This window comes from Limanda limanda, chromosome 11, assembly GCF_963576545.1.
Source record: "Limanda limanda chromosome 11, fLimLim1.1, whole genome shotgun sequence".
In the NCBI taxonomy this organism is placed as follows: Eukaryota; Metazoa; Chordata; class Actinopteri; order Pleuronectiformes; family Pleuronectidae; genus Limanda; species Limanda limanda.
Window position 1 is genome coordinate 20,046,463 of NC_083646.1, and position 71,320 is coordinate 20,117,782.

The window sequence follows — 71,320 nt, forward strand, 5'->3', positions numbered from 1 at the left end:
GGCACGTGCTGCTTCAACGTGCTGCTTCCATCTGACGCACAACAAAACAAACGAACGTGAATATCATACGTTAAGTGCATAAAAGTCGCGCTATCACCTAGTTCGCATGCTACATGTTTATATTAGCTCGGTCAATTCCAGGCCTGATGTTTTGAAGGATTCTGTGGAGCAACGTGAGTTATCTTCAAATCAAGAGGATCCGTCCCCCCCACCGCCGCCTCACTCGTGATAGTCACCATCCTCTTGCGTTAATAATGATAAATGCCCGGAGGCATGGGGCATCAGGCTGAGGAGAAGGAACAAGGAAGCTAAGCTAACAAGGACTGTCTCCTCTTAGAGGTAAGGTAAGACTCATGTATTGGCATGGGCTGACATTTACTGGCCGTCACAGCCAGTCGTTATAATAAGCAGTAATAATAATTCTAACTTTACTCATGTGGCACTTTTCAAAACACCCGAAAAAAGGACAATTCGACAACAAGCATACAAAAGATCGACGTTAGCGAATAAAGTGCTAGTGTGAGTAAATTGATTTGTTGCCATCGCCACAGCGCAAGTTGGTGTTCTGCCTCGTAACTGGAGCAAACTGCTGTTGATTGATGGGTGTTGTTGCTCCGCTGGTGACGTGAAAGTTGAGCAACATGCTGCAGCAGCGACTGACATTTATTTGTCATTAACAAAGTTGTAATAAGTGGTTTATTACGTCTGAAATGAGAGAATGTTTGCGCACATCACTGCAGCGTTGTGAGTAAAATGATTCGTTGCCATGGCTACAGCGTAAGGTGGTATCCTGGGTCAGGTGTTGGTTGATGGATGTTGTTGCTCCGCTGCCTACGTAGGCAAACCTGTCTCTTCTTGTGGGCAGGGGTGGACTGGCCATCTGGCATACCGGGCATAATCCCGGTGGGCCGTTGACCCAATGTGGGCCGGTCTGGTCCGCTATGTTGTTGTTTTGTTTTTTTTCTCTTCTTCCTCTCTAAATTCCCTCCAATTGGGCCGGCCAATTGGCTACAGAGGGCTAGCAGTGTGTTGCCAACATCGACACATATTATTGGTCTATTGTTTGTCATTGTCAATCAATCATGGGCTGACAGGCTCAGAGAGCCCTAACAGTGCTGTCAATCACAACACAAACCAGGGTGGGGCGGGACCTCATGGCATTGGCGGTGGGAGTCGCGGGACGGGCTGCTGCTGAAACAGAAACTTAAAATGGATAATAAGAGTAAAAAACGCATCGGGAAAAAAAGCTGAAGTCTCTGGAGGTGGAGGCTGCTAAATGTGCCAAACTGACGGACCTATGTGGTGCCGGGTTCACCAGCCCAGCAGCAGCAGGTGCGCCGGGAGACGAGCGAGGAGGACTCGACAATGATGAGCGAGTGGAGGCAGACATGTGAGCGCGCATTTTCAATTTTCAATACATTCTCCAAACTGGCTCGTTACTTGAGCAGCGGAGGTTGGCGTCGCACGCCTCTACCCACGGCGCACCTCTCTCTCTCTCTCTCTCTCTCTCACTCGCTGCCCCCTCCCTCCTGAGATGTGCAGGTCCCGGTGGCGTGTTTGCCGTCGGGGGGGGGGGGGGGGGGGGGGGGGGCAGCGCGAGAGGTTGGTCTATCCCTCCGCAGGTTCACCTTCAGAAATCTTGTTACGACTTTTACTTCCTCTAGAATAGGATAAGAGATAGTGTCTTATTTTGTGTGCCTATAGTATAGTGGTTATACTGTGGTTTATTAATGTTCTTGGGCAGACACAAGAGGCACTTGTTTATAGTTAAATAGAAGTTCAGATGCACTGGTCCATTACTATTTGAACCTCAGCATCTAGGGTTCAAAATTGGTAAAATTATACATTATATGCATATTGTTGTTGTAGTTTTTCAGTCAGTTGAGATAAATCTTGAGGAGAAACATTTTGGGTTGTTTTGTGTCTGTATAGACCTACTATAAAAAGCACTTTGCATTTTTAATTTTAGTTCTTGTACTTTTGATACTTAAGTACATTTCAACACCAGATACTTTTGATACTTAAGTACTTTTAATATGAGCTACTTTAAGACATTTAGAAGACATAAGTTACGTCAATTTAATGGCAGATGTGCTCGGCTAATTATGTGGGCCGGTCTGAGCCAAAAAATGCCCGGGCCGTTTTGTTCTCCCAGTCCAGCCCTGCTTGTGGGTGCAGGTGAGACACCTTTAAAATGAGTGAGGGCTGGCACAGAGTTTGTTTTGATCATACCACGTGCTCTGAGCGAATTGTGTTGCTATGGTTACAGCTCAAAGTGATATTATAGCAGTGAGAGTTGAGTGGTGGGTGTTGTTGGTCTTCTGGTAACTGATAAGCTAAGTGTTTCTTGTATAAGGATAAGTGGTTTATTGCGCCTAAAATGCACATGGCGATGAGTGTTTTAATCACCCCCAGTGCTATTGGCCGATTAATTTGTTGCCATGGATACAAGAGCGAGATCCTCCCGTCGTAATGAGAGAACTCCCGTGTTGACAGGGCGTGTAAAAATACTCCGCTGCTCTGACTCCAGTGCGCTGCGTGATATTTTTGGGCGCTTGTCCCCTTCGTGTCCTCCAGCAGCTCGGGACTGTCTCCTGGCCGCAGGGGGGGGGGGGGGGGGGGGGAGCGGAGGCACAGCGCGTCCCGAGTCCTCTGAGGGAACATGTGAGAGGAAAAACAACAGCAGCAGAAGCCAGGAGGAGAAGGACACCGTCCCAGGAGTCACTTATTGGGCACTGGAAGGGACGGCTCGACCCAGTCTCCGTGAGGACATGGAGGGGACCGAAGCGACCGGACCCGCCGCCTGTGGGAGCCCTGCGGGGACTGGGCTCTGCGGGGCGGGGACAGGGGACACAGCCGGGACTGGAGAACGCGCGCTCGGACGATCCTGTGCCACCGGTCACCAACTTCCGATCAGTTTGACTTTCATATGAACCGATGCAGAAATGGATACCTGCAAAAATAGACTGCTCACCAGCTTGTGATTGTTTATGCGATTAAGTGTTTTTTGAATGATTTATTTTGATGCGCTCTGGAGATGTGGAGTGCGTTCATGAACGGCTCGGGGCTGCACGGCGGGGGCGGTGCTGGTGGAGCTGGGGGTGCCGGCGGCGGCGGGGGGGGATACGTCCCCTCTCAGGGATGGGAGTTTGTGCCGTGCACCAGGATGGATAGGGTCGACCGAGGCCGGAGCAAGGCCCGCACTTCGCTGAGGAGGGTCTCCTCTCCGCCCACCGTCTTCAGTCAGCTCTACGACTCCCAGTTCGGAGCTTCACCAGGAGGAGGAGGAGGTGGAGGAGGAGGAGAGGGCGAAGCGGGCAAACAGCTGGAGATCCTCAGGGGACAAATGTGGCCCGGTCCCGAACCAGCAGTCCCGCAGCAGCAGCCGCAGCCAGCTCAACACACGCGGCTGAAAAAGAAGTTGGACGATTTGAAGAAGAGACATGTGCAGGACAAGGAGGAGTGGATGCGTGAGAAGGAGTCATTGTTGAGAGAAGTGGCTGACATACAAGTAATTTGAACTATTCACTACCACGTGGAAAACGAGGTCTATATATACATTTGTGAGGGACTTTAAATGTCTTTGGTACTCAAAGCATGTACTCCCTTTTCCTGTTCTGCTCATGCTGGTATGTCAGAGGTTCAAGGGAGCCAATGGCTTGATATATTGTGCTTTGGGGTCATATCCATATCCAATATCACATCAATAATATACCTGCGATAATTTGATAAAACCGTGTAACAGTGTAAAGATGATTTTGAGTTGGTCGAGGGATTCCTTGTTCCTCAGCAACAGTTTTTATTCACATGGTTGGAAGTGTAACATTTGAACTTCTGGTGAAACCAGGTTGACAAGACCGCTGCCCACTGTGTTTCCATGCAGGGAGGGGAGAACAGGAGGATTCTGCTGGACCTGAAGACGGTTTTGGAGGAAGTGCAAACGGAGGTGAAGAGAGAGGAGGAGAAGAGGAGCGAGCTCCATCTGCAGTACACCAGGGACAGATGTGCCTGGGAGCTGGAGAAGGCTGAGCTCAAACGCAGGATTGTACAGGTAGGTGAGCGATGATGATGATGATGATGATGATGATGATGATGAAGGTGATGATGATGATGCGTGTGGTTGGGGATTTTGTGGTCTGGGGCTGCGAGGACCTTGCAACGAGAAAGTTGACATTTTCAGTTTTAGTGTGTGTCTGTGTGTGTGTGTGTATGAGAAAGAGAGAGAGAGAGACAGAGAGATAGAGAGAGAGACAGAGACTTTTGTCGACTTTTAAGTACATTTATTTAAATCATTTCATGAAATAAACGTAATAAATAACACTTCGATCGTATCATCTTTTACACAAGAAAACTACATGTCACACACCCACACAGAATTTAAAAATTAAGGATCAGAGAACCGTCCTTCTCTATTGAACATACATAGAGAGAGAGAGAGAGAGAGAGAGAGAGACAGAGAGAGAGAGAGAGAGAGAGAGAGAGAGAGAGAGAGAGAGAGAGAGAGGAAGAGAGTGAAAGAGAAAACAGGGTCAGTAGAGCAAATGTATTCTTTACTTTATATATAGCTCTATGTGTGTTTAGGACGGTTGCTTAGTATGAACTCAGTTATCCATAAACAAAGTAAGGGGGAAATCAAAGTCCTGTGCACTAAAATGGGTTTTTATCCTGAATCATTTCTCTATAGCTTCTTGTGTACCACCTTTGTTTATTGTCTCGTGTCTGTGCATGTCTCGGGCATCAACTGGCCTCGCCACGTTTGCCACCCACACGGCCGGGCGATAAGTCACCCTGGCATCCGTCCAGCTCAAGCCTCGGCTTAGACAAAAGATTTGCACTGGGGGAGACGATCCCGGTTATCCCCGCTCAGCCAGACACAGACACCCAGCTCTGCTTTTAACAGCTTTCTCCCGACAGATGAAATGTTAACCTATTGTTGTTGCCATGGACAGCTACTGATAAGTGGTTCTCGAAATAGGGGGGGGGGACAAGCACGGTAACGTTTGAATACCAGTGCCATTCTGTGCCAGGCGCTGAACACGTCACTTGAAAGACTATGCATAGTTGTTCTTCAAAGCAATGTGGCTTTTAGGGATTTAGCATATTTTTCTGGTTATATCAGACGATGGATTTATTTGCTCAGCCTAAGTCTAATCAGACGGGTTCCCTCTTGGATTAAAAAAGAGAAAATGTTTGATTCCTTTTTTTTTCTGATTGGATATGTCTGTGTGCTGAGTTTTTTGGTGATGTTGTGATGACTGAAAAAGTTGAAGGCCATATAATTCCTGTCATAGACGTAAAACTGATTGGTCATGTTCTCACCCATCTCTCCATTTGTTCTTCCTTTAAAGCTGCTTGGAAAATGTTATTTTTTCTCTGAATCAAGTGATTAAGTTTGGAAATTCTCTAATGTGGTGCTGGAAATGAACAGTGCATTTATGCTGAAGAGCAGGTGGACCTGACCACTGACGACATAGGATACAACACAGTAACATGGATTTCCCATATAGCTTGTCACACACACACACACACACACACACACACACACACACACACATATACTATACTTTAGATGTAGTTAAGTCATATAATGCCTTTCCCTCTTTGTGAGACACTGGTGTTCAGCTCCTCTTTGTCTCACTGGCTCTTTGCCTCCTGGATAACATAGAGCCTCACAACAACATGGACATTTTTACTGTTCTGATTTGTGTTTGAAAAGCCTATAGTGAGGTAGTAAAGGAGAAGGTGCTTAAACTACTGCAGGAGGGTATGCAATGATGCCAGTATGCAGCATTCACACACACACGCACACACACACAGGCACACACACACACGCACTGATGTATAGACCAAGACACTGATGCACATGTGAGGCATCTGTGCTAGAGGCAGATGTTATACATCCCTTCTGACAAGTGTTCCACTCTGAAGTATCAATGAGATCTGGGTGATTTGTTTGAGATGTCTCGATGCCTCTCATTTTATATGAATTTGTTCTCATGGTTGTTGATGTGTCTTTACATGAGTGAATATTTAAAGTAAACATTGAATGCTAATTGAACCTGCACACACACACACACACGCGGTCACAGTTTTCTATTGATTGTACAAACAGACCAAAGGAAATGACTTGGAGTGAAGCCACACTGGGCGGGGTTAGCTCCATTGTAAAAGTTGTTTTGTCCCGATGCCACATCCTGCTGAAGTTTATACCCCTGGGTGCATGTCTCCAAAATACTAATCCAAGGCTACTCATAAGATTCCAAATACATGAAATCAAAGTTTATGAAATAACTTCCTGCTCTGTAATCAAACATCTAATTTAAACACTTCAGACTTGGAACTTCCCACATCCCTCGTGGGGAAGCTTCAAGTCAGTTTGTCCCTTTGTTCCAGAAAGTGGCCTTTGGCTGTCGTTCTTAGACTATAATCCTACAGTCATACATTTTAGCATCCATGTAGTTCCCATTTTAATGCTAGACTCTGAAGAAGGCAGAAATAGTAGCCTGATAAGTAGACATTTGTTTCTTTACATATATATATTAATGTGTGCGCCGGCAATTGAGAGGTCTGAAACCAGGGTAATAAACAGACAAGAATGCATGTAAATCAATGCAGACTGGGTGTAACCCCATGTGTCACTTTGATGTGTAATGTGTGAATACTTTCAACATGGGTGAGAAACTCCTCTGTCATTTTCCACATGTTGGTTTCACCGTAGTGAAGAGGAGCATCCAGTTTTAGCTCAGGCGGAGTGAAAACAGCGGTGAGGGTGTTGAAGAGGTAGAAGATAATGCTAAGTGCAGTTTGAACCCTGACCTCACAGATCACAGTCCAGAGAAGCAGCGAGTTGATAACTAACTGCAGAAGTGGCACATGTGTGAGAAGAGCCTTTTGATGTAATCGACAGAATGCGTCACACTGTCAGAGGGCTACTCTCACGTCAATCAGTTTTCTATAATAAACATGTTAGTACTATTCGGCTGCTGCTCTGTTTGTTCATTATTGCACTTTGAAGAGAGACTTTGAACAAGGGATTGAAAACTGAAGAGGATTAACCAAGCTGCCGAGCATATACAGTATAAACCTGAAGTGAGTGAACTGGTGGAGAGGGTTTAAAAGAAGTGGTGGATATTTAAGGACTAAATTCGAATTATGGGTTAATTTTAAGTGAAAATTTCTTCCTGAGGATCATCAGAGTGTCTGCTTATAACACTAATCTGCTGCATAGGAATAAAGCGTAATCCACAACATGTCCATGCCTTACATAGTTTACATTCTTGTTTTTGTAAACAAATTATAATTCTATATATTTAATTATGGTTAGCAGTTGACGTCCCTTAGCAGGAAACTGTATATCAAAAAAGTATAAATCATTTAATCATTTTGATTTTGCCATAGTTATTATGTCATAAATTGTGTACCAGAGATTATAGTTTATATTCCCATTCAAGCACTTGTTGACAACTGCATGCTTCTTTTTTCATCTAGAGAGTTTAATTACACACCTTTCTCCACAGTAAGCTGTTACTGTGGAGGTAGCTACTGTAAGTTGTTTCCACATTCCTTTTGTTTTTGGGAACATCTCCCCCCCAAATACCAAGCAAGCATCCAAGGTCCCAAGCAGAAGTCTTAGTCTGGATATTTCCAGGCATATTTCTCAACATGCCACTGATTTATGAAAGCTGCTGGCAGCTAGGAGATATCTCACTCTGCCTTAGCAGCCAACTCCCCCCCCTTCTCTCTTTACCTCCTCTCTCCACCTCCCCCAGGAATGTGACATTGTACAAGGCTGTGTGTCCACTATTTATAGTGGGTCACCGTGGTGACACAGTTACCTTTATGTACCCTGTGGCAAACGATGACAGACTGGGTGGTCAGGAGCAGCTGGATATGACTCGAGAGAGACTTGAATTGAAGTTGTGTCTGTGTGCTTGAGTTTGTATTTCCTACTGGATGTGAAGCTGTTAACTTGTTTCCCTGTTTGCACTTCCACTTCCTCCAGAACTTCCTGTAGGAAGACGTTTTGCTTCCTCAATCACTGACAATCTGTCTTCAGTTCTTTTATTTTGACTCCCACTGTCTTGTTTTTGCACTTTCAGTATATTAGTTTACATTTGGGCGTTTAAATAGCCTGTGGACAGCAACCTTCATCGCCCATCTGTAATTGTGGAGAACTTTGAGAAGAGCCACAGGCGGACAGAGAGGGTTGACTTGTTTTTCTATACACCATAATTTCTTGACCCAGGCCACAGGCAGAAATAGCACCATGACCGAGACTTGTAAGACGGCTCTGGTCGATGTCTGTGACTTAAAACTGAAATAACAAACCCTGGCATGCGTGTATGCATTCTCTCCAACTTTCTCACACACACACACATACAAACTCACTAAGGCACAAGCAGATATATGCACATGCACAGGCGTTGTCTTGGGCTCTTTCCATTTTCAAAGCCAGAAATGTTCCCCTGTTTTTACGAGCAACAGAAATGAACATATTCACCACACAGCGTACAGATCTATGTCCCTCAAATCAGGATAAAGTAGATTATCTACATCAAAGAATGTTCTTGCCAGAAGATATTTACTATTTATCCTTACTTTATGTTGAGTTTTAGCAAATTCAGTCACTTCTAACCTCTCTCTTGACAGTAAGCTTGGGAGTCAGACTTAGTTTTGCAACCTTAATGTGAGCACAGTTTTACAACAACAAAATTTCATTAAAGATTAAGTCATAACATGTTTTTGGCATCAACACAGTGACATTTTCAGGGGAAATGCCCAGGGAACTCAACTTGAAACGAGCATTGAATAGGGGCACTCAGTAATATTTCAGGAAATACAACTGACGTTTTTATAATACCACTGTTTAGAGGAGTGAGACGTTTGGGCATCTTTATTTGGAAAGAACCTCTTGACTTTGTTTCTCTCTGAACTAGTGCACCAGAGTATCGTTTGCCTGAGACCATATGCATCCTCTGCAGACATATTTTACTGTGCTTGAATCTGCCATATCCTGCACTGCATCCTGTTTCAGTGAGGTACCAGAGCAAAGAGACTCAACCTCTGAACCAATGAACTCTGCATGTGAGTTCCTACCAATTCAATCCTTCAGCCTCTTTGCTCCTCTCCCACTTACACTCGTCCCCACGGTGCATTATACTCCTACTTCCTCCACCTTCTCTTCCTGCCACTCCTTCATTCTCTTAATTCCACTTAGTCCATTCCACTGTGTCTCTCACTCCTGCCTTGCTTGTCTCGTCTTCTGGCTCTCATCTTCTTTTTCCCCCAACTACAATCTATCCTTTATCAACACTGACCGTCTCGCTCACTGTTTCCCTTTCCTCTGTGTTTCTTCTTTCTCTTCAGTTGGAAGCTAGAGAAGGTACCGGGTCGGTGAGGGGAGTGGTCCAGTCAGCAGCAGGTCCTGGACCTGCGGCCTCACGGACCAATCAAGGACAGCACGGAGAGACCCCATCTCTCCGCCAAGACAGGGAAGAGCAGCGGAGGCTCCTGGCAGACACACACTCGACGGCCATGGACCTACGCTGTCGTCTGGAGCACAATGAGAGGGACTGGTCGAGGGAGAAAAGCGAGCTGCTGGAGAGGTTCGACGTGGAGAGGAGGGAGTGGGACAGCCAGTTGAAAGATATGCAGAGGAAAATAGAAGAGGTAGGATGCTCCGACTGTGTGGTTGAATGACACTACAGTAGAATAATGTTTATGTTAAATGGCGTTCTATGCACTCTGCTGCCTAAAGTGTGTTACATTTCCCTCCTACACATCCTGTTCACCACCAACACTGTCGAAAACAATGTCCCTTTTCAGTGCAGCTGCAGAGGATGAGGAGAGGAAGGAGTGGAAGGAGGAGGGTGTGGGCTCTGCTCTATCTCTGACCTCTGCGTGCAGATGCAGTATGATTAAGACAGTCTGGGACCTGCAGTGGTGCAGAAAGTGAAGCTGGCATGCAACAGCATCAGAGTTAAAATACCCAAATAAAAGATTGTATTCACTGACAGTGTATTACAACACATTTTTTCACTAGTTAGATCTATTCTACTTTTTAGACTTTCACTTTTGCAAAGGTAGAATCATAGTATCATATTAATATGAAGAATACAAAACCACGTGGTAACTGCACAAATGCTGAAAATGTACTTTTAAGTTTCTAAAATAGGATAATTTGTTAGAACACAATAGTAAATCCACTTCTCTTATGTGAGTTGCAAAAAACGAGCAGAGTCGAACTTGTTGTGGGGATTTTACACTAATTATTGTCATTTTATAGACCAAACATTAAACTCATTTATCAACCAAGCTTTTAGCAGCTTTATATTTGAGACGAAAACAAATGTTAGTTTAGAGGAGGATAAACTATAACAGGATAACAAAGGACAGACAGGGAAAGTCATTCTGGGCAAATCAATGAGCCTGAGAGAGGGTGACAAAGGAAAAGAAAGAGACACTTCAGTATGAGTTGTGGCAAAGCCCAAGACCAGAGGATTAAAACTGGACACACTCAGAACAGCAGATTAGTGTTTTTAATGAAGCCAGCCATACATAAGGAGTTGGACAGAGTATGAAGGCACTGAAACAACTGGCTATGAAAAGAACATGTGGCTCTCATTTGCCCCTTAGAGACCAGAACATGAGAGAGGAAAACAGCAGAGGAATAAAAGCAGACTGAAAGAAATCCCATCTAGACATTGCTTGATGGGAAGAGAGCCCAGTCCACATGAAATAGTTACTATTTTGAGATTTCATGGTAGGAGGCAGAGGTTATCCGATTTTATGTGAAAAGAATTCTTTGAATGTTTTAAAAAAAATCATCTGTGTCCTCACCGTGTTGTTGCTACGTTCTTTCCCCTTACATCTCATCATCCTATATTAGCTTGAGACTATGCAGGAGTAGTAGAGGCAGTATAGTATCATTAGTATAATCATGTCCTGTCATACACGGTCTTTAAACTGTCTGACCTTTTCATACATGGCTCATATATCCTCTCATTCTAAGCATTGACTGGAAGTAATCACTGAATAAGTAGAGTCATAATGTAGACCCTCATAAGTAATGCATCTTTTTTATACTGTTGGATAAATGTGTATCTGAGGGAAGTCTTGTACACATTGGTGTATCTGACTGATGAAATCAGTTCAAATTGAATCTTATTCACCTTTAAAGGACACACTTAAACAACAAAGTGCAGTGTTTGCTTTATTTATCAAAAGACTGCTGCAGTGATGACCTCTATCTCCTCTTCCTCTCTCCAGCTGTACTGTGAAGTGAGAACCAAGCGAGAGGGCACCAGGCTGGACGGCGGGAGGCAGGACGAGGATGATGTCATGCATGGGCTCAGCCTGCGTTCCACCAGCACAGGTTCCAGTCTGCTCAGTGATAACTCCCACTCAGAGCCACTCAGCAGTAGCAGTCAATCAGAGTCTCACAGACAGGCATCATTACCCGGCTTTGGTCACAACAGGAACACCGGAGTTGGCGGTTCTGGAGGCAGAGAGAGTCACCAACCCACCTGCTTCCAGGCAGACGGCCTCTGTCAGTTTAATGTTGGTCGCTTGACTCAGAACGAACCTTCACAACCAGAGCTGGTGGATGAGTTTAGAACAAGAAGCACTAGGCAGCAAGACTCAGTTGATGACAGCACGGAAGATGCCCTTACAATGGAGCTGGCTGCTATATTCCGTGGAACTCCTGGGTGTGGAACGCCTCAGAGAAATCCTACTAATGGGAATGAAGACGATCTCCGTGTTGCTTCTCAAGAAAGTTTGCTCTGGGCGGAGCTGAGTAATGGCAGTGAAAAGAAGAGGAACACAACTGCTCTCAATGCTGTAAGTTATTTTGAACAGTTTTTCCTTTTGGTAAAAGCGATATATTTATATACATCAGATTCACGTGAATGTGGTCCTCTGGCTTTGTTCGGCTGTCAGATGCTTTGTTTGATCATCAGCATTCTTGTATTTCCTCCAGTGCACCTGCCTGTGTTTCTTTGAATAGACAATACTCTTGATGTATTTTATTTCTGCGTTACACAGCCTCCATTATGTCTCCTTGAATCTCTGCCTCTCCTCCTGTGTGTCTCAGGCTCTGAAGGAGATCGCCCGTGTGAGTGAGGAGCTTTGTAGCTACCAGGACGAGATCAGAAAGAAGAGCGGAGATAAGAGGTGAATAAATCCCCAGCGCTATGTTAACTCCCCAGAACTATGATACTACATGTTGAGTCTTGATGTGGACACAGGGATTCATATCTGTTTTTAATTGAATAATAAATCATATTTTATTAAGATGGAATTTATTTTGGAAATGATGTGGACTAAATGTATGTTACTGTTTAATACTCAGGAATCGATCTGAATCCCTGTTTGTAACTGAGGAGAGTGACATGCTGTTTGGTCACGATAAGAACCGGCTGGAGGTGGATGAACCTCTCTGCGACCTCAGCCAGATTTACGATGACTTCCGGGCCTTGGAAAGAGAAAAGTGGATCACCTTCTCGCCAGAGAACACCTGGCGGGCCGACAGTGCTCTGAGTGACCGCTGGAGAACAAACTCTGCTGATCAAGACAGCTACAGAGACACGCGGACGAGCCCTGAAGCAACCTCTGAGATGGAGGCAGCAGCTCCACCCATCCCTCCTCGCTCCTCCTCCTGGAATCTGGGCAGCCCAGCCCATCCAGACACAGAACTCCACATCCCAGAATCCCCCTCCACCACAGTGAAGAAGTGCCACAGCCCCTGTGTTCTTGTGGACAAAAAGTGCAGCAGCCCGTCCATCGTCAGGAAGTTTGAGGCTATGCTCCAAGAAAATGAGGGGAAAGTATTGATAGATGGTGCGGTAACCTCGTGTGCTGCGCCTGAAAACCCTAGCTGTAATATGGGCTGCTGCCACAGCCGCTGGTCCTGCGATGCAAGCAAGTTCAGTAACAGCAAGTTGTCTGCATATGGGACAGTGCAGAACAGCTTCTCTGAGGTGAACATACTGAGTGCTGCGAAACACTCAGATTACACCCCTGCTGTTGGTTACTTGACAAACCCCGATGTGCAAATGCCTCCGCTCGTCAAAGAATTACCTGTGGACTTGTTGATGTATTCCCTGGAAACAACACCTGCCAGCAGCAACCTCCAGGGCTCCAGAAGAAACATCATGCTCGAACAAAAAACTGCTGAGTTCAACAGAACTTTGTTTCAAGCTGAGATGGGCCGTGGTGTAAAGGAACAAGACGGTTTTATTACAGCAGATGCCTCCTCCCGGGGTTGCCAAGCAGCATCGACACCATCAGATGAGGTTTTACCTTCCGTGCAGACTGGATTTCAGCCACATTACACGGATTTCACACCTGGCATTACAGCTGCCCATCCTGAAGTCACATTATCTGTGTCCTCCACAAGTTCCTCAATTCAGAACCTTGACTTCCAGTCATGGCAGATGATATATGGTCTAGAAGGTCAAGAGGTCAGAATGAAACAAGAAACACCCTCTGATCTTTCACATGATCAGCCTCAGGTTGGACTCAGACATGCCACCACAATAACCTCTCACAGTCCTGTACACCATCCTGAGGTCAAGCACAAAGTCCAAAAGGCAAGCAGTCCTTCCAGAAAAACACAACAAAGAGCAGCCACAGAGGCTCCCTTCCCTGAGACAGGCCAGAATCTGTCCAGCTCTAAGAATGGAGCAAAGCCTCAGCCAGCCAGGGTGGGCGTGTCCCTCCAGCAGACGCCTGTGGAGAACAAACAAAGACAGATGACACAGCCCGGGCAGCAGGAACAGCCAAGGCATGCGTCTGCACCTCCTTCCCAGTCCGACTCATCCAGACAAGGGCCTCGGATGATGAACGACCATCCCTGGAAGCCCCTCACTCTGGCAGCGTATCCACGGCCAGAGGGATCCAGGTCCAACTACGGGGCAGTGGAAAGGATTCTGAAGAATTACGAGAGTGCAGCTCGGGCTAAACAAAGCCAGAGCAAGCAGAACGAGACGACTTATTTTCCTAACCTCAGCGATGGGCAGGAGGAGAATGTCACTGAACTAGACATGCTGGACATGGACCCTCTGGCCTTCCCCCCTACTCTGAGACACACACTGACTTCACACAGCTCACAGACACACACTACACATTCTCAGCTCAGCTGCCACACTGCCATGGGTGTGAAAGAGATACAGCTTATAGTGCAGGTGGGTAGAGTCTGAGATGTACATCATCACATTTCACTTAGAGGTATCCACCTTCCTACAGAGAGGATGCTGAATGTCAAAACCTAGATACTTTCTCCTGAAATAAGATTACAGTTTACATTTTGTTTTGTCTTAAATATTATGAAGTCAAACTTCATATTTCCAACGCCATTTAGACCAGTGGACCTGGCTGAACTTGCACATTTCTCTCTGTTCCAGTCCTCTCTGAAAAATACCAAGCAATTGCTGTGAACAGAGGACAGCTCCACAGGGATTATTGTTTATTTCTGGTGTGTTCTGAGAGACAGAAGCAGGCCAAGACTCCATTATAATCTGGGCATCTGGGCCATGCCTTTTAGGCGTCTAACAAAAGGAACCGGCGATGTGGCATAGAAAGTTGAAACTTGGCAGGAGGTCTCCCACCCTCACCAACTTGTTTTTTATCTTGCAGTCTTTTGTAGTGGAAATGGTTTCTGGCTTATGTGTTGTAATTGCAGGAATATCTGAAAGAAGCCAGCTGACTAAATGCCCTCGGCGGAGAATGTCAATAAGAGAGCTGGAGTGATTAAACTGCTTTAAAGTCATGCAAATGTTAAAGAAATTGTGGGAGCAATTATCAGGCCAATTTTATTTGACCTCTTGGAAGGAATGTAATCCGAGTCACTTTGCTGCAGCCTCAATCGCTCTAAAAATAAGATTCTGCAGTGCTGATAAAGTGACAGCAGGAACGTAGAAAGAATTCCGGTGGAGATGCTTTCCTCTTGACGCGATGGGATCTACCTGTGTGACCTTTCACATGAGCGTGCTGGATTTATTAGAGTTCCTGTTTGAAATATGCCTGTTGTCTTCCCTGTAGGGTCAAGAAGACTACAGATGGAACACGTGACACAATGTAAAGTATCTGTATGTGTGAGTGTGCTTGTTGACAGGATGGTGTGATAATCCTAAATGTTAATTCATTTCTTTCTCCGCAGAAGGATGAAGGGTCGTCCGTGTCCTCTTCCTCCGTGCAGAAGAATTTCTCGCGGCCCGCCCGCCCTGCCAACCGACGCCTCCCCTCCCGATGGGCCAGCCGCTCCCCCACTCCTTCCTCCTCCACCTCTCCGTCGCCGCCGTCCTGGCCCCGTCAGAAACACACTTCCTCCTTCTCGTACTCACACGACTTTCACATAGAGACTGTCATCATATGATCTCCGCCTCACTGTGTGAACGCGCCAGACGCCTTCAGTGATAACCGCTGAGCTTCCTCTCTTCATCCTCACCGCTGTACATAGCAAACACAGACTGCTTCTCCGCGCCTCAAGACTCAGAAGTGCTTTAGTTTTGAGTTCACTCACCTTTAGAATGTATGTGGCATCCAGCGGACGCCATAGTAACAGACCAAGGACGCCAAGTCAAGGATCTGAAGCAGCTTGAGGTAATCAACAGTATTAACCTGCCAGACATTAAGCAAATCCTCAGAGGATGATCAAAACATCACTTACAAAAGGAACAGTCTCGTCCAATGCATCATTCAGTCACTCATGTTAACCATGTGAAAGGACGTCCTATGCTCAGGTCTGGATTATAGCCTCGATCAGTGTAGCCTAGCAACAGCCTTGCTTTACCAACAACAGACCCGTCATTACTCCTCCTGCTCTGTGTGTAGTATTTACGCCTTTAAAAGTGATGCTAGCTCACATTCAAATGATCTTTCAGCCAAATGAAATCCAGAATAAATATGGACTGTGTTTTGTATTTCGTGTCTAACATGTGTTGTGTGCTTTCTGCACAGCATATGTTACACACACAATATGCAGCGTCATATTGGATTCAGAGATGAAGACAGTGGAGAAGACGTCCCCTGGCTTCACTGAAGAAAGCTGTGTCGGTTTTCTGCCTTCTTGAATATTACCCACATGACCGGACTGTACCTTACCTGTGACTCAAACTTATTTTCTTTACGCTCATGACTCGCTTTACATTTTTCACGATTAGGCAAAACATTTACTTGATATCAACAGATAGATTCAAAGTTGAGTTCCTTTTTTATAACTTTGTACCAAAGGCTGGTTTCTTTATATATATACATTTTCCTGATTTGAAAATGTTAGTGCATTTTTATTTGTGATGGCATTATGATGGTTTTCAAGCCAATGCTGATGATTTCCAATCTAGATGTATGTTACACTCCATTCATGAGAGCCTGCTTTTGTGTATAAGTGATGATGCATATAAAAAAGTACTGAAGAGCCTTTTTTTCTACTTTTACTAATTCTGAATGGTCACATATCAGGACACTCGGCTGGGTAGTTTAGTTTTATGGGGTCAAAGTGGTGAATCATATCATGATGATGGTGATGCCTTTGCTGTTCTTTTTGTGTAATAAACATAAGAACGTAACCATTTCTCTTGTCTTTTTACACCACATACTAATCATCTACATTCGTATTTAACTCAGCGTACAGTATCGGAGGTTTGTGACTGCACCTTCTTCTTTGTCAAGTAATTATTCTTCTAAATTTTGTATAATCAAGCGACCCTTTAATGAAACATAGACTTAATTCTTCACTGCAGATAAACCAGGTAGGATGACCACAAAGTTTTGTAACGTCACTCAGCACCATAGACTTTTTATAAAAAAGCTAAAAAAAAATAAAAAGTGACAGTACTTTGTAGAACTGTTTGAGGAGGACTAACTCATGACAAAATAAGTAGCTCCAGAGCATTAACGAGTTATTAAAGCAAAGTAGTGTTTCACAAGTTATGTAGCCCTTTAATCTTATTTTTTAGTCTTCTATTTCCAATAGGCTCTAAAAATATATTTCACAAGCTACAAGCCTAAGCTGAAGTTGCTACTGTGCAGTATCCAGACCTCTTCAACAGTAATTTAATCTGATTTGAGCATCAATCAGACAGTGCACATAAATATTTCCGGTTGAAGAGGAGTCCTCGGCAAACGCTCAACTCTCAGAGATGAAGCACCAGAGACGAACGACTGTCTGGCTCCTTCAATCTCGCCGGCTGACACCTTGATCTCCTTCCTCTTGAGTGATGAGTGCAGAGCTACGTGACAGCGACACGGGAACCATCCATCTCATCCATCATGTGCTGCTGTGAGTGTGTGTCTGGGCTTTTATATGTTTGTGTAGAGTATCCATGTTTCCCTCTGCAAATGTTTTATGCATTCTTTCATCGAAAAACGTTATGTCATAATAATTTTACTTCATGCCTCTGTCTACAATGTATGTTTTACAGCATTGCCTGGTAAATAAATCAGTTTTCGTATGTCTACATACACACTTTCGTTCCTATTCACTTATATAAACATACACACAGTCCTCTGCACACTATCAGCCATACACACCCTTGGCCCTGAGGGGGCACAGACACCTAACCTCTCACCCTGAAACCTGGCACCCGGGCTGACTGAAATAACAGGTGCGACAATGTTATGGTGCCAGAAATCCTAACCCAGCGCCGATATAAATATAAATATTGTCATCCTGTCCTGATAGTGTTCCTAGATCCCTGCTGGCTGTCTCACTCTGTTTTCCTGTGCCCAGGTTGGACAGGAGTGTCTCTGTCCTGGACTGAGTTCAGGTCTGGAGGTTTCCAGATGCTGGAATCCTTATTTAACCGGTAGCGACTGATTTAATTCCAGAGGAGCTTTAAAACACAATGATACTGGAAAGAACTGATGGAACGATCTGTGTTTCATCCTTCAAGCACGTAGTTGCTGCAGTGACTTAACAAATAAAATGTCAACAAGTGGAGACACAGCAGCTTTTCAATGTTCTTTGCCAATGATCGTCATGCAATGCCAAAAGACAAACATTTAAATTGGATTTTTCAAATTTATCAAAAATGACCTCAATTGATAACACTCAACAATGTATTCAGTTATTTTAATTTAAAGTTAGAGTAAAAAAACAGTTTTTTTCTCAGAATGTAAACAGCCTACCTTATTTGTGATGTTAATATTAATGATTATCGAATTGATTATTGTTAAAATGGTATAAAGAAAGATTTCACATTTTTTCTACCATGATGTGCAATAACAGTTTTCCTATGAATGTAAACTTGTATTATGTCATGTGAGTAATGTGCCACATAAACAGCTTTTTTCCACTCATGATAAAATATATTCACTGGCCTTGCACACAGTTTGATCTGGTACGACTTGTTGTGTCTGGACCAAAGCAGGTCGTCTCTCAGTCTCCAGCCTCTCTCAGTCTTGAGTAAACAACCTTCAAAACAACTTTCCCTCGCGAGGAATCCTAATTAGTAGTGGTGCACTTGTGACTGGTGTCAAGGCTACAGTTCATTTTGGCTAGTGGCTTTCTGTTTATCTGTGGCCTTGCTTATTTTTCATACAAACACGGTGAAGCCAGACTTCATGGTGGCTTGACTCGGCTTATGTCTGGTTATTAGGTTTATCTTTGCAGAACTTCTGTTTTTATCCGATAGGGATTGAAGTGACCAAGGCTGTTTAAAGATGGTGTCAATTAGACAATACACATTAGGCCACAAAATATGGATGCATATATTGTTGCTACAGTAACTGCTGTGGTCATTGTCCTTCCAGTGTCTCCTGTCTCTCTGTCCTCCAGCTCCACTGTCTTCTATCCAATACTCCTCACAGGAAACATGGAGGCCCCTGAGAGACTCTGGCCCCTGCCAACCTGCCTTGAAATAAACCCTTACCGGCACTGTGTGTGTGTGTGTGTGTGTGTGTGTGTGTGTTTGTTTTGTGTGTTTTGTGTGTGTATGTGTCTTACCTTTTCCCACAGAAACACTGACCTTGTCGGGTCCTGATAATCAAAAACATAATTTCTGGCTGATGTTAAGTGTACGTGTATGTGTGTGTGTGTGTGTGTGTGTGTGTGTGTGTGTGTGTGTGTGTGTGTGTGTGTGTGTGTGTGTGTGTGTGTGTGTGTGTGTGTGTGTCTGTGCATGTGTGCGTGCTTGTGTTTTCTTATCTCTGTGAGTCGGTCCAGCGCCCTGCTGACTGCAGTGAATTCCCTGACTTCCTGTGGAGCTCTAGACAGCTGCATATTGATTGGTGCGCTGATGCATCACTTTAGAGGCCACAAGCGGCGCATACACAACCACAGAAAGAAACACACACACACACACACACACACACACACACACACACACACACACACACACACACACACACACACACACTCACACACACACACACACACACACACACACACACACACAGTACATGCAAAGGCATTTGCGCGTAGACAAATGTCTGTTACATGTGGATCTCTCTCTCTCTCTCTCTCTCTCTCTCTCTCTCTCTCTCTCCCCCTCTCTCCCCCTCTCTCTCTGTGCCATTATCCAGCTTGTAATTGGAGACAGACTTCCATTATCAGCTGGAGTCTGCGGCTGCATCCCTGATATCCGGATTATAAAACAACATGGCTGACTTTAATCGAAATGACTTAGAGAGCTGAGCAGAGGATGAATGAATCTGGCCAGACCGAGTCACGGTGTTTCAAAAGAAAAGTAGAAACATACCGGACAAGTTCCTGGACGATCACACACCTACACCACAGTGACCATTACCCACACTCACTGGGGGGGGGGGGGACTATGCAGGCAAATTCCACTGAGCCACTGCCTCCTCCAGGTGCTGCACTTCACAGAATGATATTTAAAGACAGGTTGTGGGCTGGCTGACCTCGCTGAATGTACTGTACGGGGCCGGGAGGAGAGTCAGTGTGTCTGGAATGCTCGCCCGGGAAGAGTCCCACCGACCTTTTAGGATTCCTTCCCCACTTTAAAATAGACAAGAGAGGTGTGGGCGTTAAAGCAGAGTTGACTCCACAGTCTTGGATGCAGTGTATACTGTATCCTCGTTGGTGACCTTTTATCTTTGTGGAATATCTGTGAAGGAGTTTGGTTCCACTAAAGCATCTATTTAGGGGAAGATGGACTTGATTGGTGTCATAAATAACTAACCTTAGGAAATGATTGCACTTTAAAGGGAATGTGACAAGTTTATGTGCACAATCACTTACACAAATCCTACTTTCAATTCAGTACAGCTCTGGAATCCTCTGGAACCCAAGTGAAACAAAGGAGCAATTTGGTTCCTGGGTTTGTTCAGTGTTCGGTGGAGAGGCTGTGTGGATACAAGGGAAAGATTTATGCTGCCAGTAGCCGTAGATCAGACCACAGCACAGGAAGTGTCTCTGACTCCGTCTATTTTTGACACATTTTCCCTCCTCTTCCTGCACGTCTCCAGGTCTTTATATCACCCTCTCACTCCGGTTCGTTTATGTTTGTTTGTCTTACCGTCTTAACGCCTTCATCTCTTACAGACAAAGAATTTCACACTAGGTTCTGCACTTCTTGGTGCAATATTACATGTTTCTCGAAGGACTCTAAGATTCCTCAAATATAAGCCAAAGATGTGTTTGATGGTAAATAATAATAATTATTATTATTATTAGCATCATTATTTTACTATTTCTACTTAATTCTTTATTATTATACAAATACATGTGACAAAACAATAAACTGTCAGAAAAAAACAGTACACAAGGTTTACATTTGACAGCTATTAGCGAAATTCATTGTAAATCTAAATCAGGAGTATACAAACAACAACCAAATCCCAGAGCAGACTGAGATGTTTGCAGAGCATTGGACATCACGCGTCTTATCTTTTAAATCCAGCAACCACACTGGTTTTAGGCAAATTATTATTAAAACTAAATCAAATAAAGATCTGCTATTATAAAGTTTTACGTTAAAAAAAAGACACTGCACAATATTTAAAAAATAGTTCAGTTTCCTGTGCCAGTGCTGTGCGGGGGCTTGTGAGTGTTAAATAATTCTCTTGTCAATACTACTGAATAAGGAGATGTGTGTGGAGGCAATTTATCACTAACCTGTGTTTACAGAGCTGTGACACACACAGAGCAGATCCCTCAATTCATTGACCTGAGATGACTGATACAAATGAAAAGCTCTGTATTGTTGAGTAAAGTATGGACACACCAAGCGGCTATACAATAGTTACAATAGTTAAAATACTTAATATAATGATATAATTACTGGACACTTTGGTGAGTGAGGTGAAATGAGAGCACTGCTGTGTGGCGCCCTCTTGAGGAGAAGTTGAAGAACAACATGCTGCCTCGTCTCCAAAGAGCTCTAGTTTCCAGGGGGACGCATTTCCTTGTAACACCACACGTCTCCCGTGATCTCCATGCCCATGAAGGTTAGTTCCGGCAAAAGTTCCGGCGTGTTGTTGATACAATGTTTTGTAATCGTTACTTTAGTGATATGTCATGTTTTATGAATTTTCTTCGTGTTTAATTAAAAGTCTGTTTACGAGATTTCAGCTCCAGAACAACTGGAATTATTCAAACGTTGACGTTTCAAACACCTGGAGACATGATGTGGGATGTGTAGTAAGTAAATATCCGACTGGGCCTGCACTGTGAGGGAGGATCTGTGGTTAGCGAGAGAACTTCCGGTTTACTTCTCTGCCTTCACTTCACTGGGTCAATTGTTCAGGAGGTAAATCACCATGGTAACTCATGCTGCACCTTAATTAGCAGTATAAAATATGTCCCACGATTAGAGACGAACACATGCTCTGTGTGTCCTGCACCAGATGGATTAAAAGCAGAGGTTAAATTTCCCTCCTTGCATGAGTGTGCTTGTGCATGTCTGTGCATGTGTTTGGGACAAATAAATAAATGTATCTTAATCTTAATCTTAATCTTAATATCAGACTGACCTCATCAGACATAAACGACTACTCCTCTGTCATCATGTTCACATCAGCATATGGTAGGGATATAGTGTACTGTAGGTTAATGTGAATGTAACTGTGAAGTAAAATAAACCATTTGTTCAATGTAAATGTAAATTGATATTTTCTCTAATGTGGCAGTCCAAGCTGCTCTCCTCCACTTTATTGATTTACTGTGGCCTCTCTTAACCTTCTCCTTCATTAACATTTAATCTTCTTGTTTATTTGTTCATTGTGAGTTAAAGCCCCAAACACCGACACTGCTGTTTTTAATATCTGTAACTGATATCGTCAGATCCCTTTCCTACTATGAGAATATCTGTCCCCGCTCTCATAAAGGTCATGTGTGGATTCATGTGATTTATAACCTTGCTCCTTGTTGTCAAACTTTGTTTCCACTTGTATGCATATAAACCCACCGCCCTTTTTTAATGAAGTGATATGTCTGAGGTCATTTCTCTCACATGTTTTCCACACGCTCCCCACGCAGCAGCAGGATGACTCTCTGGGCTCTGAGGCAACAACTTCTGAGAGGCAGCAGTAGCTGTGGAGCCTGGGGCAGGTAAACAAGTTAATGAAGTAATAAAAACAGGAACACAAAGTGCACCGAGTTGAAAACTAATGAACAACGTGTTCTTATAGTGCAGTGCTGACCCTTTTAACATGGTGATCAATAGAATGAATTACTAGTTTTATTCTGTTTCATAACAAATTTCTGTTGAAATCAGGATTAAGTCATTGTAATGTGTTCGTGTAAATGACTTTTATCACACCAGCTTCAGGCTCATGTGTTTACTTCAGAGGTAATGGAGTTAATTAAAAGCAGCAACCTCTTGATTATGAGTGTTAGCATCAACTTAAGTTAATGCATATACAATTTTTTTACACCAGAGTTATGCACAGGCCTTGAAGTCAAAGTCTGATCATATAAATAACAACATTACTTTTTTTCTTATTGAACAGCAGCGCCCCCTTCAGCCCCACATCGTTATTATTTCTGTTGGGCTCAGTGTCCAAGCCATTAAGATGTTTTTTGTATTAAGAAAAAAAGAAAATCAGTCAATGTGGTGACCAGGGCTCTGACTGCACCGTCCCCCTCACTCAACTCAACTGAATGTTGGACATTATGATCCCTGGCTTCCTGAACCAGCTGCTGTAACAAATACACCAAACTTCTTGATATGTAATGTTTCCCCGCTTAGTATTCTAGAAAAATGCTGGTTATTTAAAATCGTTTTAAAAGTTCTACAATTCAGCAATACTTTTGAACTTGCTGGGCCTGATTCTGGCAACTATCAGTCACTTACACACTGCTTCTACTAATTTCGAAGCTGATTTTTTAACATGCTTTCCATTAAGAGACACAACATTCATATGACCTATACACGGTTATTCCTTTAAGGTTACTGCAGAGGCAGAGCAGTGGCTGCGTTTACTCCAACATCCACGGCTACGACCAGCTGGAGGTCAGGGAGAAGCTCCAGGCTTTTCCTGGCGGCTCCATCGATCTGCTGCAGCAGGACTCTGGTGTAGCCGTGCTGACCATCCACCACCCGACCCGCATGAACGCCCTGTCTGGTGAGGAGTGTGAGAGTCTGGTTAATTGCAGTGCATCCTTGGTTTGTTGCCTTGCTTACACAGAGCTCTGGCTTCCTCCTCTCAGGCAGTATGATGGTGGAGTTGGAGGAACATGTGAGCCAGCTGGAGAACTGGACAGAAGGGAAAGGCCTCATTGTCCAGGGTGCTGCTGGAACCTTCTGCTCTGGATCGGACCTCAGTGCCGTCAGGGCCATATCTAACCCACAGGTAGGAAAGTGAAAGACACACCTCACAGCTTCTCTCCTCCTACCTGTATGTATGCCACAGTGAGTCTTATCTTAAAAGACAGTATCTTAAATTGATGATGATCACAGTCTATATTACATTGTGTATTGTTATGGTACCTCTGTTTTGATCTCATTTCAGGGTTTGCTAAAATATTTTAAAATGTAATAATCTGAATCTTGGGCCTTAAGATGTCTTAAATACATTAATATATTACATACTAGATCTTAATGACTTTCAGGTAGTTCTTGATTATGTTGAGGTTAATTTACAGCCACTTCTATTGTGCTTAATTTTTTTTTCAAGCTTGAAATGTTGTGGCGGCATGTATAGCCTGTAATGTCTCTGTGTGTTGTAGTTGTTCCTCAATGATACAGATATTAGCACACGAACAAAAGACTACGAATGCCGACTGTCTGAGAGATAGCGTGACGTTTCTCTGGTTTTCTTGAATTATGGCAAAGCATAAGTAATTGTAGGGCTCTGATATTCCTACATATCTATCGTAGTTGACATTGGTCTTAAATTGTTTCATCAATGTCGTCAAAATTTTTAATTTCACTTTTTTATAACCTGCAGAAAGTAACCCTGATATTTATTTTAGATTCTGTTTTTTTCATATTTTATTTCCTACTTCTTAATTTCCCCTTGTGCTCCTACTTTTTGTGCTGCTGTGTTAAATGGAATTTCCCTGTTCTTATGTAATCTTTTATCTCGTAGGATGGGATGAAGATGTGTATGTTCATGCAGAATGCTCTTACAAGGCTGCTCAGGTAAAGGCTCTTGTTTTCTTCTTTTATGTACTGGTCTAATTTATTCATTCATTAATTAACAAAAGCAGCAGCATCCAGTGTGGAGTTTATCCGTTATGTGATCCGCTGCTCAGCCTGGTGACAGAACAGTTTTCTCAGTGCAGGCTGCCTCTGATATCTGTTGCTCTGGTGGAGGGGAGAGCGCTGGGAGGAGGCGCAGAGTTCACCACTGCCTGTGATTTCAGGTAATGATCTCTACACAAGTGCATAAAAAACACTTTTAAATGTGTTTTAATCTTAACTTTCCATCCAAAAATTGTGCAAATGATTCAAATTCATTTATCTTTAATCACTCAAGATTAATGGCATCTGGAAGCGTCATCCAGTTTGTCCATAAACACATGGGACTGGTCCCGGGCTGGGGCGGCGCCACACGACTGGTCCACATCGTTGGAAGCCAGCATGCACTAAAGCTGCTTGGTGGCGCCCTGAAAGTGGACCCAGAACTTGGACTGCAGATCGGACTGGCAGATGGAGTCCTGGAGGACCCCCGGGCCGAGGAGGGGGCAGGGACTCCCCTCCAGCAGGCCGAGAAGTGGCTCAGTAGTTATATAAATGGACCTGCTGCTGTGATTCAGGCTGTGAAGAAAGTGGTGTTGTCGGGCAGAGAGCTCCCTCTGTCCGAGGCTCTTAGGGCTGAGAAGGACGTATTTGGGACAGTGTGGGGGGGCCCGGCAAACCTGCAGGCGCTGGCCAGCAAATCCAAACACAAATGAATTGGGCAAAGTGTTTCCTCTGTATATTTACAGAATATCAGAAGAGCAGATCAAACAGAGACATTTTGAAAGAACTGGACTTGCATCTCTGGAGAGACACTGAATTGACATGACTGATCTGAGTGTGCTATGTGAAGGTAGAAACAGATAATAATGGTTTGTCTTCGTTGGCCAGTGGAAAAAGGAAAATAAACTATTTAAAATTAAATAACATTCATACTGCCTCTGTTGTCGATGGGACTGCTTATTATGACAAATGACAAGTGCAGGAGCTGAGACATGAGTGCATTTGATCAGTGACGCTTCCTGGGCTCCTCAGAAGGTCACATTTCCTGGGTCGTGAAGTCGTTGTTTGGACTTCAGTGTGTTCATGTGTTATAAATGTGGAAAAATAATGGACGCTGTAAACTAAATGTGTTTTATGTACGTATGTAGAGCATTTAAACAACACCCTGACACCTCTTTCCACACAAACACAATATAAAGAGCAAAGAAAAATGATCAGATGTGGCAGGTATATATATCATTTATATATGCATGTTAATCATACAAATATCAGTGTTGGATAAAAAATCTGGTGTTCGGTGCTTGTGAGTGATGGAAGAACAGTTTGCAAATGATAAAAGTAACACATTAGCAGACTTTACTAATTATCGTTCCAACTAAAGATGGGATTTATGTGAAAGTTGTCGGTCAGAAACTGATTTTTCTGATAATTCTGACACCACGTGAACGCACAATTAAAATGTTCCTTTTTTTTATCAAAGTAAGTTAAGATTACTATATTGTCCCAGTGAAAATGTTGACTCGGACGTCAGTATCAAAATTACTAATACATTCGTCCCTCACACATCTACACGGATCAACGATACATATAGTGGTATCTAAAACCACAGAGTGTTTAAAACTGTCTACAATACTGCAGGTTTCATTACATTCTAGGTATGAATAAAATCTTGTTTCTTTGATTCTGCATAGACTGGTGCTATATAAGGACTTATTTTGTTTTGATTTGACCCCTAAATGAACGTATGTCTAACAACTACATGTTGACTCCTTCCATGGCTGTAATCTAATGTACAGCGTTGTGATGGATGAAAAGAAGGACCTACAGTGAAGGACATTCCCCATCCTCTAAATCCTCTCTGTCCCCATCAGTCGAGCTGTCTCACCTCCAGCCCCACTGAGAAATATGATCCTGGCGATGATTAGATCATGCCAGGCTGGGCCGGACTGAAGCAGACGGAGAGCAGCGGCAGCAGATAGATCCTGTAGATACTGATGAAGCATAACAAGCATGAGGCAGCAGCTTCATCCTGCAGGATGAAGAGTAATACTGCTGCACTTATGTCTACTTTATACTTTTATACGTTTTATACGTTGTAGGTTGGAGGATTAATATGATGTCTACACGTTGGCTATCATCTATTCTTTTACAAATGCTTAAACACAGGGCATAAATACAACTTTATTCTTTGTAAGGTGTCGCATTAATGTGTGGGTTGTTTTCCATTACAGCAAATGAGGCCCTGCAGGAGCACTAACATGGACAGACAGAGGTGACACGAACAGGACATCTCCGTAGAAAGCGCCAGGCCTTTACATCCTGTTCCCCCTCCAGAGGTCATGTTTCCTGGCAAGACGTCCAGCTGGAGAGCTAATGGCAGCTGTGGTCTGAATACTAAACCCGTACAAGGTGAGCGAGGGGGAGGCAAGAACTGGCACCAATATGATATAAACACTCGTAAAGTCTCCAACGAACAGAGATGAGGCTGTGAGGGCTTCTTTTCATCGTGTTTTTCTCAGCTCTTAGGGAAAACACAAGGTCTTCTTGTCCATGTGTCATGTGCTTTTATTTGATGTAATTATAGATGATGTACTTAGTGTTGAGGATTTTTTCTACCATCCTCACACAATACTGTACTTTATATGCCACTATATATATGATGTATATTGTATATTATGTTAAATCTGTGCAGGAGAATAGTGCCAGTCTAAATTCCACATACTCCCTTCTCTGTCTAAGCAGTACCAAAGGTCAGGTTATAGATTAAGGGCCAACTAAGAATACATTGTAGTGTCTACGCTCAGGGACTTTCACATCCAGTTCAGATGTACCAGACAGAGACACACCAACTCTAACTGTTTTGCGTATTTCACCATTGGAAGTGACAGCAATTCTAGCCATTCATGGATGTGCTGTTGCAATGGGTTACGCAAATAGAGGGAGATACTGGGAGGCTGTGGGAGACATCTTCAGACTTTGGGGTGACAATTGCTCATGTTACTCTGTCAGTGTTTGTATATTGTTTCACCTTCTGGTCTCCTTGATGCATCAAGTCTACATTAGAATATTCTGATTAAGACATCAATGAGTTCTCCTTTCACCAGCTTCCAGAAAACTTCCCTAACACTTAACTCCCTCATCCAGTGGGAGAACTGAGTTGTTTCTAGTGAATAAAATTGAAAATATTACCTTTGACAGTCCTGCTTATACAGCACCTAAAACAGATATATTCTTAGATAAAACCAAACTGACATGCAGTCCGTCACACAGTAACAGAACAAAAAACACAGAGACCAAGGCACAGACATATCTTTTAAGGATGATGAAATGACACAATTTATTCTTAAATTACAAACCAGGTAACAAAAAACAAGTTGCCAAGCAAAGAACTGTTACACAAACTTTATTTCTCAGGGTGAAAAGTCTAAAAGCTGATGATGTAAGCATGTAAGAAATATAAAAATAACATAACTGGAAATTTCTGCCGGACGGCCAAGAGCCGCAGCATGTTTTTGTTCTCCTAATTGCTTCAGATGTCAAACGGAAAAGAATTTACAACCGTTAACGGAATTTTTTTCAAAAATATTCACTGAAATTGAACTGAACCCAAAAAATATACATTTTCAACATCCTGCTGACCAGTAGTGTTTAAATAACTCTCTCTCCAAACATGCACAAATCACAAAACTTTAGAGACACCAATTGAGAAGACTTTAAGTCAGGGACCATGAGAAGACTAATGAGGTCCAGAGCTTCTTAAAGAAAAACACTGATACTTCACACTGAAATGTCAATTATTTAAAGCTGGGGTAAGTTATAATTAATTTGATATGTACATCTATTATGCACATTCAGTTTAAACAGGGGTCACCATCTCTACAGATTTTAGACTTTCACAAAGCTGCCGATGAATTAACATGAAGGAAGAACCAGGTGCAGCCAGCCATACATTACCTCTGTGAGTTACATTACTATGTTGTAAAAACATGGTGTGTGAAATTGAAGTACCCAAGTAGCTTAAGAGCATCAATAAGCACTGTAGTTCTGTTTCCTTTCTTCACCTTTAACCACCAAACCACAATCTGCTCTGAAATGACAAACTTTGTTAATAGTTGAGAACTTAAGAGGAAACAAACCTCATAATCAGTTCAATCTGAAGTAAGGAGGTTATTTAGGCGGAGGTTGGGAACAATTCATTAAGGATTAACTTCTTTCGGAGACTAGTCAGATGACCTTGAGCTCCAACCAGCCTGCTTCTGCGTGCTATGTTAGCGGAGAGAGTTAAAAGTGTAGATGATTAAGAATGCAGCCGTTCACGACAATGTAAAATGACACAGCTCCATTTCCATGAGTAACATCCCCAATTCATACCGTCTTTCACTGCAGGTCACAGATCAGGGTGGGACTCTCACAGGCCTTGTGGGTGATCGATCATATATTTAAAACACAACATTATCTAGGTTGTTGCATTACTTTCATCTTTATATCTCCACTTGTCTGGGATATAAGATGAACACACCTGATATGCCCACATCCAGATGGTTTAAAGTGAGCAACAGTTGAACAGTTGAACACCGCAGTTCAAAACAACAGGCTGTATTCATCTGCATGTTTACCAAGCTGTAGCTCATGTCTCAGTACAGTGATCAGTGTTTGAAAGTGAAACCCAACATGGCTTCTACTGGCTGGGTAAACATGAGATGAGATTTACAAACAACTCATACAGATTGATTCAGATTATTGTGAGCCAAAATATTTGCCGGCTAAAATTGAGTTGTTTACCTAAAAACATGATCTTGTTTGTTTTTGAAAGAGTACACTTCCTACCCACATCCAATCTGTGACTGAGTGAAGGATGACATAAAGCCAGGAATAAATTAGTGGAATGGAACAGTTACAGTGAAGACTTCACACTTCAGTCACTGTACACTGGCCATCAGGCATTCTGGACCTGCCATTGCTACTGGACGAGAGAGAGGAAGACTCTGCGCCAGGAGGGGCTCTGTCCTCTGGATTCAGTCTTTGCCTCTGTGGCCTCTCCTCCCGGGGCTCTGCACGCTCTCCATCTCCCCCTTCCTCTTCTTCATCCTCCTCTTCCTCATCATCGCTCCAGTCTCCGGAGCCAGACTCGTCCACAGATGTGAGAGGATCAGAGGACCTGGAGGGTGAGGCCTCCTCCTCCTCATCTTCCTCCTCTCCTTCCCCAGGCTCAGACCGCTCTTGAGAGGGTGTGGGCCTGGGACTGATTTGCAGCTGGGAGAGGGCATCCTCCACAGAAGGGCTAGTGCTGGTGCCAGGCTGACCTCCAAGGGAGGTAGGAGGTCTGGCTGGGGCTGGGGGGGCAGTTAAAGCAGAGGAGATACCTGCAACTGGCTGTTGTGCACCTGCTACTGTGGTATCAGCCCCATCAGCAGAGTTTTCTCGACCTGCTGGCCCAAGGGCTCCTGCAACACCGTCAGAGTCAAAACGCAGTCCAGCCACACCCTTTTTGGGGATGTCCAAAACGTCCCTCTTCATCTTCCGCCTACGACCATGCTCATTGCGCCTGTACTGCACCATGTTCTCCAAGTCAGCTACATACAAAAAACCAGCAATAAGCATTTCAGCTGTTTTCTTGCCCTTGGAGAAAGCGTCCTCCAGCTCACGGCTGGTTCGCTCGTCATACTGCCACCACCCGTTACGGCCCTCGTAATACCAGGCGTGATCGCTGGCTGTGCCACTTCGACCTCCCGCCGTCGCTTTCAGCTCCTCGGGAGAGAGCAGTGTAGGCCGCTCCAGGAAGTCATCAGGTACTTCCTGTCTGCAGAGAGCACAGCGCTTGCTCTGCCAGGATGCTCCCTTCACACACAGGAAACAGAAGACGTGATGGCACGGCAGCTGGACCGGGTGGACGCAGCTCTGCAGACAGATGGCACACTCGGGTACAGGCAGGGCTGGGGATGAAGTGCTGGAGCCGGAGCAAGAGGAATCTGCGCTGTTCCCGCTTCCACCTCCACTGCTGCTGCCTTTCTTACTGGATGGAAGCGAGCTCACAGAGTGGTCTACCTCCCCACAGCTAGCCATCCTTAGCAAGTACTGAGGAAAGGGCACAATGTTACATTATGGTTATTGTGGGCATGCTTGAACAATTATTATTCAATTAGCATTATTCATTAAATACTTTTCAAGATTATTATTACTTTGGTGGTGGTTTTGTTGTGCCCTTTAAAGAAGCTCCATCTTAACTCAACACATTATCAAGTTTACATTTCATTGTTATACTTGAACAGGTAAGACCCTAGCTGATAGCAACACATTACACCTCACTCATCAGATCCCAGGATCTTCAATTTTATGCCAGATTCTTATACTTGACTGTGTGAATCATAGTTTACAGTCCCTGAATGAATTGCTTGAGAAAATAAGGCTGCCTGACACTATAGCTTCTTTTAAGTCTCGCCTACGCACATTTTTTTCCCCAGACCATATTCCTGAATTTTTTTTTGCATTTGTTCTTTGTGTAGCACTTTGTGTTTAACCATTTATATCTTGGTTGTGCAGCACTATGTACTTTGTGTTCAAATGAGCTCTATACTAAGGCTATTATCATTATATCTTTATTTTGTAGTTGAAATGAAGGTATTCTTCCGGCTGATGTTATGATCACATGTTATCTGTGTGTAATTTGAGACAAACAAAGATGATGCTTCTTGATACTTACTGAAAGTCGCCTTAGTGCTGATGTATCATCAGGAGAGCTGCTGGTGAACCTTCAAACTCGATACTGTCAAAAGACAAGAGGAAAATACAGTTGTTTACAGAACATCTGTGAAAGCACACCTCAACGTACCCCTTATGTAAACATTAATGACGAACAACCCGTTCATATCATGTGACAGCTAGCACTCTAAGCCCGATGTTAAAACGGATTAGCTCCATGTTAGCAGCCACTGAGACACAAGGTGGTATTCAAGTGTGTGGAACAAAGGGCTGCTCTGTTTACTGACCACAGCGAACTGTAAGTAGGAGCGAACCCACCAGGCCTAATGACCACAGGGCTGCTGATGGGCACAGCTAACGGTGCTGGGGTGAAGTCCACAGCTAACAATGATCACACCACTGGGGACAGCTACTGGTTTGGCTAAGGTCAGCTAGCTGCTTAAAAAAACAAAACAAGGGTGTTTGTCGTTAGCGTTAAAGACACAAGCCCCAGCCACAGAGCACAGAGGGGGGGGGTTCTCCACCACAACAATGAGACCTGTTGTAGCTAACGCTAGCTAGGCTAGGGGGGTAGCGCTCCCTCCAGCAAATAGACGGGGTTCAAATGACGGCGCTGGCGTAGTTTAGCATGGCAGCGAGGGGGGGGGCATGACAGACTGCGGACACGTACCGTGAGAAGTCACCGGGCTGCGCTGGGAACAGAAGCTAATCTCCGAGGCTAACTCCACCACCTCCACTGCTAGCTGGCTTTTGTTTTCCTCAGCGAGAGAAAGGAGCTGCGATAAAAAAAACAAAACGCTGACGACGTGACGTGTGACGCTGCGCGGTGACGCAGGCGTGACGTCAAACTCGTCCGACCTCTCTGTACTACGCATGACAGTTGCTTGGTCTTCCGGTTCGCTCGTCGCTACAGAGGACGTTGGTGTCACACAGGAGAGCGGCTCACAGAACAACTTTCCTTTTCCCTTCGAATTCCGTGAAGCAGCAGCAGAAGAAGCACCATGTTCTCCCGCGCAGTGAGGCCCGCCGCCGGCCTGGCCCGGACCCTCTCCACCTCCTCCCAGAACCACGCCAAGGTGGCGGTGCTCGGAGCCTCCGGCGGGATAGGCCAGCCGCTGTCCCTGCTGCTGAAGAACAGCCCCCTGGTGAGCCAGCTCTCCCTGTTCGACATCGCCCACACACCCGGGGTGGCCGCCGACCTCAGCCACATCGAGACCCGGGCCCAAGTCACCGGCCACATGGGTCCGGACCAGCTGGACGCCGCCCTGCAGGGCTGCGACGTGGTGGTGATCCCCGCCGGCGTGCCCAGGAAACCCGGCATGACCCGCGATGACCTTTTCAACACCAACGCCACCATCGTGGCCACCTTGGCCGACGCGTGCGCCCGCAACTGCCCCGAGGCCATCGTGTGTATCATCGCCAACCCCGTCAACTCCACCATCCCCATTACGTCAGAGATCATGAAGAAGTATGGCGTCTACAACCCCAACAAAGTGTTTGGTGTCACCACCCTTGACATTGTCAGAGCGAACGCCTTCGTGGCGGAGCTTAAAGGCCTTGACCCGGCCCGTGTCAATGTGCCGGTCATTGGAGGTCACGCAGGAGTCACCATCATCCCCCTGATCTCCCAGTGCACACCCAAGGTGGAGTTCCCTGCTGACCAGCTGGCTGCCCTGACCGCCAGGATCCAGGACGCAGGCACAGAGGTGGTGAAGGCCAAGGCTGGAGCTGGATCTGCCACCCTGTCCATGGCATACGCAGGTGCCCGCTTCACCTTCTCCGTCCTGGATGCCATGAATGGAAAGGAAGGTGTTGTGGAGTGCGCCTACGTCCGATCCGAGGAGACCGAGTGCAAGTACTTCTCCACGCCTCTCCTCCTGGGGAAGAACGGCATTGAGAAGAACCTTGGACTGGGCAAGCTGACCGCCTTCGAGGAGAAGCTGGTCGCCGACGCCATGGGCGAGCTGAAGGGTTCCATCAAGAAGGGCGAGGAGTTTGTGGCTAACATGAAGTGAACAGGGGGCATTTAGTTAGTCAAGTTTTGTTGAAAACAAACAGCAGCTGTGATCCATAATTTGTTCTGTCTTAACTTAAAAAGGCATCTGGGTAAATGTCAAGATCTGTCACAGTGTTTCCTCTTTTTGTTTGTGTTTTAGCAGTAGGATCGTCACCTTGGTCCACATCCATTGTATGTCCCTTACCTTTTCAATCATGACTTTGTTTAACAACTGAGGTTTGTGTACATACTGTACTGTGGCTTATCTATATTTGACAAATGTCAATTTCAACAAAGTTCACTATTTTTTCATGTACAGTCTAAAACAGTGGGGATGTCTCTGCTGAATGAACTATAGGAGGAAATACTGTCACCATGCCTGCTGACGTGAGTAGATGTTACTGAGCAAAAAAATTTACTCCAATAAAATGGTTTCGCTTTGAAGAAGAATTTATCCTTTATTTCTTTATTATTTTGTTGCACAAAAATAATTCTGCTTGACTTCATCAGCTGAAACCAAATGTTTCTGACCAAACACTTTATGAAACTGAACAGCTTAATCCAGATTAACGTTATGATCCTTCCTGGCTCGTGTTGAAACTGGTTTGTTAACAAACAAACAAAGCACTGAAATAATTTGCGAGTTCAAATGTACAAAACTTTATTAAAGATATTAAGCATACACTAAAATGTATTATATTTGAAAATATGTCTTGCTGGTAGGTTTCGACACAGCAATAATTAAGGGAGAGATTATATTGTCCTTGCAAAAACAGGTTTGGATTTGATCTGATAATAAGAACAGGTCACTTCGACCTTTTCACAACAGCATTGTTAATTATTCACAATAGTATATGTGCTGATGAACAGATTGTAGGTGTGTGAGTGAAGAAAGGGATTGGCCTTTGGTTCCTGTCAGAGACAAAACTACATCTTAATTTTTAAAAATCTTTTTAAGTTCTTCAGTACTTCAGTGACACAAGTAATATTTCTACGGTATTTAACTTCTTACTCCAAATGAGGCGGTGGTCAGGGTTGCATATAGTTTGTTTGACCAAACCAGCCCAAAAACAACCCAATACCAGAACTCTCTCTCTCTTAGATATATCTCGTTTTACCACCATACTGCAGTACTATCATTGTGTTGTATCTACAAAGACGGCATAAAAAGCATAAACAAAACAGTTTACCCTAAACAGTTCCTCAACCTAGGTCCTAAAATGTCCTTGTATAACTATATACAGTATCATGAATAAACTATAGCTCTGTAAATGTGAGGACCAATTGACAGATGCACAAACTAACCTGTTAGATTGTTTTCTCTTCCTTTCATCCTCCTCCGCCTTGTCTGGATAACATGAATGTAGTGTTATATTTCATTTAAATTGGCTGTAGTTAGTGAAATACCTTAGTAAAACACTTGGCATGTTGCTGCACTATGTTTAAATCATAAACATATAATACATGTGTAAATAAGTAGCTACTTTTTGCATTTTTATCTATTTTATTTCAGCTGATGCATATAATTATGTTGGTTCGCAACCTTTTAATAACATCACTACTCCCACTAATACACAGATAAGCCAAGATGGTAAAACCTGTCATGGGTTATGTATTAACATGATAAGTGGTATCAGCAGAACTAAGATAAGCCAATACTTTCAGTAATATGCTACGTCATCTAGGCAGGATGGAGGAAGAAAAAGGTAAGAGAAACAAAAAACTAACAGTTTGTGCATCAGTCAACTGGTCACCACCCTCACAGAGCTATATTTGATTTATAATAATAAACTGTGTCCAATTATACAAAGACAAACATGTCAACCAGTGGCAATACTTCAAAAGTTGCACAATTCTGTGGACCTGGCAACCCGGGGCATGGTTTCCTTTTACTCAACAACAAGTAGGTGCTGCTTGAAATCAGTTTTACCGCAAGATGGCGTCAAGCATATTCATGTGGACTGTAGATTATGTCTGTCAGATGAGAAAATGGATACCAGACGCAGGTACAAACCCATTATAGTTTTATTTGACATACAGGTGCTTTTTGGTTCCAAGTCAAGGAGCTTTACTGAGAGCTCAGATTCCATATACACAAAAAGAAAAACCAGTGGTAGATTAGATTCATCACTTATCTGGATAAAACTAGCTTTTGTCCAAAACATACAGAACACATGTTAATGGTTTTCAGTTATTTTTACTCATCTGTTGTTTGCAGTGATTATGAAGTTATCACAAGATGGCAAGAGCATACAAATTCAATGCACCAAATAAAATAGAGATCTAATGAACAGGAACAACAATAATAAAACATTGTTCTACATAAGGTTGCGAAATCTACATTCAAAAACCAAGACGCGCAAAGTTGTACCAGGGCCCCATTAAATAACCATATCAACAAGCACATAGTGTAACGTCTCTGTCTCTGTCCGTCTGTCTGCCAGTCTTCTCAGTCCCAGCAGCAGTGTCTCCTGCACTTTCCATTAGAGAGTCCTCGCAGTGGTGGAGGTGAAGGAGCAGAGGCTACAGGGTAAAAAAGAAAAATAACTTCTTTCTAAAGTCCAGAGTGGCCCAAGCCTTGTGGCTGAATGTGCCCCAGCCCGTTTGTGCACGAACAGTATTTTCAAATCATACAGGTAGCAGCAACACCCCTGCAGAGAGGGGGCGATGTGGGCAAACGGTGGGTGAGGGAGGGGGAGTTTTTGCCAGGATGAAGAATGGGGAGGGGAACAGGAGGGAGGTGGGAAGGCATCGGAGCACTACTGTACAAGGCCTTCTTCGGGGGAGACCGGTGCTGTGTCGTGGCCTCTGCGGTGCCTGTGCTCTGTTTTGTTCCTGTTATCAGAGTCTTCGCGTTCACCTGGGTGTCTCTCCCTCTCTCGCTCCCTGTCCCTCTTCCTCTCTCGTCGCCCCTCCTGGTTCTCCTTGTCTTTGCGATTGTTGCGATTTCGCCGCTCTCTTCGCTCGTTCTTCTTCCGTGCTCCTGGAAGATGGGAAAATGGCAGAATTAATTATCATTATCCACTCCATCACCATCATCATCCACATCCTCCTCCTCCTCCTCCTTCTCCTCCTCCTCCTCCTCCTCCTCCTCCTCCTCATCATCATCATCATCATCATCATCATCATCATCATCATCATCATCATCATCATCATCATCATCATCATCATCATCATCATCATCATCATCATCATCATCATCATTTGTGTAGCACTGCTCACATTACACACACAAATAAATAACATGAAAACAAATATGAAAGAAAATAGATATATCACCAAACCTGTGACAGAAATTTAAGCATCACAATAATAAGAAAACTGAATGCCGTTTAAAGCTTTGATTCAGAGGAAGCTGTAATTAAGTAATTTTTTTTAAACATAGGACAAGATGGATACTATCCCTGGTCTGTTCTAAGGTCTTCCACACAAATTAAGTAACTACCAGTAGTAAAGTAGGGAGGCAGATTAAGCTCTTAATAATTTTCCACTCTTATCATTTGATATGACAGCTGTGAAAGGGAGGTTGTATGAATTTATTTAAACAATCCATCTGGCATGACCTTTAGTTTGTCACATACTATTAATACATATTTTCCAAAAAGAATGTGGAAAAACAAGAAACTTCTTACTTATAAAGAAAGTAACAACAGCAAATGTTTATATGTCAAAAACACCAGGAGCACATTACAGGCTGCAGTACTCCTTTGAAGTGTGACATTGAGTATTGCAATGCTCTGGCTTCACCACTAGATGTCAGTCTTTCGGCGCATACAAGTGCCACATTGTCAGACTATCAGCTGTTGCAGCCCTCTCTCTCCCTGTGATGAGCAGACCTTTGTCCAAAATAGCAAACCTTTAAATAAACCCCCTGCTTTATCTGTTCTTGCTACACCATCTCATAAACAAAAAAAAACAAGAGTTTTGGAATGCTGAGGTTTTATCTCGAGCTACAGCTATTAACGATAATAACGAGATCCCCCCCCCCTCTCCCCCAGGGAGGCTGGAGACAGGACCTGCAAGTGAAAGCAGAGGAGGCCCTTTCCTGTTGTTGTACTGCTGCTGTTCATGTGTGAGTGGAGCACGGCCTGCTCGGCTGCTTGGCTGGCCATTCGGGGATTGTGAAACTGCTGAAGTAGGCAGTAGGCAGTAGGCACAGACACAGGGAGAGAGAGAACGAGACCTCTCTCTCTCTCTCTCTCTCTTTCTCTCTCTCTCTCTCTCTCTCTCTCTCTCTCTCTCTCTCTCTCTCTCTCTCTCTCTCTCCCTCTCTCTCTCTCTCCTGTCAGCTTCATGTTCGGCCCCTATAATCTCATAATTTCCCTCTCTGTGTTCATTAATCAAGGTCCAGGCTGATTGGACCAGGGACCAAGTGTGATCCACACATTCTGAGCTAGCGATACTAAGCTCTAACTGCTCAAGTTTTTATCATCTTTGGGAATAATGAAAGGTAGAATGGACGGGAGGTGGATATAAATGTGCATGTTCACATGTGCACACACAGAGTGTTCACGCGATAATTGTAAAAAAAAAAAAAAAACGAAAAAAAAACCCCTGAACCGATAGTGAAGGCAGCATGGGCTCATGGATGGATGAATGGATTGAAGGAGTAATCTGGTGCACTGACTCATTCAGGGTCTGCCCCGCGTCCTCTATAAACACAGGAAGTCCACTTCGCTCTCATTGTTTTCACTATCCTGACACCATAACTATTTACAAGTTCAGTGGATTAGTCATACTGTAGCCCCCGTGCTTTTGTTGAGCCAGAGGAGAAACCTAATCCATGCCAGTGTTGAGATGATTAGCAGAGTGTTTATCTAACCAACCTGCAATTGGTTTGTTGGAACAGTTTCTGATGGGCATCTATTTAAACTGTGCGTTGAATAATGTCATCAAGACTTTGAGACCATGAAGTGACAGAGGAGTTGGGTTTGGGAACAGAACTGGAAAATCCTCATTTACATTGTGTGCTGGAGCTTATATTCATGGTGTGAAGGCTTCGTTTGTAGGTAAAAGTTCGAGAAAGGTTTTTTCTTTTTCCTAATGAAAAAAATGTATTTCTAAACAACAGTGAGGAAATCATCACTTATTCCTGTTTTGGCAGAGACCAGGATGCAAAAGCTGAATACATTTTTCTTACAAAGTTCCAGCTGTTAATTCTGTTGTGAGTGTTTCGGGGAATCTGTCTGTCTAGAACTCAATGTGTCATTTACACATATATAATGTACTGGAATAATTTAGTAAATACTCATCTCAGGACCCTACATTTGTCTAGTTAACACCATAGACTGTATATAGAGATAGACGAGATGACGGCTCCCCATAAGTATAGCCAAAGTCTCTTAATCGCCACCTGGTGGCTGGTTGAAGTATAGGTCATAAACGCCACCTCCTCCATGCTAGTAGATGGGACATGAACCAAACCAAAAAATTTAAAGTAGATGTTAAATATGTTACTGTCAATGATATTGTCATTTTTTCTTTGTTTTCACATAAGTTTGGTTTTAATTAGTTATTTTATGATGATGATGATTCACTGGGTAAAAAATCAGGATTGAGAGCTGAGACCGATTGTGATTGGTCGAACAACTGTATCGACAAAAACTCGCTCCTACAGCTCCATAGCCTGATCACTACTTTGCAGACTATGGCTCCAAATGTACAACAATGCTGCAATTGTATCCAGGATAACCAGGATAAAGCCTTGAGACCCTTACCTTAAGCTAGCCTGGCTCTACTACTATCAACACAGAGTTAGAGGTTGTTTTTTAAATTTGATGTCAAGCAATAGCTCATAATAAATGTGACACAATAATGATGATATAATGTGAGAGAGCCGTTATAAATCTCTAAGGTCCCTTTATAACCTGTCACTCTGATTATATCATGCACATACATCTTTTTCCGTTGCATGCTTGTATTACATGCTCCATTTGAGATATTGTTATTTCTACAAAGAGGCGGTGAAAGATTTATTATGAACAATTCAGTACAAATAAATGAGAAAGCATCAACTGTAACTTTTCTCAAGTTATGAAAACACTTTGTGCCCCGTTCAGTGCGCCAGCTAGTATTTATCCTCAGTACAAGTTAAAAGCATTTCCTATAATCTGTAGTTAATGAGCACGAATGTATGCAGAACTCGGTTATCCTTTTCATCTTGTGTTATTATTCTCCAGAAACCCTGCCTGCAAACTGTAAACAAAGCCACTATGGGGGACTCCCGCTGCATTGTCGCCTGCTGTAATAATGTAACTTCTAGAAATGTGTAATAGCACATTCACAAAGGGCAGGACTAAGTAAACTGTACACACACACACACACACACACAGAGGGGCTTTACTGAATGGGACGCTAACATGCAGTCAGTGAAAGAGACGGCGAGACAAACAGACTAGCAGAAGAGAGAGAGAGTGTAAAACGAACACGGTAAGAGGAGGAAACAGAGAGGGATCAAATTAGGGAGCAAAGGGGCACTGAGTGTAAGTGGAGGTGTGTGTGTGTGTGTGTGTCTGTGTGTGGTTAGTGCCTCACTGGATGTTTTATAGTGGCACATCCTCCATGGCAGGCGTTCTGTCGTCCGGGGAGCTTTTGGCGGGAGCCAGGCCGGGATTAAAGGCTATGGGCTGTCCCACAAGTGGAATGCCTGCTGCATGGCCGCCAGGATGTCAAGAGTGGGGTTGTGTATGTAACAATCCCCCATCAATCACTGGTTGGTGCTATAGCTTGCTAACTGTAGGCTGCATATCTCTACGTGCAATCAACTATGCAAGTGTCTGTATGTGTGTGTGTGTGTGTCTATGTGTGTGTGGAGGAGTTAGAGGGGGCTAAGGTTTGCAGAGGGCACATGCAGAGATAGAGAGGTGAACAGCAGGTCGATCAAAGGACAAATTAGCCAGCGTTAACATGAGAGTGATGGAGGTGAATGAGGATGTGTGTGTAAACACTCACTATCTCTGGCCATTGATAACAGAGGTACAGAGCCAAGTTGTTTTCTGACTCTAAGCCTTAATATGTGAGCACTTTTCCAACAGTTTTACCACTTTACTGACATGATACCTGTAATTCAAAACTAGGCCTGGGCGATATGTCCAAAAATTGTTGTCAAAATGAAATGATTCACATCAGTCGTTACTGATAAATGGCAAATTATCATTTAATCTCGTTTTAAAGACAGATTTTTTGCTTCAGAGTGAGGGTTGTGATTTTAAGCTTTTCTTAGAATTTGATAAACAGCAAAATATGGTAGAAATCGGAACAAGAATATTAAAACCAATTAGCTGTTACACCTTCAAGTTGTGATTATGCAATTGTTCTGCATAACCGGAGCCTGTGAGAGCTGAAGGCTTGAGTCTCCTCTTAAAGGTAGGGTTGGTCATTTGTTTGTGAGACACTTTTTAAAAACTTAATTGGTGAAATCCCCTCCAATAAATTTGATAAAAAGCCAGCCAGTCAGACATTTTGGTGCAATGCCTCATTTACATTCCTGCGTAGAATAAGATGAGTTATTAAGATATCTTAACAAGTGAGGTTTAAAGGAGCTGGTGAGAATCTTAACTTGCTGTCATGTTAGTGTTAATGCTAAGCTAAGTTAATCATCCAACTATAGCATTAGGTTTCGTGTTCAGATATGACACTGGAACCAGTCATCTTATCAAACCGTCCGCAAGAAAGAAAAAAGCCCCAAACATGAGTTATTCTTAAAGGAGAAGGGGCTGTGGATTAGGACAGACAAGCTGGTGCACACTGAACATCATATGGAGGTACTTAATGAGAAAAAACAAAACATATATAGCTGTCGGAAATTGATTTTTGATTTTTTTATGCATGCACATAAAATGAATTACTAACATATGGGATGCACTTAATGATTTGTACTTGAAAGTTGCCTTTAAACCTCTTCACACTGACCTTTTTCTCTAGACCCGAGACTTTATGGTGTAATTCTGACAAGTCAAGTCAAAACATGTGTGCAAGAGGGACCCCCAAAAAACTTCTCCATGTATATTCAAAGGTAGGAAAAGGTTTGTTTAAGATGAAGGAAAAAGGATTTTACAGAATTTTGGAGGTAGTTTTTGTCGAGGATGAGGGATTTTAAAACTATTCCGAGCTGAAAAAAGATCCATGTATATCAGAAGGAGCGGAGCAGAAACACGAGACGAATGAGCTGAGACTCTGTAGTGCTCGTGTAGAGGAGTGGAGCGATGTAGCAAGGAGAAGGATGGGAGGAGGGAGAGGCTGCACAGAGGGGGAGAAGAAGCCAGAGGGAGAAAGTGCGAAGGAGGAGGAAAAAGAGGAGCAGGAGGATGTATCAGTGTCTGAAGGCTGCTGGAGGATTACCGGGGGCTCTCTGAGGTCGGACCACTGACCTCGTAGCGTGTGCGTAACGTAAACACTAAGGAGAGGACGCACCGAGGCAGATAATTAGCTCTCATTCACCACGGATGCTGTTGGAGTGGGGGGCAACTTGGTTATCACATGTGGGAGGGGGGGGGGAAGTGAAAAGGCGAGGTCTGTAGAGTATAAGACTGCACCCAACCTTTCCTTCTTTCTTTCTTTCTCTGTTTATCTCTGTCTTTCTTTCTTTCTTTACCTCTCTCTTTCTTCTTCATTATTTTTTTCTTCATCTCTTTTTCTTTCTCTCTTTCTTTCCATATCTGTGTAGCCCCCCTCTCTTCACCACATTCTGGTTAGATCAACAGAGCCGGCGACTCTGCGCTAAAGTCTCACCCTCGGCCCAACTGACTGACTGGGAGCGCCAACACGGAGCTTATATGGGGTCTGTGTTTTCTTTGGTGGGGTAGGAAGTGTGTGTGTGTGTCTGTGTATGTTTGTGTGTATGTGTGTGTGTGTGTGTGTGTCTGTGTATGTTTGTGTGTATGTGTGTGTGCGTAATAAGGAATGGATCAGTAAGAGATACAGATAGAAAGTGAGAGAGAAGGGGATAGCCAGCATACCAGAGGGCACATTTCACAGTCTGCCTTACAAATCAGGTCAACCCAGTTGACTCGATTCACAAATTACCACCAACAGCAACAGTTGTGTAGTTATTTTAGTGAAAGAAAGAGTGTGTGCATGTGTGTTTGTGTGTTTGTGTGTTTGTCCAAGTCTGCCCTTGTGTGTGTGTGCTTAATTTTTTATGTGTGCAAGTGAGTGTGCAAGTGTGAATTGTGCATTTGTATAACTTGTTGAAATGGAGAGAGTGTATCTGTATGTGGATTTGTTACATGTGTTGGTTTGCATGTGTGTGTGTGTGTGTGTGTGTGTGTGTGTGTGTGTGTGTGTGTGTTTGTGTGTGTGTGTGTGTGTGTGAGTGTGTGTGTGTGAGTGTGCAAGTTAGTGTGTGTGTTGGCAGCTGTGGGGATAAACCAATACTGATCCCCTGGTCGCCGCGTGCCTCCCAGGGGGAGGATGTTGATGTTGAGCTGGCTGTTTCTGCTGCATCACACACACACACACACACACACACACACACACACACACACACACACACACACACACACACACACACAGTGTTTGTTCTGTAAGTGTGAGGCCCCAGGGGGCTGGATCTCAGCCTCCTACCCTGTCTGCGATCTGTCATTTAACACTACAGAACCCAGGCTAAAAACAACCAGCCGTACCCGCCAACCATCTCAGTAACCGCACACATGCACTGCACACAGAACACAAAGTGATCATAAATGCTCTGCAGCACTGGCTTCTATAAAGAGACGTCTGAAAGCAGTTTTCAGTCTATTCGATCCAAATGATCACGCTATTCCCTGTTTACTAGGAGCAGAGAAAGCGGTTTTACTGTTTAAAAATCCGAAGAGGTCTCATGGGAAACACACAACAGACCCATTGCAACATCCCACATGTGTGTTCCCCCCACTGTCCTCACTCTGACCACAATGACAATCCTCTGAGTAAACAGTCATAGTCCTGAGCGGAAGAACGACCAGCTCTGATTGTACAAGCTGAAGCGGCAATGTCTGGAATTCATAGAGTGTAGATTGTGCCATGTGTCACACATACAAAGTTGGCAGTGAGCATGATGGGTCATCAGCGACTAGTGTAAGCAGCAGAGAGTGTATGGTATGCTCCCATTTAGAATTTTTTTTTTTTTACATTTTAGCTCTTGATGTTGGATAGGAAGGATTTTGACTCAGGGTTTGACACATGCTGAAGCACAGAAGCATTACAACTCGGCCACAGTGGCACTAATGTTTTATTTACCTGGACACTTCCTCCTCTTGACCAGACACTCTTTGATTTCCGAGATCTCAGGGCAGGGTTGACCCAAGGGTGATGGGTACTGGAGGACCTGCCGTGTGCGGGTCTCCTCGCCCCGCTTGAAGCCACAGGTTCTGCCGGACTTGGAGCAGGGGCTCCACTCGCCCCACTCACCCACTTCGCAGTGCACTGCCCGGGAGGAAGCAGAGAAAGAGAGGTGAGGGTGGGAAGTTTGAAATTAGGTTGCTCTTTTTGCCCCCTGCATATACAAAAACTAGCCACAGGCTCCCACCGACAGGATAGGCATCTTTAATCGCTACATATTCTTGACTGACCTTGTGGCGTGCACTCCATGAGCTTGCCATTGGGCTCGTAGTCCTCTGGACAGACATGGTGGCACCTCCCACTGAGCTGGTAAAGGCCTGGCCGGCACTGAGTACATGTATCGCTGTTCACGCATGACTCACAGTCAGCAGGGCAGTCTGCAAAAACAAAAGCACAGTTATTTATCTGTGAAGATAGTGGTCAAATTCAACACAACAACATTTTTCGTGCACCAAAAAATGCTTCAATCCAAGGGGTAGAAACATTCTGCATATTTGATCCATGGCAATTATGAAGATCTGAAAGGCAAACCCCATGTTTTAAATTTGAACTCGGGGCACTCACTTGGAACACACTCCCTCTGCGTGTCACTGCGGACCAGCCCCTCAGGGCAGCTCTCCTGGCACTTGCCCAGGTGAAGGTAGAATCCTGCTCGGCAGCGTGTGCAGAAGTTCTTGTTGAAGCAGGAGTCGCACTCCAACCTGCACTCTGACAGAGAAACACAGAGCCACCACCGGGGTTTAATTTAACCCAACAAGTTACAGTGCGTGTGTCCTGCATGTTAATTATACAGGGTGTCCGTGTAGGTGTGAGAATCTCTGGCTGGTGATTCAGGTTTTTTTTATGTAAAGCCACTCTTGATTTAATTTAATGTCACTGAAAAGAATCCCACCAAACAAGCTAACTACTCTCAGGTTTTCCAGTTATTTGAGGACATACATGTGTATACATTATGCCATATTTCCCAAGCAGGGTTTAAACTGTTGCTTGAAAAGAAGTGTACATATAATTTGTCAGTGTCCAGAAGCCAAGCTCATGCTCGTCTTGTGTTTTTAAAACAGGGCGTTAAGAGGCCAAGTTTACCTCAAGACAACTTTGAGATACTTTTCGGTGTGTGCTTGTTATGAGAGAGGATTACACTGAATGTATTGCTCATCCATTCTGAGGACAAGTGATTACACATTAGTCTGGCAGCTAATACGAGCCCCTACAGACTCTTGCTCATTTAAAACATAGGTGTACATGCAACTCGAGCTTACTTGTGCAGGTGTTTCTTTCTGGGGAGCGTGTGCCGTAAAAGCCCGGAGGACAGGAAGTCATGCACACTCCGATCTGCTTCATCCCAATCCTCTCCAAGTGCATGAAGAAGCGCGGCCTGCAGGACAGGCAGCCATTGTAGTCAGAGCAGGTCAGACACCCACCCTGCTGGCACCCTGAGCTCACACCCGAGATCTCTGTGGACAGGAGCAGTAATCAATGAATACATGAAAACTAAAATGTTGAGGCAAAGATGACTTTTTGAGGTTTTTTAACTATGAAAGTAGAAATAGTTTAAATGCAGAACTTGTTTAGATAATACATAATATTGGAGCGAGCACAATATTTTGCCAACCCACAATTCCCCAGTTCAATGCTGACCACTTTGGAAGTGCTTGTAGTTTATGCTTGTGATACCAGCCTCCCACTTATTAAAAGCTCATAGCAGGAATTCATCTTTCTGTTTGTGCCAAGGCTGAACTCAATAAACTCCTGGAAGCTTTTCTATCAAACATAAATCATTTAGCACTTAAAGATTTAATAAAGGAGATATGTATTCAGTGTCATCTAAGTCAGCCAAGGAAAAAATAAATAAAAAAAATGTAGACCGAAGAGACCAGCTTACATCCTACACATTAGGTTAAATTCTTATGTGTTGAACCAAGTTACTCTAGCTTTGCATCTAATTCACACCAGCATTGTATTGAGCCTCTGAAACGAATGTGTATGTACTCGCAGCTTGAAAAACACAACCATGCACTCTCAAAATAAAGTTCCGAAAACCAAACACCAACCAAATCCTGACCTCAAATCTTTGGTCAACACTGGATTCTTTCATATTCATAAAATATAAAATTATAGTTTTGTTAACAGCTTAATTAATGTTTTGCTTTGTTGCTATGATGCCTTATATAAAACAGCTTCAGGCTGAAAAGCAGGCATATTTGGGGAACTGATATCTATGAGGGTGTGAAATTTGACTTGCAGTTTGATTGCATTCAGGCTCTGTAAACAAATCCCTAACAAGAAGATTGATCACTTTAAAAGAAAGTTTTATATCATACTTCAGTCAACTATTTGTCTCGTCATATTTTCCAGTCATGAGGGCAAAGGATAAAAAGGGAGGGTGCCTGTATCATAACGGGTTATTCATTTACATTTATTAAGCATTGTATTACAGTATTGGACTGATCACTTGCTATCCCAGAACAGTGACTGATAGCTCAGTGCTAATGACAGTTGTTTATACCATGTTTTAAGCTCTGTTTATGTACATAAGTACTTTAGAGTTTAGATTCTGATGATATATGTCACAGTTGGTTTCTCATCCTCGACTCTTCAGTACTTTGTGAGATGATTCAGCTGATCGTGTCTCTGCAGGATGAAGACCCTGGTTGTTACAGCTGTCGCTGATTTTCAATGTTAATGTATTTCAACATGATAATGTGGGTTTAGGCTCATGTGCCGAAGGTTATAAAGCTCAGGACTGTACGATTTTAAGACCCAATTGCATTAAAGAGGAAGAAATAAATTCAGTATAATCTCACGCAATCACTCCCATGGAAAAGCTTGTATATCGGGTAATTTTAGTATCTGATTCCACTGGTGGACTAAACCTTAACAAAGAAGGTTGGATGTGTATATGTACTCAAAACAGCCGGAGACACATGACAGTTTCCATACTCTGTTGTTCGTAGAGGACGTTTTTAGCTCTTGGTCCTGATATTACGTTTATTCTTTCACTGTCTTTATCAGGGAATGTGTTTAATTTACTCCTTTGATAGAACTGCCATGCTGTAGTTGAATCCAGGCAGTGGCTATTGACATTGAGACACTGTTTGTAAGTTTCAGTAGCTGCGTATGGTCGACAAATCAGGAGCCACCCCCGTAAGTGCCTGAGGAATTGGTTTTCCTCTCCAGCCTTGGCATTTTATGCCAGCGGGTTTGGCCGGCCCCTTTTTCTCTTTTTCTCCAAGTTCGGAGTTTAGCTGCCAGTTTACCATAGATCATGGGTACTTTGTTTAAAATATCTCGACAATCTTTACAACTGCTGTCCATTTGCCCACATGTGTTTCTGCCAAGCCGCCCTGATTCACATAAGTCTTGCGGCGCAGGAATTTGGCCTTGCCCTCGCACTTGCACCGACAAAACCTCAGTTGGACAGTGGTGTCTTGCATAACATACCAACAAAGTCACATAAGAATAAACACAATCACATGCCAGCACTTACAACACAAACACAGACACACACACACATACACACACACACACACACACACACACACACACACACACACACACACACACACACACACACACACACACACAGACGGATAAAATAGAATCAGGCAACTAAACGTAAGGTAAAAAAAAATGCTTAAAGTGTTAAATGCCTCCCTTATTAGGGTTCCATCATGTGACGTGTTTCATTTCCCTGCCTTTACATTTATAGACATCTTTCAATATTTAATCAAGAGTTAAATCCATCCATCTTCATTATAGAGTGTGTACATCATTGCCATTGTTAGCATCCACATTTTGGATGTATCATAACAGACAGGAAGCTCAGAGCTCCAGTTCTGTCTCCGCATCGTAATTTTGGCCTGTTAACCGAATGGTCATTGACTCCCGCCCCCCCCTCGTTCCCTCTGAAGTCTGTACTCATTTACCCCTTCACCAACTAATCCCTCCATCCTCCCTGACGTCTCGGGAAGTGTTAGATATCTAACCCTAACCTTAACCTTCAGAGGAAGTTTGGATTTTTTAAGAAGCACTTGTCAATTAATGGGCACTGAGTCGGTGGACATGGCAGATCACTCCTCCTCCCAGTAGGATGTGAACCAAACCTTCAACTTCCTTAAACGGCAATGAATTAAGCTTTAGTGCCGCCACTTCATCTGTGGAGCTGAATCCCACCGTGACTCAGTGTGTGGATATATATACGCTTTAGTGAGAATATTATCCTTTTGAGTCCTGAACAGGAGTAGATTCATTCTAAGTAAAAGGAGATTGGGGATTTCTAAATAAGCACAATCTGTTCTTAGTCTTGTATTTATAATTGTATAGATTAGGAAAACAAGTTCACTGAGAAGACCCTTGTTTCCCCCCCTCACATTATGTTGAGAGGCTCTTTAATATTAGGGGAAGTGAGAATCTGTCTGCCTTGATAAAAGATATAAGGCAGATTCTACAACACCCATATATCACACTAGTGCAGCACAAACACATTTAAGTCACAATAATCCACATATTATAGATACTTTTCCTTCTGTTTTATGAGCAGGATTCTTGTCTGACGTGTTTATGTGTCAGTTTGCTGCAGTATAATTATGTTCCACCATCCTTAACAGCAAAACCCCAGATCCACTGAGCAGCAATGCCAAGAGCAAAGGTAACCCCAGACCCCTTTAAAAGTGCACAATAAACACACTGTTAACCCCAGATGCTGCAGCGCTCTGTTTTTTTTTTTTAAAAGTCCACTTTGGTGGTCATGAGGGGAAAAAATGACGACAAAAGGGTCAGAATTCAGACCCCGAGCAATCAGACGGCAAGAGGCAGAAGCGTAAAGAGAGGTTTCAGGCCCATGTGGCAGGGATAAAAGCATCACTCTGAAGGTCTATCACTGTAGATCACTGACGGCTTTCAGCCACGCAGGCAGCAAGTGATACATGGAATATTCCAGCTATCACTGCTCGTCTCTAATAGACTCAGTCCCAGGGCACATCTGGAGGCCCCGGTGATTAAGTGTGCGTGGGAAGAGGAGAAAAATACACATTATTGATACTTATTTTATAGTGTCGTAAAAAAAACAGAGCTGGACATAGATCAAGACCTGAGACATGATGTTGGAGCAGAGGGAGATTAATGAAATACATGCACATTGTTTTTCAGTGAGGAGCAGCTCTGGTGTTCAGATTAAACTGTCAAATCCACGTTCACCCACATTGTAAAGAGTTGTGAAGATGGGGCATGCTTACAAATTATAACGAATAAACTTCCTGCTCCCTTTAAATTCCAAAATGTGGCAGTGTTAAGACACAAAGCGAGCCTTGGAGGCTGCAGCACCAAATATGGGAACCGAGGCTGTAAAATCCGAGCAGTGATCGAGCCAGATCTACCCGGGCACCACATGTGTGCGTGCCTGAAGTCTGCAGCTCTGACCGCTAGAGAGCGACGGGAACCAGGAGACTGAGGCGCAGGGAGCAGGGGCTGCATGTGGCTGCATGCGGCGGAGGCTTCAGGTGACACGGCTCAACAACCAATGCATCCAATTAGGCTTAACAGGAAACCTAGTTGGACTAATAGAGGAGTAATGATGGGGATATTACTGAAGGTGCGGTGGATGTGCCAAAGTTTCGAGGCCGGTGCGCGCTGGAATTGGCCAAGAAATAACTTCACACCTTGTAACAAAAAAAGTCAGTGAGTGAGACTGAATAAAACGCGTGATGTTTATATAGTAAAGGCTATGTGCAAATGGGTTTTACTTTATTTAGATGTATAGATCACGTAGAAAAGTAGGGTCTAGAAGGTGGAAGTTGGTGTTAATTCCTCAGTGAATCACTATATGGTGACTCGTATAACCTGCTTTGTTAGTTTAGTTCTATATGTATATTTATATAAAATATTTCCATGTAATATGTAGAGGATTTTTTTACATGCTGCAATTTCTTTCTTTAGTTTTATGGAACATTGATGAGAGTTGTCCCCAGTCGCGCCTGTGCAGAGTTATTTGGAGACTCCACCAAACGATGTGCCGCTCGTTATAATTTAAAAGTTTAGAACACGCTGGATATTAGATTATTAGTTTTGTCCAAATTATAACCGATAAGAATAAAATGAATGAAAAGGTTTGAAGAAGGGAAAATGAAGATAAAGACAGCAGACACCTGCAGCCTGACTTTATCCCACAGTACTCACGCTTGTGTTGCCGGTGCCTGGAGCTGCTGTGCTGCTGACAACCAGAGTAATCCATGCAGTGCAAGATGATCAAAACAAAGGAGATCAGTTGTAATTGCATAGTAGCCCAGAGGTGAGACTCGTAAAGCCAATGTCAATGTTCACCGAAACACTTTATTGGATAAGATTCCCGAGGCACGCTTGATATTTCCTAGACAGAGCACGACCCCCAGCTATGTGGTGACATGTGATGGTATATAGTGGCCCAATGATGCCTGGGCCGCTGACTCTGGATCATCTTGGAGGGAGTCTTCATATGAGCCAAGAGAGCCAGACCGAGTCAGAGATCCGTTATCCGTGCTGTGATAAAGAGCATCCCCTCCAGAAAACAGCGTGCGCATCAGAAAGATTTTCACCCGGTGCGCGCAGGAGGAGATCACAAAAAAACATCAGAAAATAGTCAGAAGAAAGTGGAAAAATAATTAATGACTGAAACTGACTGGACTCTCAACAAGTTTGAGATGTACATCCATTTGTAGAACTCCAAATGTATCCTCCTCTCTCCCTGGTTCTCTGTGGATGCGCCGGGACGGTGCGTGGACACCTTAATGCGCAAGGCGCGCTGAGGCAATCTGCTTCATCTCAGCATCAGCCGAAGAAAAATTGAGGAATAAGAAGAGGAAAAGCCACCACGGAACCAAGACAGGAAAGAAAAATCAATTCCTAATTTAAGTGTTTCGTAGTTCTTATAGCTGTCAGTCACACACCTCCTGTCTGGCTCGCAGGCAAACGAGACCTCCGCAGTTTGAGAGCCGCTGATGACTTCACCCCTCTGCTCTCTCTCTCTCTCTCTCTCTCTCTCTCTCTCTCTCTCTCTCTCTCTCTCTCTCTCTCTCTCTCTCTCTCTCTCTCTCTCTCTCTCTCTCTCGCTCGCTCTCTTCTATGAGCTCTAAAGTTTATTTTGAGGGCAAGCCCCCCTCGTCAGAGAGAGAGAGAGATTTCAGTGGGGCTTTCATTGTGTGTTGTATTCTTTCTTCTTTGATTCTGGATTCGGGCTTCCATGTAACTTTACATACGCATCATAAACCGGATAAGAATGTAGGATCTACTGATGGGATCCCCCCCGATGTTTACATTACTGGTAGAATAGATAAAAGTCGTTTTTTTAGATATAAGCCCCATGATAACCAAAGTGTCCCATTAGATGATTTCTCCTCTGCCTAATTTCTTTCAATGGTTGAGTGAGACCTTCACATTTAGTCTTTTTTTTTTTTTACCCATACAGAAATTCACACATACCTATGTGTAATACATAGTGACTCTATTATACTTATATTTTTCTCTCCAAATGTATATCAAGAAACCGTTTATCTTTTCAGTCAAGTTTCCTAAATATATATTTTTCCTTATTACATCCGAGCTTGATCTGCAAAAATACACCTAAAGCTTTACAGACGTTCAGTAATCGTGTCATGTGATGAGGTTATAGGTGAAGGGGTGTCTGATCATTCAATCATCATCATTCATAATGCAAAGACTTTTATTCTGCAAGAACGTATTTCCAGCTGAAGGGGATGATTTGGTGCGGAGAGAGAAAACGTCCACATTGGCCTCGGCTGAAGCATCTCGTCTTATTACCTCTAGAGGGAGTTAGTTCCATAAAAGCTTGACGCACGTTGTCATGACAGAGAGTTATGGGCATCAGTAAGTTAAAGTAAATATAAAGAGGCTTTTCCTGTTGACTGCACATGTGATTTAATTTATCTATAGAAGACAGATGAAGGGCAACATATAGCCATTACAAATGAAAAACAATCTTTAAAACTTTTAAATTGTACAAGGAATTTGTGAGCATTTAAATCACATTTATTATAAAACATTATCCATCATCAGTCATTGAACCACCTGCAGGTTTAGGACTCTGACGGTAAATACTCTCAAACGTATACAGAGCCTTATCCCAGGTTTCGTGAACTGCGGCCTCTGGAGATCAGAGCAGAGCGCTGGAAAGCAAAGTCGAGGCCTCATTTGTTTAACTGCTGTGTTGATGTTTAGGGGGGAGAGTTTGCACGAGCCCTGTGCTTCTCCTCTCTATGGCTTCTGGTCTGAAACATCCGTCACAGTGCTGGCGAAAGCAACGCACACACAGTGTGGGTTCTCTCCTCATGGCAACACTTCCCTGTTTGTCCTGTACTAACTCAGGACCCAGTCAGTGACATAACACAGACTGATGCATTGTTTTAAACCCTTTCACCTTCATCCAGGCTGACCGTTGAATCCAAACTTTACCCAGGATGTTTAGTGACGCATTCTGTGTGTGCCTCTGATTTGAATAGATATAGAAGTGAACACCCTATTATACCCCAAAAAGCTAATAAGTGTTAAATTAATGCTGTTGTTAAACAAAAGGAAAAACTGAAAAATAGTTTTGATTAAAAATTACCAAATTTCTCCCTTCCTCTCTCAGCGGTTTGGTGTAAGGGATGTGGAAGAATAATGCTTGTCTTTGTGTCCCAGTCTGTCCCAGCGTGTGTGAGTGTGTGTGTGTGTGTGTGTGTGTGTGTGTGTGTGTGAGTTTGTGTGTGCGTGTGGCACTGGGGTGCGGAAGGTTAAGGTCACTTGGTCAGTCCCTGTGACCGTCCAATGAGAGATTCAGTCGACACCTGTAAATGAAGTCAGGCAGGTGCATAAACCCTCCCGACCGAGGGTGGATGCACACTTTATGTTTTTAGCCTTAATATCATTCAAGCCGTTTTCTCAGGGGCCATAATAAGTGTGTGCCATCATTATTTTGGCAGAAATGAAAGTAACACAACTAACTTGGTCTTCCAAAATATATTCTTTATGATTTTGTTATGAGTTTAGGACACATTACAGAGTATTTTAGCATTGGCTAAAGATTTGAAATTCACCTCATGGTTTCATTAGCAAAGATACAAGAAAACAATGAAAACCTGTATGGCTGAATTCAGTTTTTACTCCTATACATCCTTCCACCCCTGAGTACTTTTTTCCAGAACTACAACGCTAGTTTATTCAATCTTTTAACAAGTGGTTCCTTAAACAAAATGCATGTTACATACTTATACTTCATACTCATACAAAATTGGTATCTTTAAGAACTTTTTAAAGTATTTTTGTTTAAAACATTCAGAAAGTAGATTATTAACAAAATGTGTAAATTAACATCGAATATATTGTGTTGGAGAAATATCTGATGAAGTAAGCATGCTAACCAGCTGACCCTGGCCTTTCCCCCTTTATGATTCTATTTTGTTCCTCAACAGTAGTGAGTCATTGTCGCGCCCAGTTTGCCCTCAGTCCGACATGAGAAGATGTTGAAGTTGTAACTGTGAGTGGATTATAACCTTGTGCTGCAGCCGAGCTGTTCCCCGGCCTCTCATGGCTCGTCATTGACTCCTGCTACATATAACCAAAGACAAACAAGCTACTAGATATATAAACAGATTTAAAGCTAAACGATTATTGCTCTGTGCATGGACGTTTGGCAACATGTATACACGTGCCTGTTGCTCAGGTTAGATTAATCCAAACTTTGCAGTAGTTCAATGTGAGGTAAGGGCGGAAACTTTGTTGGGAGTGGCCAGCAATTCCATTCCTGGAGCATACATGCATGAACACTTTCACACACACGGTAAATGATAGGCACATAAAGAGGGTTGGCAAAGAAACCAAGAAGTCTGGTAAAAACTTGGTCCGACTAATTTGGTGGCCAATGGGATTTATCCCGGTATGTCTGATGGTTAGTGTGATTATGGCACAAGGTACGAGTGTGTCTTTAAACAATACTAATAACCAAAGGGAGCTCCTTTTGGGATTTAGAGGATGACTCTTTTCACCTTTAAACTTGCCATTTTCAGTTTGCAGGTCGTAAGGTTAGGTTTAGGGAACAAAAGCGCTTTGATAAAGGTTAGAGAGAGATGGTAGTTTGTGTTAAATGAAATAAACATGTTTTGTGTGAAACCAGGACCTTTTCTTAAACTTGACCACTTGTGATCACAGTGTTTTAGCTGCTGTACCTAAATGAGGCTGATGAGAGTGGTGTAGTAAACCAAAACATTTAAAGATAAAGGGGCTAAAATGATAGAGTGGTTTATTAAAGGTCGCTGTGGATCAGGAGAAAGAGAGGGTCGTCCACTAACCACAAGGTCGGTGGTTCGATCCCCAGCTTGCATTTGGAAGTGTCCTTGGGCAAAATACTGAACCTCTGAATGTTTGTCGCTACAAGCAACACACATGGTCATTTCCTTCATTGCTGAACATGTTGATTAGAGCAGCCTAAGTGGGACTCTCAGAGTAGATACTGCAATTCAAAGCTAATCAGAAGCCAATCACACTTATCATTCCCCTGCATAGGCCAGGAATATCGTTCAGTAGATGCCCAGCTTTGTACTGACATGACATTGAGCAAATCCATTTACCTCGACCTCATCATAAAAATCATGCTCATAATCCTCCGCTGCATCAGAGTAGCAAACATACCCCTATGCCACAAGGCTCATGCCTATGAAGTCCAAATATTCATTCCCCAGCCCATGACTCATAAAATTCCCCAATGACAGTGACAATGTTGATCCACTGTCCTGTCATCAGCTTATGAATTAGGCCGGGCTCCATGTGGACAGCAATTGATAGCACATGCCTCACCGGGGTCTGTGAAAACATAGTGGCTCAGTCCGTGGCCTTATATGAAGTTTTTCTGACATTGCATCTATTAAAGCTGCAGATATCCCGGTGGCAGTCCTGTGCATTCTCTCAGCATGAAGCAAGCAGAGAGAGATCGTGACATGGGGCAGCAGAGTTAGGAAAATAGACATGAACAGATACATAAATACACAGCGTAAAAGTTCTGATAAATAATTATTGATTCTTCGAATTCTATTATCCTCCCAGACAGGGGGGATTAGACTGATATAAACAAGGCCAGGACAGGTGCGTGTGTCGGAAGGTAGGGCAAAGTTGTCTTTAATGTGTGTGGCTGCGTTTGTGTATGTGTGAGTGTGCTGCGGTGATTGGGGGGATCATTTCATAGCAAGAGGGATTGAGAAGGTAGTCAAGGACAAATAATCACTCTGAGCAAGAGCCGTCAGCTGTACACACAGAGGGAAATCAGGTCAGAAGTTTGTATAGCCAAGGTCAAAAAAGAACTCTAGTATGTGTGTGTTCATGTGTGTGTCTGTGCTCGTTTTTGTGACTTTCCAGTTCAAACACTGACCTTTTGCAGACCAGTAGACCTCATGGGGACCAAAGCGCAGACCCTATTGAGGCAAAACATAATTTCTGAGGTGCCAGTTAAGGTTAGGAGGTAAACTAGTTAAGGTTACTGGTCATGGTGGAGGTTATAGGTTTTGTTTAGCCTGTCCTCAATGGATGGAAGTTGATGCAAAGTCCTAATGAGGATAGCTCTTAGCAAAGACCCATAAACAGACTGAGCCTTTTATTGGTGAACGAAAGAACTGTTGGTTGACATTTTATGGACTGTCGCTGTTGCCTCATAAAATCACAACTTAGCCACAGCCACCATGTTGCAGAGGCGATCTACTATACCGATTCTGAAAGTACCATTAATTTAAACACCAATATTTCTAAATATAGCAAGCACAGGTTGAAAAATACAAGAATTCCCCTTTAACCTACCGGGGCATCAGACTCTTCTCATACACGTTATACTATAGCATAATGTTATTCTGAATGCATGTGTCGTGCGTGCTTCAAGTGCATGTGAATGTGCTCGGGTATACGTGTCTTTTACCATGGAAGTGACCCCAGGAGGAATCCCCTAAACAGGCCTGACTAATTTGGCCATGAGCGTGGCATTAACTACACATTCCTTCCGAAGTGGCGTCTCCACTTCCCTCTCCCCCTCGACAGCAACACTTTAAATAAACTGAGCGCAGGACTGTTAGGAAAGGCCACCACTTTCTGCGTCTGACCCTTGCTCTGACCTCAATTGATGTATTTCCGCCTCTTTTGGTTTCTCTTTGAAAAAACGTGACTGCCCAGTGGATTGTCAGAGTTCCTGGTATGACAGGAGGGGGAAAGGAAAAGAGAGCCCTGATTTTAGATTAGAGGAAAAGTCAGTGAGCAAAGCCAGCCACCTCTTGACAAGAGTGAGAAAGTTTTTATATTCTTTCCCCCTCTCTCGCTACTTTCTTATGAAGCCGTGGAGAGACAATGAAGGCATACTGGGGATCAACCACTGCTACCTAGGATATTTTAATCATTGGGGCAAAACCATCTTTTTGTACCATCAGTTGTTGCCGGGCAACAGGTGAGGCCTACCCCAGGTATTCCCTATGTGTGTGTGTGTGTGTGTGTGGAGAGTGCAGATCAGGGTGGGTATAGAAGAACTTCAGGGTTATTTTATTAATCTACATGGGGAGTCTCTTCTTTTGATAAAACCCTCTGTGCCCTTTCTTTATTGCAGGCGCCCGTTTTGCCCTGGACTTTTGTCCTGTGATCATTCAGAGCTGCAGGGAACCGTGTCGGGCACCCCCCACTCAAAGAGAGCCTGTGTGGGGCTAGGTGTGGGTGTGTGTTCGAGAGGCAGAACACTGTAATCATCAGGAAAGTTTGCAAAGGTGCATCCCTCAGGAAGAATTGAGTTGATCATGCAAATACCGTTAATCATTTTTGTTGACTTTTTGCAGAACACACATGGTCCGGGAACAGTCCTCGAGAAACTTCAAGATTACTCACTATAGAAAGTTGAAAGAAGGCAGATGGCCTGAGCTTTATTTTTCTAGCGAACAATTTCCTCTCACTCTAAGGGGTCCTAATGGAAAGACTCTGAATTAAAACATGTGTGAAAGTACAATTCAGTCCTTCGCTTCTCACCCAGGCAGAACAACCCCGGCGAACCACACTGAAAAGAGAATTTGTCTTTTGATGAAGAAAATTAATGCAGACGTTTTTCCGTCCAGTGAAAAAATTAGGACTCTTTCCCCTCATCCAGCGAAGTTCATTGTTGGCCACATCTGTTCTGCTGGAGAGACCAGTGGCTAATGTGGGGTTATTGATTTCAGGAACTGTTGAGACTGTGGAGTGGTTTTAACAGTCAACAAAGAGCTTCTCAGATGTTCCAAACATGAAGACATTGGAGTGATGCCTCGCTTTTCTCAAACGCACCACATTTTATCACACTGGAGCACTTGGAACACGTCTGACAATGAAGTCCTCTGAGTTTTCTATTTCCAGAATGTTTTGAGGTGATTTAAGAATGTTCTTGCAAAGTACGAAAATGTACAGAATGAACGGAAATATTTGGTACACAGAAACTACGTGTTTTATAAGCCATTTTCAGACATGACCTCCAGGTGAAATCCGGAGAATTGGCCACGGAGTTTACCCTCAAAGGCTCAATGCCTTTCACCATGCAAAACACAGCGGGAGATTCTCTGCACAGACGCATTCACAACAGTAGCAAATCCTCCGCATCATTCAGACGAGAGGTGGAGCATACAGGCGTAGCAGGCAGAAGCAGGAAGTGACGTAGAACACGTGATGACACCGTCCTCAGCTCTTATCACCACAAATTCTCTTGACCTCTTTATTGCCGTAATCTACATGTGCGGCATCATCAACCCCCCCCACACTTGCTTGGGCTGTGTTCTCACATTGACTTCTGCTGGATTGCTACGGACATTACTAGGAGGCCAGGCGGAGAAACTACGAAGGAACTGCAGAGTCCGGTGCATGTTTGGAAGCAGCTATACTGAGCCAAGAACACTTAAACAGACAGCTACCAATTAATACAAACAAAACTCAGGCTTTTGAACAAATCAAATCAAATCAAATCAAAGTTTATTGTCACATGCACCAATGACAGTGTCAACGGAGCAGTGAAATGCTTGTGACCTGGCAGGCAGCATCTACACAGTAGACGGGCTTTATAAAATTTAAAAAATGACATACCATATAACATATAACATAGTAAAATGAAGCAACAAGACGAACAAGACCAAAGACGGTGTTTTAACGATCTAAGTGCATGGTCAAAAGCACATGGAGCACATTTAGAGCGTGTCCACATCCACTTTTGCTAGTTTAATGCTGGAAAATGAAGTTGCTGAGCCAGGTGCATGGTCAACAAGGTCATACTTTGTCCCTTTATTAATCATGAGTGGGTTTTGGGCAAAACATGCAAAAATAATATCGGAGTGCCATCTACCATTTCCTCTGAAAGCCAGGTGCACTTGGATCACTATTACAAGGGCAGCATTGCCAGGTAGTTAGAGGGAACTTCCTTCCAGAGGAAACCGATCTGCTCATGCAAAAAGTAAAAGTGCTTGAGCAAAACATCTGTGTGTGTAACAAGCCAGTGTACAATGTTTGTTCACCCAAGTATGTAGGTCCGTATAACCCCCTTGATAATTTGCCCTCAAAAATACAGCATTGACTTTTATTGGTCAAATGCGCAATCGCTTATTTCCACCACACTAATGATCCACATGACCACACCTCGTTTTAAGAGCAACACGTCCATGAGAGGTTGATGGGGACAAGTTCATTTGCTGTTTAAATAACACGGCTGCTGGATGTGAAAATGACAACAATATCAGTGTGAAACTAACAGAAACACTTCCACTCTGCGCTGGGTGTAGGCTCCTTACAGACTAGTACCATGCTAGCAGCTCTGTAAGGTTGAACTATTTGCAGGTACAATGATTACTAAAATCGTAGTTATTGAGTGAGCATTATAACATTGGTTATTAACACTAAATACCAAGTACAGCTGATACTGATGTGAATGAACGCTAACAGTTTTGCACTTGTTTGGTCTTATCGGACAAATAAAAGTTGACCTGATAATGGAGCCAGAGGAAAGATGTGGCGTTCATCAAAGTGATCACGGATTATCCAGAGGGGAACGTGAATGTGCAAAAGACATTACATGGAAGTCCATCCAGAAGCTGTCAGGATATTTCACGAAACATAAAGATAATATCAACTTTATGTTGATGTTAGAGAGAAAGTCATGGGATTCATCTTCTGGGAACCATGAATGTCAGTACAAACCTTTGTGCCCATTCGTCCGACTGTTGCAACCAACACTGCCATTCCTAGAGCACAGCAACGACATTGGCTAAAAGAAACAGCATCCAGTGTTCTGTTCATTCTGTCCATTATGAATGGATAAACAGATTTATGACTGCTTTTCATCTTGTCGTAGCCGATTTGGGAGATTATATAACAGATATTGCAGATTACAATATACATTTGCAAAAATCTGAAACCTAAACAGGAGAAGGCCGTTATGTTTATGATAAAACTAACATCAATTATCAGTCGCAGCTCTGTTTAATGTTGGTCTCATATTGTTGTAGTAACCAGGAAGAGAGAACGACTCCCTCCTCCACGAGGCCGGAGGTTCTAAAAATTAACAAGTGTTGATTAATCTCACACGAGCAATCCATTTCATGTTTGAGAACGAGTCATATAAAAACACCCACAAACCATAAAACAGCGGGATTCAAGAGCGGGTGTTTTCATAATTAAAGCCAAAGCTCATTCCTGCTAATGACCAGGGTGGGAGTGTTCAGCAGGGACAGTAAATGTGTGCTGCACACAGAGTAAATCCAAATGATCTGCAGCGGTGGTAGAAAATAAAATGAAGTGAGATGGAATAATAAAAACAACTGGGAGGTTAAAATATGAGCATGAGGAAGGAAGCACTGAATGTACTCATGCCAAGCCTCTAAGTGTTGTGACCATGGACCAACTCAAGCAAGTTTTACAAGTCCAGCAGCGGGAAGTTTCCAAGTGAATTTACAACCAACAAACAAGTGTTGCCATACCATGACATGTTTCACTTCCAGGGATACAGGATGTTTTGATATGCTGTAAAATCTATAATATTTTATATGCTAAGATTTTATTGGCACATGAATGTGAACAGGTTCGGTTGTGTTATCTACTGTGTTGTTAAATGAAAACATTCGTTTTAGCAAGAACATAAGAATACAACAATTTTGTAAAACTGTAATAAAATGACAAACTGGAAAATTGTTTTTTGCCAAATGGGGAGCAACATCAGCAATATGAATCACAACTTTTTACTTTTTATGGTTAAGTCAAAACTTGTTGTCTCTGATTTTTCTCATAATTGAATTATGTTTTTAATATGTAGCATCTGCACAAGACATTATAGCTTCATCTTTTTAGTCAATGTGAAACACACAATGTTCCCCCACATCGATTGGCTAAGAGTAGCTGGACAGCACACATGCTTAACGTATGTGAAGCACATGAGGCCAGTAAAATATGACTGATCCTGCATCCGACCAGAGGAGAGGGGCGACCGACCACAGCGGCTGTTTATAGCCAGTGATAATGGCCTCCATATAAAAGCAACAGTTGGCTAATTGTGCTAGTGAGTTTGTGACATCAGGTGGTTATTTCATAAAACTAGGTGAATGATGCAAAGTGCAGCTAAGAGCACCATTGTTTCCGCACGTCAAGTGAAAAAAGTCATAATACGAGAATAAAGAAATGAACATTTTTAATAAATAAGTAGGACACAAGCAGAACAGTTTCGCTCCTTCTGGATCCAAAATGTTATACCAATCTCACTTTTCTTTTTTGAGAAACTAAAGTCTTGCAGTTGACCACTACAAAACATTTATTTTATCACAACAGAAACAACTTTATCTTTAAGTCTGTGTGGTTCTTTCATTTCAGTTTATTTCACAATCTTGTCGAGTCCTATGATGATCTGGGGCTGATGAATAAAAACATAAAATATCTCTTCATTCAGTAAAACTTGTTAAAGTTTACCCATTTTAATGAACTCAAGATGCTGATCTTTTGATATTCCCCTGCTGACATGACAGAGAGCTTTAAATAACAACTTCATTGTCATTTTATGGACCCTCTCATAAATGTGCATATTTTTTTACGGAATATTACAACTTCATTCTCGAAATCTAAAGAGTTTCACCCCTTTGAGTGGCCCTAGTACTCTGATTTATATATTGCAGGCTTGCTGGGTCCCCAGTATCCTCAGTGTATATAATTGAAGGAGGGCAGGAACGAAATTACTGCAGTTTAAAATCTCTTTGAAAGCTCTTCTCTGTGATGGAGAAAAAGATTTAGAATCCCTGATCTACAGTCTTGTGGATGAACTGGTACTTAACTATTCTGCCTGTGTCCTTCTTAACCAGTTCTAACCAGTTGGACTCTGTTGTCAAGTGAGATGAACTTTACTACCCAGAAAATAAACTCATCCTCTTGTAGTTACCACTGTTTTTATTGCTGCACTGACATGACAGAGGACAGAGCTGAGACTCGCTATGAGGTCCAAATGGCACAGAGAGAGAGAGGCGTTTTATTATGTTGGACTTTTCGATGAAAACAGTACATTCTCCCCTGACGGTGAATCATTAGCTTACTGATTGCTATTACAATCATCACAGGGGGTTCAAAAGTCCTGTGCTATGATCGCGTTGTTTTGAATGGGTGTCTTCAACTTTGGGACAGTGCCTGAGATTGTTTCTCCATGGTCCCCAAATGACAAGAGTCCTAATGTGTTTTAATGAACCTGACGCACAGGATGAGCCTGAACCTACTTTGATTGGACCATGAGTTGATTGTTTATGAATCCTTGGCATTCGCCGTGTTTTCAATCAGTGGACATTTTTTTCAAATTACAGGTCCTGTCCTGAGAAGAACTCTCTTGTGGGTCAAAGGCCGAACTTCTCTGGACGTAGACATGCGACGAAGGATTGGCTGTTGGGAAGGGCTAATGCAGCACAGATTTGAGGGCGCTGAGGGACCGTGGTTGGATGCGAGCGATATGAGCAGGTTTGTTGTACTTGGATGATTTGTTTGGCAGTCGATATTCCCATCATTGTTCACGACTGAAATTAGTTGGCTACGATGGTTCAAAACCAGGAAATACCACTTACCCTACATTTAGTCCACTGTGCTAAACAAACGCATACTTTTTGGGGAAATCTAAACGAAAAGGCAAAGTGGTGAGGCAGCCACGGCTGGGGGATTTGGTCATGTTTGGTCAAACACTAACACACACACACACACACACACACACACACACACACACACACACACACACACACACACACACACACACACACACACACACACAAACACACACACTAATACACACACACATACATGCTTAATATCTGAGCGAGAAATACATGTAAAATGCAGTCTATACAGTAATGGAAACCATGTGATCAATATTTTATAGCATTTCTTGCCTTTTCATCTATATCTTTATATCTGGGATATAAATCACACGATATTGATAATTATCATTCCAATGTGGAACTTTTCACTGAAACATCTGAACTAAATATATATATATATATATATGTTAATGTAGTTACAGACATATGGACAAGCCTCAGCATGATTTAAACCTATCATTATATAAGTATTACAATGCCCAGATATATATAATATTATATGCCATATGTAATAAAACAGTACATACATCATCAGTTCAAATCACACAAACAGATTAACTATTGACAGATGGTTGACAATGTTCTTTTGCAGAGCAGTCGACGTGGTCCACAACACATTCTTCAGTGTCAGAGAGATTAAAGAGACTTCACTTTACACACAAAACAAACTTCTTGTATAGAAGTACATTATAATATTTCTATATTGTTGGGGATTTTTTTCCAAATATCAAAAAACATTAGGGCAAAGACAAGGCTTTTCAATAAAAGACAGAGTTAGGTTTTAAAATAGTGTTGTCTTTTGTTTCTGCTCCAGAAGCACGTTGAAGTTTAAGTCTGAATTTTCTACAACAACACATCTCACCTTAAAGCAAACACACACATTCAATCTCATACAGCATCTCGTCTTAATGGGTTGAAAACAGAATAGTAGTCGCTGGCATTAAGTATAATTTAACAAAAGAAAATCCGTGAACAAATCGCTGCCAGCAGCTGTGGCTGAGTCTGAATTTGTTGATTCATGTGTCTGTTATAAGGTGTTAAATCATAGTTATTAGGCTATAACCATTTATTACAAGATGAGACTCAGACTCATTTCCCGACTGAGGCGTGTTGTGTGCTTTTGGTTCTGGGAGACAGAAACATTTCCTCCATCTGTGCTCTGCACTCAGAAGAATTTATGATCCATGTGATCGTTCGTCTTCACTGTGGCTTCACAACAGCTTTCACACAATATGTGTGGAATTATCTGCTGCACATCATATAGAGCCACCATTTGGTGGAAAGCAAACCATACTGGCTTCTGAGAAAATGTGGAAAACTCTGGAAATTCAGGATGTTATTTTAGTTGTGAAATATTCGTTCATTGGACAGTTGGAATTTTTTTTAAACAGTAAACCATTAGGAATATTTACACGTCATAACAAATATTTTCCCTGGGTTAATGTCCATGCTGTTTACATATCTCAAGAAATTGTGAATCATTTTCAATCCCATGACCACAACTTACCAATATTTAATCAAGCACACAAGCAGAAGGAGAGAGAGGAAGCGGCGGAGATGGAATAGAGAGCTGAGAAAGAGAAAAGGAATGCGAGAAGAGACAGAGAGGTTACAGGAAAGATAAAACGACATGTGTGTGTGAATAAATCAAACACCCACAACTTATGTGCCAACTTGTGTGATGACAACAGTGCAAGTCACACAGCAACTGCCTTGAGTTGCTTTTACAGAGCAGACGTATCTGAAAGTATTCAACTGTGGACCAGATTCCACAGAGCCCAACCCCAGTGGATACAAATCTGAGAGTCGCCTCGCCATAAAGACAGATACTCTCTCTCTCTCTGTCTGCAGTATATGGAGTTGTCTTCCAGCTATTTAATCAGAGATGTTGTTTTTTATTGCTGGTAGTTAAGTAGTGCAGATTTATGGGTGTGTGGAGAGGTGTTGCATGAGAACGGAAAAACATAGCCTTGCTGAACCCACCGCAAAGCAGAGCAGCGTGGCCGAGACTGGCAGGTTTAGGTCGAGCTTTACGCTTTTCTCAGAGTCTTCATCATACTGGTCCCTGCATCCTAGATCCTCCATTCGTCATCCGTCCTGTCAGTTACAGCTGTATCATAACCACTCTTAACAGGAATATTAGCCCATAAATTTGATCCCCCAGCACCTTATGGCGATGCAGACGTGTCTATGTGTGTGCAGGGGAACCCACTTGTAGAACGTAAATACCCTTGGAGGAATACACATAAATATGTCTGGAGTGGTAGCGCAGCAACACATCCCTGTAGTGTTTAAATCAGCAACTGAGTAAACACACTCAACACTGCTATAGTGAAGACACATGCATACGTGCACACACAAACACACGTTGAAGGGTTCTTGTGTATTTAAGCCCTTCCAGGATGCCAAATGAATAATCTCCATCAGTGTATTCACATTTTTTTTTTGTTTTAAACAAATCGTTAAAGTCTGTTAGTTTTTTGTCATTAAACGAGAAATACCGCCCTGTGGATGTAGGCCTCTGCAGGCCAGTGTAGTTTCAGTCAACATACTTTTTAAAAAAAGTTTTAGACTCACCATTACCTTTGACTTATGACTGGTGAAATCTAATCGGCTCATCTTTGAGTCCAAGTGACAACTGGTCAACATGTTTTGTTTCGTCAAAAAGCTTCCTAAATGCAGACATGAAATAGCATGTTCAGGTGGCCAAAAAACATGTGACCACCATGACCTTTGACCTCCCAAAATAAAAAATTTGAAAGGATCCTCTTGAGGTGTTGTAAAGATAAGACAAGGCAAGAAAGGGTTTATTAAGGTCACAGTGACCTTGACCTTCGACGTCAAAAATTTGAATACAGGTCATACTTGAATCCATGTGAATGTTTGCGCTAGATGTAATAAAATTCCCTTTTGGATGTTAGTGATATATCACATTCACAAGAACATGTGGTCACCTTGACCTTGACTTATCGACCTTTAACAACCTAAATCTAATCAGTTCATCTTTGAGTCCAAGTGAACATTCGTAAGAAATTCCCTCATGGGAGATATCTTCTGCACAGCGCACAGTGATGTTGACCTTTGACCTCCAATTTCTATTTCATTCTCGTGTCCAAGTGAATGTTTGCGCCCGATGTAATGAATTTGTACCAAATTTAAAAAGATCCCCCTAAAGCATCCTTGAGATATGATGTTTACAAATTAGAATTCACAGATTTTATGTGATCTTATGTGAAGAGCTGGGACTTTGCAGGATTTTAAAGCTCAATTCAATAATGTTGTTACAGGCTCCTAGATTCACCTCATACAACTAATTTATTGTACTTTAATCACTGTTGCCTCCAAACAAATGTTTGAAGTTGAAACCAGATAAATTTAAGAGCAGTTGGGGAAAATAGCACCTCCCAAGATTTATGACGACGCTGTCTGTGTTGTCCTACTAAATCATAGTCATTGTAATTTGTGTAATGGTAAATACATTAGCAATGATGTGTGATAATCATCAAACTGTGCATTACTTTACCTCAGGCGAAACCTGTGCCCACAGACACGCTGTGGTTGGGTTAATCTTGCAGCTCATAAAAAGTATTACGTAACATATATAACCTCTGGTGAGTCAAATGAGAACTGCCAGAGTACAAATGGGGTTATGCTCAACATTATCTTTATGGCACCAAAATATTTTGAAAGGGCTCATGACTGAGATGTGCAAAGTGAGAGGGTCTGTGCAGACACTGTCTTCCCCTCTGGAGACCATCACTGCTCCTGAGTGGCAGGGTGGCAGCACTGGTGAGAACAGTGACACAGGGTCAGGGGTCAGTGTGTGTGTGGGTGGGATTGAAGACTGCACATTAAACGTCTATTTCTCTATTTGCTTGTCTATTCTTGCCGAGCAGCCCATGAACTTTCCTTTCTTCTAATCTTTTGCAAAGATACTTTTTAGAGATACTGACATTTTATCAATTTATGTCAGTATCTATGTCATTGTTTCCAAACATCTCCATTTCTGCTCGTCCAGACTAAAACGCAGCCGTGGAGTTTTCTATATGAAATGGGGCCAGTTCCATTTCCAAACTTCTCAGGTTTAGAAACTCTAAAACTCCAGATTGTGCCAGTAGCAGAGCTGATGCATTTTCAAATGAAAAAATTAGTCTCGATCTAATGTGACTGCTGAATCAAAAATATGATTCATTATCACCTCTCCCAATGATGTTATGTTTGCATCTACATTTGATTCTAAGTTAGCAGGATTAAGCAAAACTATCTCATCGCATTCAATTCAATTTTTTGGAGGACCGGGGTATGACCCAAGAGAGAACCATTCATATTTCAGTGCAGATCCAAAGTAGTGGTGGATCCAGGATGTTTCTTTTCACTTAAAATTGCGAGATGCCTTGATTTTTTCTGAATGTCCATGATTTCTCAGAGGTTAATTCATATATCTTGATGAAATGAGAGCGTACAATGTGCTGCAGATCCAAATAAAGAAAATCTGGATATCCTGAGTTTAAATGTGGTTTCCCTGTTGGGCCTTGTTGGAGGTTTGTGATGTTTCACTCTATATGCACATGGCCTATTTTTGGCAGGTTTTTCTTTAACTTAATAAACTAACTTATTTTTAACTCTTATTTCTCAATATTTTTGCATGATGATGTTGAATTCCATGTGCTGTTAAGTCTTTCTAAAGTCAGCCTGTAAGTGTGTGTATGTGTGTATGTGTGTGTGTGTGTGTGTGTGTGTATGTGTGTGTTTGTGTGTGTACGTGTGTGTACCTGTGTGTACGTGTGTGTACGTGTGTGTACGTGTGTGTACGTGTGTGTACGTGTGTGTACGTGTGTGTGTTTTTGCGTGTTTGTAAATAGTCTTTCTTGTGTGTGTGTGTGTGTGTGTGTGTGTGTGTCTGGGTGTGTATAGCATTAATTGGTTTGGAATGAGACTGCCCTCGGGGTGCAAAGGGAATCTCTCCTCTCGGGGCTTGTAAACAGCTCAGCACGGGGCAGCGTGTGTGTGTTTCAGCACGCCGTGCTTTGTTTACACACCTACAGGGACACACTCCCTTTGCCCTGTACATGCCCTAGGAGAAGCATGCACACCAAAGAAATAAACAAGAAACCTGCATAATCCCACCAAGCAACGGCACACACACCTCAAAACAGGGATGCACTTTATTTCCCGCTGTTATTTTATCTCTTTTTCTGTTGCTCACCACCACAAACCTACACACAGACATGCATGAGTGATTAAAGAAAACATTTTTCTGCACTGACGAGTAAGAAAACTGTAATTAAATTAGGACAACAGAGTTTCTATAGTTATTACATAATGGATAATAGTCAAATACACAGAAACTCAACTGATACCTTCCACCTCCCCTCGCCTTGTCAGTGTAGGATGCTGTGGCATTCTCCGTTAATCTCGCTCCCTTCATGTCTTCTCACCCTCCTCTCCTCTCTCATCCCACTCTCCCCTCCTCTTTCTCTCAGAGTCACGGCTCATTGGAAGACAAACATCCTGACCCTCCGCACACCCCCACCACTCCCCCAGGCCCATCTATAAACTATCCCTCCCTCTGTTCCTCCCTCTTATCCCTTCATCCCTTCCTCCCTCCCTCCCTCCCAGCTTAGCTTGTAACCGTATCCTACCTGCAGCGTATCCTTTACACGCATTCATCAACGTCAACCATTTAGACAAGCTCTTAGAAGGCAAGAAAAAACAACACAACATTAAATTAGCGCGAGAGAGAGAGAGAGAGAGAGAGGGAAAGAGAGAGAATCATGGAGAGAGAGAGGGAAAGGGAGAGAGTGACTGTGTGGTTGCTGGTGTGATGTGAAAAGGAGGTGTCCTGCAGTGAAGGCATGCATGGAATCAGTGGTATGGCCCCTTGCTGAGCTTGGGAATCCCTGATTCAGGACATCTCATGATCAGGTGGGACTGTTTCTATGACTGTTGCAGGATTCAGAAGTGAAACGTAGAATAATTGAATGTCTCTTAATCAGTTTTGTTTTTTACAGTGTAGGTTGCCAAGGGATTGTATTGCAAAGCACACACAGGTTAGGGAAACAGCTAAAGAAATTTGAGTTAATATTCTGTAGAGGATTCAGTTAATGTGAACAACTAAACCCTTCTTATTTGCACTAAAACCATTACAATATGTGTTTACTCTGTCTTGATGGTGTGGGAAAGAAACCATAAATTGGAGCTCCATCCAAATACAAGGCAAAGGTTTGATGTTTATATATTGGTTTATATAGATTTGAGAAAAAGCAGTCTGTTAAACCAGCTGACCCAATGCTAATTTTGTTAGGGGGCTTTCACACTTAGCTTGTTTGGTCTGGACCTTCTAACTTTTCCGTTTAATCCAAACCAAAGTTATAGATGTGAAAGTTCCCTCGGACCATGATCAGGACCAATGGACCAAAAGTTAGTCTGATCAAAAGAGGTGGAATGGATGAAATGATTTTGGTTCGTTTACAGTGTGAAACCACTTGTTGGATGGTTTTGGATACTAACAGACAACTTGCAAGGAAGTTAAGACAGCAAGTGTGTGAATACAAAAAACGAATTCACATCGGATGCTGACCCATCTACAAACCAATCAATGTCAAGTACTGATGCAGCTCACAAAGGGGATGTCGTACACAAGTCTTTTTTGTCGGCTTCCAGAATCACAATGTGAAACCAAAAGTAACTGGATCAAACAATGTATCAAAGACAAGAACCTTCATGTGTGAAGTAAAGACTTACTGCTACACTGGGTGGCTTTATCTCACACATAAGTTATTAATCACATTAGTAATTCAACTTCACTAATTGTCTATTAGCTTCCAACTCTGCGTAACATGATAAGCTGTAGTCATCATCTGAACTTTCTGTTGTAGGCATGTGCATTGGTGCCTGTGGTGATTCAGAAATGTCATGCACTTTGAGAGACAACACAGGAGGAGGAAAACAAGTTACATTATTTTTTCTGTTCCAGTGCAGATGAAAAGCTTTTTTAGTAGGAAAAAAATATATTTTTTAATTATCAGCATTAGTTTGGGATTGGGTATCGGGTTGATTCAACTGTTGGCAGACATAAGACCGATGGGCTCTGTCACAAGTGTGAAACCGCCGCCAGCCAACCCAACCACCATGTCTCCCCACTTCCTGAATCAGTTCCACATTGATGCTCAGCACAGCAGCAGGCGTGATCCTCCATGCTGGCTGATCCTCGCCTAGTCGAGAAGTGACAATCAAACTGAGGGAGATAACACTGGAAATGCTCACCTGAACTCTGTGTTTGGGTGCAACCTAAAACTGTTCCAAGGCTTGTTTTCCAGTGCTGTGGGTTTGCTTTAGCGATTAGCTGAAATTGAAGCGGCACAGCGGAAAATATGATTCCAGATAAGCAGAGCGGCCAGGGAATGGTAGGAATCAGAGGGACTTTGGTGAACAAGTAGACAGGCAAAATGCTCTTGTCTGGAGGGAGGTTTTGTCTGAGAGTAAGTAATCCTGTCTGAATTGTTTTTCTCCTCTATGATGAAACACAGTAATTTCCTCACCAAGAGGATAATTGCATTGGAATAAAATCAGACAACATCTCCATTCATTCATTCTGGATTTTGACTAAAGCAGGCTTATTAATGCTCTCTGTGCCGTGGGGAGTGCAAGCAGTGTTTGTATTAAAAGGAAATGTTTTGTTTGACAGTCTGCTTTTGTGCCCTGAGAAAACTTTCAAAAATGTTGGTTTTTAAAAGCAACATTTTTCCAGCCGCCGTTGGATGAATCAGAGAGCGACAGGAACTAAAGTCGGTGAGTGCTGCTTTGTTTTCCTGTGTCTGTCTCTAGTTGGACTGTGACTGTTTGAAGTTAAAGTCCTTCATTGATGAGCAGGGTGCGTTGCAGAGCAAAGAGAAGCTCTCTGGAGGGACGTGTCCCACTTTCATCTTTCCTTTCCTTCTGTCCATCATTCGCACACAGGTTCCTCATGACAGCAGGACTTTAGAAGGTGTGAGTCACCGAATGAGGTCAGTGTGAAAGTTGTGAGAAAGTCTTTCATTTCACGGGGAACAATAAGCGTTTGACAGGAGAAGAGGCTGTTAGGAGAAGAAGGTTTGAACCAGAGAATGTAAATAAAGATGGATGAAGCTTCTCTTCTTCCTCCCACGACCCAAAAATGGAACCAAAATATCTCAGATACAGGTGCTGCCATCTTGACCTGGTGACATCATTTGCCAGGTTCTGCACGTTACTGTTTGTGGAGTGGAGCCTTGGCAACGGGGTCCAACTGATACAACTGCCCGACCAATCACAAGTCAGTCTCTGCTGTCAATCATGAAGTTTCATCCTGTTTTTAAAGCATCAAACAACTAATTAAAACCAAACTTTTCAGACACATGAACATGAATCTCGGTGTCTATGTCTGTGTGTGTGTGTGTGTGTGTGTGTGTGTGTGTGTGTGTGTGTGTGTGTGTGTGTGTGTGTGTTTGTGTGTGTGTGTGTGTGTGTGTGTGTGTGTGTGTGTGTGTGTGTGTGTGTGTGTTTTGTGTGAGGCCAGCAGTCTAATAGGAAATATGATTTTGATCAAATCCTGACTCTAACACAAGTTTAACAAGTTTGTTGGGCGAGTCGATTGCACTCTTGCACCCACAATATACTTGTTGTTGACTTTCCCTGATCGTCTGTCTTTTTACTGTTCCAGCTGGGAGTTTGGGGGGAACTTAACAGGCAATAAAAAGCCATTCCAATCAAAACCCAGATTCTGTGCATTCGTGTCAGTCACAAACGTTTGTAATGGTGTGGTTCCTCATTACCCAGCAACAGCAAACATCGGATCAACAGCAACACAGGCGAAACACTTTCCTCCACCATGTGCAATCTATCAGATGTGAAAACTCTGTTGGGGGAAGCCAGTGTGGGATCATGGCTTTGCAATGGATTACGAGTCTAGTGAATCCTACTGTTTGGGTGGGGCTCCTGCATTAGGTGGGGCTGAGGTGTCCGAGCGGGTATTTTGAGTCTTTGCTTACAGGTGATGAAAAAAAGCAGCTGTTTGATATAACCATTAACACCTATTCCAAGCCAACAGAGGATCGAAAAATGAAATCAAGTTGTTTTTGTTTCCATCTTCATGAGTAATTGAAGTGAGTAAGAATGGGAGAATGTGTTTTGGGATATATTCTGCATCAGCTTCTGTTTGCGGCCAAGATTTCGGGAAAAATTAGATTCTATCTGCGGCCGTGTGCTGCAATCACATACCAGGAAAATTCCAGAAATGTTTTTTTGTTGCGTGGGTGAAAATACTGAACCCCTAGACGTGTACGTGTGCCTATGCATCTTAACTCTTGCCCTCTGTCTCATCTCACATAAAGGCCAAAGGAAGAACCAGCATACTGATGCAGTTATTCACATCATTTTGTATAAACACAGTGCTTCAGTTGTCCTTTAAAAAAAAGATTGTTTTTTCTCAAAAGCCACATGAGCAGCATGATCAAAAAAAGATGAGTTTAATGGGAACTCGGTGCTCAGCTAATTCAGGAAATCTTGTGCATCCAGGTAACTTGAGATGATTGGAACGACGCTCCGGGCCGCTTTCGAGCAACAGCTAACATCACTGCATCGAGCCTGTG

General features: G+C 43.0%; 5 protein-coding genes across 8 annotated transcripts; 3 read left to right on the top strand and 2 right to left on the bottom strand.

Annotated features, from left to right (window-relative positions):
- The first annotated feature begins 3,037 nt into the window (after positions 1-3,037).
- On the top strand, positions 3,038-16,233 carry mtcl3a (MTCL family member 3a). Its single transcript, XM_061081844.1, has 8 exons — positions 3,038-3,511; positions 3,884-4,051; positions 9,367-9,669; positions 11,269-11,841; positions 12,095-12,174; positions 12,353-14,186; positions 15,043-15,069; positions 15,161-16,233. The coding sequence occupies exons 1-8, from the start codon at positions 3,038-3,040 to the stop codon at positions 15,374-15,376; spliced, it is 3,675 nt and encodes a 1,224-aa protein (XP_060937827.1). The 3' UTR covers positions 15,377-16,233.
- A 5,157-nt stretch (positions 16,234-21,390) lies between these two features.
- echdc1 (enoyl CoA hydratase domain containing 1) lies at positions 21,391-26,175 on the top strand. Of its 4 annotated transcripts, XM_061081233.1 has the most exons (8): positions 21,391-21,411; positions 21,536-21,604; positions 22,442-22,513; positions 23,354-23,529; positions 23,615-23,757; positions 24,496-24,548; positions 24,692-24,772; positions 24,886-26,175. In XM_061081233.1, exons 2-8 carry the CDS (start codon positions 21,588-21,590, stop codon positions 25,301-25,303), a joined length of 960 nt encoding a protein of 319 aa, XP_060937216.1. In that variant the 5' UTR covers positions 21,391-21,411; positions 21,536-21,587; the 3' UTR covers positions 25,304-26,175. The 4 variants fall into 4 exon arrangements, with proteins under 4 accessions (XP_060937216.1, XP_060937217.1, XP_060937215.1 ...); XM_061081234.1 differs by lacking the exon at positions 21,391-21,411 and having other exon boundaries at positions 21,418-21,713; XM_061081232.1 differs by lacking the exon at positions 21,391-21,411 and having other exon boundaries at positions 21,418-21,604.
- Positions 26,176-27,893: 1,718 nt separating this feature from the next.
- Positions 27,894-32,116, bottom strand: LOC133013603 (E3 ubiquitin-protein ligase rnf146-like). The gene is made up of 3 exons (XM_061080592.1): positions 31,960-32,116; positions 31,291-31,353; positions 27,894-30,665 (listed from the first exon to the last, which is right to left on the bottom strand). Exon 3 carries the CDS (start codon positions 30,651-30,653, stop codon positions 29,499-29,501), a length of 1,155 nt encoding a protein of 384 aa, XP_060936575.1. The 5' UTR covers positions 30,654-30,665; positions 31,291-31,353; positions 31,960-32,116; the 3' UTR covers positions 27,894-29,498.
- Positions 32,117-32,148: 32 nt separating this feature from the next.
- mdh2 (malate dehydrogenase 2, NAD (mitochondrial)) lies at positions 32,149-33,735 on the top strand. The gene has a single exon (XM_061080593.1). It carries the CDS (start codon positions 32,291-32,293, stop codon positions 33,302-33,304), a length of 1,014 nt encoding a protein of 337 aa, XP_060936576.1. The 5' UTR covers positions 32,149-32,290; the 3' UTR covers positions 33,305-33,735.
- Positions 33,736-35,304: 1,569 nt separating this feature from the next.
- On the bottom strand, positions 35,305-50,543 carry rspo3 (R-spondin 3). The gene is made up of 6 exons (XM_061081526.1): positions 49,780-50,543; positions 44,865-45,059; positions 44,170-44,313; positions 43,836-43,982; positions 43,504-43,689; positions 35,305-36,268 (listed from the first exon to the last, which is right to left on the bottom strand). Exons 1-6 carry the CDS (start codon positions 49,877-49,879, stop codon positions 36,045-36,047), a joined length of 996 nt encoding a protein of 331 aa, XP_060937509.1. The 5' UTR covers positions 49,880-50,543; the 3' UTR covers positions 35,305-36,044.
- Positions 50,544-71,320: the final 20,777 nt, after the last annotated feature.

Coding starts and splice junctions, on each gene's coding strand:
- mtcl3a (XM_061081844.1), top strand. CDS start 3,038: ATGTGGAGTGCGTTCATGAACGGCTCGGGGCTGCACGGCGGGGGCGGT. Junction 3,512..3,883: donor GAGAAGTGGCTGACATACAA/GTAATTTGAACT, acceptor GTTTCCATGCAG/GGAGGGGAGAACAGGAGGAT. Junction 12,175..12,352: donor AAGAAGAGCGGAGATAAGAG/GTGAATAAATCC, acceptor TTTAATACTCAG/GAATCGATCTGAATCCCTGT.
- echdc1 (XM_061081231.1), top strand. CDS start 22,416: ATGTTTTCCACACGCTCCCCACGCAGCAGCAGGATGACTCTCTGGGCT. Junction 22,514..23,353: donor AGCTGTGGAGCCTGGGGCAG/GTAAACAAGTTA, acceptor TATTCCTTTAAG/GTTACTGCAGAGGCAGAGCA. Junction 23,758..24,495: donor GGGCCATATCTAACCCACAG/GTAGGAAAGTGA, acceptor TTTATCTCGTAG/GATGGGATGAAGATGTGTAT.
- LOC133013603 (XM_061080592.1), bottom strand. CDS start 30,653: ATGGCTAGCTGTGGGGAGGTAGACCACTCTGTGAGCTCGCTTCCATCC.
- mdh2 (XM_061080593.1), top strand. CDS start 32,291: ATGTTCTCCCGCGCAGTGAGGCCCGCCGCCGGCCTGGCCCGGACCCTC.
- rspo3 (XM_061081526.1), bottom strand. CDS start 49,879: ATGCAATTACAACTGATCTCCTTTGTTTTGATCATCTTGCACTGCATG. Junction 43,983..44,169: donor GCAGAGGGAGTGTGTTCCAA/GTGAGTGCCCCG, acceptor TTGTTTTTGCAG/ACTGCCCTGCTGACTGTGAG. Junction 36,269..43,503: donor CAAGAGGAGGAAGTGTCCAG/GTAAATAAAACA, acceptor CCCATCTTCCAG/GAGCACGGAAGAAGAACGAG.